This window comes from Leptopilina boulardi, unplaced genomic scaffold (assembly GCF_019393585.1).
Source record: "Leptopilina boulardi isolate dan_hultmark-lab unplaced genomic scaffold, ZJU_Lbou_2.1 LbouV2_210, whole genome shotgun sequence".
NCBI classification, from domain to species: Eukaryota; Metazoa; Arthropoda; class Insecta; order Hymenoptera; family Figitidae; genus Leptopilina; species Leptopilina boulardi.
In genome coordinates this window covers 610,354-662,687 of record NW_026137764.1, presented here as the reverse complement: position 1 = coordinate 662,687, position 52,334 = coordinate 610,354, and the positions used below count along the sequence as shown (strand labels likewise).

The 52,334-nt window shown below is 27.8% G+C and overlaps 4 protein-coding genes across 4 annotated transcripts; 3 read left to right on the top strand and 1 right to left on the bottom strand.

Moving 5' to 3' along the window:
* Window positions 1-5,320: 5,320 nt before the first annotated feature.
* LOC127278716 (uncharacterized) lies at window positions 5,321-19,502 on the bottom strand. Its single transcript, XM_051300544.1, has 4 exons — window positions 19,398-19,502; window positions 18,689-18,882; window positions 11,106-11,213; window positions 5,321-5,966 (listed from the first exon to the last, which is right to left on the bottom strand). Exons 1-4 carry the CDS (start codon window positions 19,473-19,475, stop codon window positions 5,825-5,827), a joined length of 522 nt encoding a protein of 173 aa, XP_051156501.1. The 5' UTR covers window positions 19,476-19,502; the 3' UTR covers window positions 5,321-5,824.
* A 503-nt stretch (window positions 19,503-20,005) lies between these two features.
* On the top strand, window positions 20,006-26,884 carry LOC127278707 (uncharacterized). Its single transcript, XM_051300533.1, has 3 exons — window positions 20,006-20,349; window positions 20,678-20,855; window positions 26,313-26,884. The coding sequence occupies exons 1-3, from the start codon at window positions 20,191-20,193 to the stop codon at window positions 26,639-26,641; spliced, it is 666 nt and encodes a 221-aa protein (XP_051156490.1). The 5' UTR covers window positions 20,006-20,190; the 3' UTR covers window positions 26,642-26,884.
* A 4,066-nt stretch (window positions 26,885-30,950) lies between these two features.
* On the top strand, window positions 30,951-34,062 carry LOC127278706 (uncharacterized). Its single transcript, XM_051300532.1, has 4 exons — window positions 30,951-31,175; window positions 31,477-31,663; window positions 32,951-33,137; window positions 33,691-34,062. Exons 1-4 carry the CDS (start codon window positions 31,026-31,028, stop codon window positions 33,839-33,841), a joined length of 675 nt encoding a protein of 224 aa, XP_051156489.1. The 5' UTR covers window positions 30,951-31,025; the 3' UTR covers window positions 33,842-34,062.
* Window positions 34,063-41,498: 7,436 nt separating this feature from the next.
* On the top strand, window positions 41,499-45,763 carry LOC127278688 (uncharacterized). The gene is made up of 3 exons (XM_051300503.1): window positions 41,499-41,687; window positions 44,744-45,039; window positions 45,566-45,763. Exons 1-3 carry the CDS (start codon window positions 41,499-41,501, stop codon window positions 45,717-45,719), a joined length of 639 nt encoding a protein of 212 aa, XP_051156460.1. The 3' UTR covers window positions 45,720-45,763.
* Window positions 45,764-52,334: the final 6,571 nt, after the last annotated feature.

The following is a 52,334-nucleotide window of genomic DNA, read 5'->3' as shown; positions in this document are numbered from 1 at the left end:
AAATAAACGTATATATTTGTCTCAGAGCTTATTATGCCATTTATTTGGCGTAAATACAATTTTTATTTCAATCAAATAAAAGTTTATTTGAAAAAAGTAAATATTTATTTGGCGCTGAGACAAATACCTATATATTATTTCTCTGGGTGTGGCTAAAAAATGTTGATGGTAAAACAACTTTTTCTATATTAAAAAGTAAAAGTTGCTCTTACGACAATAAAAATTTATCTATCTAAAAAACAAGATTTTCTAACTATAGAATTTAAAAAATAATAATATTAATTTTTACATTGTGACTTCTTCCTTATAAAAAAAGAACTCATGCGAAAAAAATTTACACCCACAGAAAGAAATACCTATATTTGTCTCAGAGCCAAAAATGATTTCCTCTTCAGGGAGTGAAAAAATAAACAATAAAAATTCAGCTATCAATTCATAAACATAATTATTATATGTAATTCTTTTACCTAATTTGCAAAAGATTTTTCTTGGTGCATAGAAATTTAAAAAAACACCTTTTTCACTATAATTAACTATAATAATTACACTTCAATTAAATTTGGAATTAAGCATGAAAGATAAATTTTACACAAGTTGCCTTAGGGGAAATAGCGCATAAACTTTTTAAATTCTTTTTAATAAACCCGATGATTAAATCTATGAACTTCTTAAGCGCATATATGAGTTCAAGAAAGTTTCATAAAGAAAACTTTTTAGTCTCTCTCCTCAAAACTTGTTTAATAAATTTAAATTATTTTTAAAAAAATCCAGTTTAATTAAAAATAATCGATAAATTAAATTTTTCTTATTACCAAAAAGAAGGAGAAGAAGAAGAGAAAAAAAATTAACAGGGGAAATAAGTAAAAAAGAGTGTTGAATAATAATTTTTTTTGGATGAAATTTTGATATGTTTCAAACAGATTTTAATGTATAGCGTTATATAGAAGGTTCATTGATGTGGTATAGAAAGGAAGATACCGAGCCGAAGAGGGCGTCCCTCATTTCCCTTGGAATTTCCGCAAAGCAGTTGAAAGACGGAAGTGGATCAGGATGCTTGTTATTCGCCACCAATCATTGGTCCCCTTCGTAGTCATCTTCAATACCGGAAACTGTCATGCACGATGAGACACCCGAAAATTGGTAACCATTCGACGAGCGCTTTGGAAATTGAAATAATGCCACATTGAATAATTTAATTAAATTCTCTTCCCTCGCTACATTTTCCGATTCCCGTGTATAAATCAAATTTAATTGCTAATTAATTTTCCACTATGTTTACAAAGTAAATAATTATTTATTTTTTTCTAAAAAGAAATGCAACTTTTTTTTATTTATTTGTTTTTCCATTATATTTAATTATTTATTTTTCCTAAAAGTAAGGAAATTTATTTATTTATAATTATATTGTAAATAATTAAAATGACTAGTAATACTTTAAAAAAGCACCTTTTCCAAATTTTTTATTTTTGTCCATTGCCGAATTACTTATAGGAATTTTTCATAATTCTAGACAATTAATTGTATGGATTTTTAAAAAAGTAATTTTTCTTAAATTTTAATAATAAAAAATAAAATAATGTATAACCTAAATAATATCAGGAAAAAAATTAAAGGACTTTAACAAAAATATTAAAGGTAACTTTCAGCCGTCCCTACGCAAAACCAAAATTATTATTTCATCAAAAAATCAATATCAACCAATTTAAACATTTTTTTGTCCGCCATTTTGTATTTAAAAACTAACATCAAATTTGAATTCAGCAACTTCAAAAACTATTGGACATTGTATTTGAGAATAATTTGAGTTCTTTCAGGCGTTTAATTCACGAAGTTATTTAAAAATGTTCGATTTTTGTACCATTTATCTACCATATTGGTATCGCCATTTTTAATTTTCGAAAAACGCTACTCGGCATTCGAAAGTATAGGAATGTACGAATTTTTTTAAACCTTAAAACATTAAAATCGGTTAAAACCATTTTTGTTTAGAAAGAATGTCCTTGTTGACATGTTATGTCCCTAAATAATATTTATAATTAACAGTTTGAAACATAATTTTCAACAAAAACAAATACATTTTTGCATATAACTTTATCAAAAAGTTTGATATCGCTTCCAATAGAGTAAATTGCATAGCGAGAGTAAAACTAAAATTTTTAATATCATTTTGAAAGAGAGTAACTTTAAAGAGCTATAACAAAGTTTCTATTGCAATTATATGGTTGTTTGACCTCTCTATGGTCCTAGAAGTCCCTGAATATCTTATAAGCTAGAGAGTCTTGTTATTGCAACATAACTATATATATTGAAGCTTTCATTCTATCACAACATGAACTTGAAGAAGCTCTCTCACTCTTCTTTTTATTTGCTGTTTCTTCCTTTTTATGACACACAAAACTTGAATATATAAAATTTTTCAATATATTATTGAAGTAACAAAAGTTGAGAGCAATAATAATATGATATTTAAATATTCATCTACACGATTTTCATATTGAACGTGATTTAAAATTGAAATTTGCTTTCAACAATTTTAAAAACTATATTTGTATTTTTCACATATTTGAAAATGACAAAGCTTATAAAATTTTTACTTATGGATAATGTAATATTTTTTCAATAAAAAATAAAATACTTATACACATTATTCTGTGATTTTACATATAGTAAAAGTAAACATATTCAATTTAATAAATGTAGAGGTATCAAATTTTCATTTCTCTAAAAAGTAAATTTTATTTAAAAAAATAATGTATTTAAAAAATTAATCCTTTTATTGTTTTTATAGTATATGTGAATTTTACAAATCTTTTATTAATTCCATATTGAAATTGGTGAATAACATTTGTATAGATTTAAAATCAACAAGGGGGTGGAGGTACTTGATAAGAGTTATTTATTATCGTAATAAATACTATTTTTGAAATTAATTTCCGATAAGTTTTTTTCTAGAGTACAATTTATTACCGGAAATACCTATTGTTAACCCATTCTCAAAGATCTGACCGCATTCTGTTTAACTAGTGAAGAGAAATTAATCTAGCTTCTATTTAGAATACGATTTCGAATGCTAATTAGAATTTCAGCTTTGCTACTTTACTAAAATGTCGGTAATCAAGGCTTTCGTAAATAGAAATCGTCTCAGAACCATCTGCTCATAATCGGAGAATTTCTGAATAAATAATTTTCATATATTAATATCACTTTAACAATCTCCAAATTAAACAATTTAATTATAATTTCGCATCATCTATTGTAACGCAAAATTTTATCACGTACAAATGACTTAAAAATAATAAATTTTGTAAATTAACAACACCAGGGTGGGAATCCAGCCATAATGACTAAAATATTGTAAATTATAAAAAAAATTTCTTTTGATACTCACTTCAATTTGTTTAAATAATAAATTCATGTATTAACAAACCAACTTGCCAAAGTCGTCAAATTAATAGTCGACTTGTAATAAATAAATTCGATTCTGATTTGTCCTTTCGTTCTGTTATGAAATCTTTCAAGAGGCACTGAGGATTCTCGCCGGGTCACAAAGACATTGAGGACATCACTATCTATCATTGAAATTAGAAGTTATCAAGGGAAGAACTTCCTGGTTTATATTTTTGGATGAGAGTATCGAATATTTAAGAACACCAAGAAGACGAAATTGCTGTTTTGTTAACGAACTATCATATCAATACTGGTAGTCAATTTCCTATGTACTTCTCGCATCAATCAATTTAACATCGGATAGTGTAGGGATCTGCGTTACCGACGACTGTGTCTCGATTATCGCTTGCGGGTATTATATTATTGAAAATTAATTGATCTCAACGACACCAAAAAGAGAGGCCATTTTACTCTCATTCTCATCCTGGTGTCAGTACAGTACATGTCGTGTTTTCCTCTATTCTTTTTTTTTGCAAACTAAATTTAAAATGTAATAAAATTCTAATTGTGAGACGAGGTGTCATCGTCAAAATGGCAGTGAGTCCATAATTATATATTATGAATTGTCTTTTGGTCTTCTGCCATTATTTTTTTTTTAATTTGAAGTAAATAATAATAAATAGTGTTATTGTTATAAATTTTGTCTATTTAATGGTGTTTATCCTTATCCCTCCTCTCCGCGGTCTATTGTTGCTGTAAAATAGCAATGGAATTCATGAGGTGGGTTTAGTTTTTCCAAATTAGAATTATAAAATTTACTTGTCGGGTTATTTAACTCTTTTTTTAGGTTTAGTGATTTTTTTATAAAATAACTTGGCGTCTTGGTAAAATTAATAATTAAAAAGTGTAGATAACGTTGATTGTCTTGAAAATATAATAATAAATTATATAAATGTCAAATAAAATCAATAAAAAATTAAATTTAACGTTAGACTATGTAAATCATTACAAAAGAAATAACAGGGTTGCAAACAATCATTAAAAAGTAAATGTATAAAAATTTTATTATAGTACTAACATGATATAAAATATTATTTTTACCATTATTTCTAATGATTATTTTTTTATTTTCATGGCGTAGTATGTCTTGAGAATTCTTTTGAGTAAAATTTTTCTTTATGACCTTAGCGCTCTTATGGATTAAACTAATTTTTCCAAGTATTGTAAACTATTTCCTTCAGTGTGTTGAAACTGAAAAACGCCTCGGGCATTTTAGAAATTTTCGTCTTGTAATATTATGAATGGAATTTACGCCAAACTCTCGAGCTCTTATCGTTATCATATATACTGTACCTTATTTCAAGTTGCCATCGGCTGTGTATTACAAGAGGGTGCAAGTACTAACACTAACACGATTTATAAAACGCAAAGAAGTTGAAATATCCATCTTCTGCACAACAAAGTCCAAATACCTTTTTAGACTTTATGCATTTTAAAGAAATTTCTCAGAATTTATGAAAATCTTCTTAGGTTTAAGAAGTAAAAAGTTAGTTCTCTAAATTTTTATTTAAAAAAAAATGTCAAAATAAATTGGATGAAAATGACAAATTGAGGAAAATGTAAATTAACTACGCTTACCTAAGTACATTTTAAAATAAAGGAAAAAAATCTGATATAGGGAATATTTTTAAAAATATGAAAAAATGTTTCAAAAATTAATGTGATATTAAATAAATAGAGAGATTCTACTGAACAGGAATTTAAAAAAAATTAAGATTGTTTTTAGAATGTAAAATTTTGATCCACGGAAGGTATTTTAAATAACACAAGTTTTATGTCATTTTTTTAATTTATTGCCAAGCAACGTTTCGATGACATGGTTTTGTCATCCTCTTCAGGCTGATAAAGAAATTTATACACCAATTAAAATAAAAATAAAAAACAACTAAGATACACAAAAACACAGTATTCACAATAAATTACATAAATAAGTCAATTACCAAGTATAAAATTAAAATTACATTTTTTGTAATTAGTCAAATGAATATGAAATTTTGTGTCTTATCATGGCAAGCGAATTTTCGAAACTAACAATAAATATTATAAGTTTGATGCGAATAATGACGATGACAGGGTGAATGAACTCAAATATAAACAATGCGACAAATAAAAGTGAAGACAAGTCATGAATCTAATCTTTCAATTATAGGAAAGTAAATTTTGTTTAAGCATAAAATATCATTTTTTCTCTTAATAGTATTTTTGTTATTTTTTATATGTAACATTTCAGAAAAACAGCATTTTTTGAAATCTGGTTCTCGATCAAGATTGTTTTTCATTCGATTTACAAAAAAAAGCAAGTAATTTTTTTATTTCATTTGCAATATATCACCATATATGTAACAAGTATTTTCGAAATTTAATTTACTGCCATATTTCATTCTGACCCAAAGATTGCTATCAAGTCAAAGAGTCCCAAAGGACAAAGAAGATTGTATTTCAAACAGGATCCATTGCGTCCAACTAGTTCAGCGTCAAATATATCCTGTGGCAGATTTTCCCTTTGAGATGATGATGGTCTATAAAACAAAACAATTTCCTTGATTTTCACATGTTTTTAATAAACATCTTTTTTTTTTATTATGTACTGCTTTAATTACTTATAAAAAAGATTTATCTCTTTTTTCCAAATATAAACCATAAAAATTGTAAAAAAAAACAATTTTTCACAAATCTATACATTTTTCCATTTTTAAAAATTTTTGTTTTCGCATATGTATTTTTTTCCATTCTAATATAACTTCAAAAAGTTGGAAAAGAAACTTTTTTTTTAATATGAAGAAAGTTTTTAAAGTTTTTAAATTTTTTATGAACAAACTTGGTTTTATGCTTGATTCTTGCTTTTGTCGATACACTCTTTAATCTTTACAAGATTTTCAAACAAAGGTTTTTGTCGAAAGTGACTTTTAGGAAAAGGCTCTTAAATTTTTTCTCATTTTCCTTCATTTTCTCTCGGTGAAAACAGTGAGCGCTTTGGCAACACACAGACATACATATACACACACCGGTAAGTTGCCAGGGGGCCCATTTTTTTTATTCATGCGTCCCTGACTCGAGATTTTCACTCCCACTGACGTTACTATTCGCTTTAACCAAATTTACTTTTCTTTGTGTACTTTACCTGACAATTTAGTTTGCCCCTCCCCATTTCTCCCTCCTCACCCCCTTTATACTGTCACCACCCAGTTTGTTTTTTGCACGCATTCACTCGGCCCTTGCCCATTTAAATTGAAAGTCTAATTTTACAAGTTTTAGAGAAATTTATCCCATGTGTATATATTTATTAAAAAAAAAAAATAACGTTTCAACGTTTAAAGTTGTTTTTTATTATTATTTTTGTAAAAGCATTCATTTTTAATTTTATTTTATTATTGCTCATAACTTAAAAAAAATGTTAAGACACCTTCTTTAATTTTGTAGAATTTTTTAAGACGCATCTTTTGAGATGTAAGCGAACATTCTATACTGATATTCTATCCAAAGTTATTGAATTTTTAAAAATTAAAGAAAAACGTTTTTTTGCCCATAACTTAAAAAAATGTATTGACACCAATATATATTTATCTCTAGTTATGTAGAGTTTTTCAAGACGCATCTTTTGACCTATTAGCGAATATCCTACTGTTATTTTATCCAGAGTTATTAACATTTTAAAATTAAAAAATTATGAAAAACCTGCCTTTTTTGCATTATTTATTAAATAGTGCAAGTAGTGGGGAAAGTGGGTGATTTCTCGAGAGTGAAGGTTGCTGCTCGAGCGCAGTGGGAGTAGTAATTACTTGAGAAAAATCATTCTTTCCTACGTTTCGCACACGACGTTTTCTCCAACGCCTCGCGAGAAAATGCATTTTTATTAATTAGGAAAAATTCCACGCGACTTTTTCGGAATTAGATCCTTTTCCGCATTAAGAGCCTCGTTTTGTACTTCAGATGGAGTTTAATCACTAATATCGTCATCGATATTAAAGTCCATCTTTCTTATCCTTTTTTTTGCTTAGGGGCTATTGGGAAATCTGTATACCTTGGCTTCCGCATGCCAAGGTTATGTGGGGTTGGTAAAAAAAAGGAGAACAATAAACAAAATAAGCTGGCGAACTATTACCAGCCCCGACCCACTAAAAACCCGTCAACTTTTCTTTTTCTAAAAACCCAGAACAAAACTGTCAACACTATTTTTTGTACTAAGCAACACTATGGTCATTTTCGTGAATTAGTGTGAGCACACTCAGAGTTAAAACTTTAATCACACAGTTCGTTCAAGTCACGTTAGATGTCACTAGTAATAAGTTCATTTATTTATTTCATTTCTTTAAATTACAAAGAAATCTAATCCTGCGTGCAGTCAAATCAGATCACTTATAGATCAAAGAAAAATTAAAAAAATATTACGATTTACTTTCCCCACGCTCGGCCGAGGAGTTAACAAATGTTTAACTTCCTCAATACTTTTCTAACCAAGAAAGTTGCACTTTCAAAGCACACGGAAAAATATTTTATATTAGAAAACAATAAAACTGGAAGCATAATTTAAAATTGTACTATAGTAAAGTGCGGCTATTCATGGACAATATTGTAAATCACTATAGTCACTGTTAATTCTGTAAATCAATTCTCAATATTTCTAAAATTCACATATACAGTATTCATAATCAAAAAAGTTTATAGTAATATTTAACAGTTAGTTCGAAAAAGTGAATTTTAATATTGACACTGTTAAAAATTGGTGAGTCATACATAAAAGAATAGAAATGGGGAAATGAAGAAGGAAAGAACGACAGATTTATTGAGGTTTTTAGTGAAATGGAGAACTAGAATACATTGAGACACACATTTATACATTCATCTCTACCTAACAGCCTAACTTAAAACTACCTATATACACCTAAATACGCATAATACATATAAACGCTCGCTCGCAACTACGCTGAGAGGTGAAGGCAGAATTTTCCTTATATACTAAACGGCAGAATTTTTCTGCGCTTGTGAGAAACGATGATGATATAATTGTCTCCCTAAAACAATTTTATTTTAAAATAATATGCAATGAACTATAATTAATTAGTATTATTTTTGCAATGATCAATTTTAGTATGAAGTTATCCAGGTGGAAAAGTTCCCGGTAGTGACTACCGGTACCGCTACATGTACAGTCACTACCGGTAGCGAATACCGCTAATTTTTACAGGAATCACAACCAAAATTTTTGTAATTAAATTAAAATAAATAAACAAGAAATTAAATACATTACAAGAAAGAAAAGAAATGTAATGCCATTATTTAAATCCAAGTTTTATTTGTATAAGGGTGATTCTCTCAAAAAGGACAAATCTCACTTTCACGGTAATTTGTTCAAAAATAATAAAATTGATTGAAATTATTAAAGATTCTGTTATTAAGATTTAACAATTTTCAATCGGATCACTAAAGAAAAATTCAAAAAAAGGCTAAATAACTGAAATATTGAATAAAATCTGATGTTACGGAGAGGAGTTTTAACACCACTTTTCATTAAATAATTTAGTTATTTGACCTTTTTTTGGAAATTTTCATTAGTGATTGAAAATTGTTAAATCTTATCGTATAGGTGGCAGATTTTTATTAATTGAAATTAATTTTATTATTTTTGAACAAAAACACCGTCTAAAATCGTGCACGTTTTGATTTGTCTGGTTAGGTTGTTCCCGCGCGGCACGTTCATTCTTCATTCGGGTGAATTCGTCAATTATCGGTCATCTACGAAGCCAGGGCCCACAAAGAATCAATAGTGGTCGATATTAAACTTTTAAAGTAAAAATTTTAATTTTTCACATCGATATACCTGCGGCTATGGTTTTAAGGTCTTTTCATATTTACTATGTTAAAATTCCCTAACTATTATTTTAATTCTTGATATTTTCAGTTACATTTCTTCATTAAGTACCCTATTAAAAATTACTTGTCTCAAATTTAATATCGACAAAAATTAATTTTTCTAAGATACTATATTAAATGTCATTTTCTTTCACTAGTAAGTATCCATATCATAATTTCAAATATTCAAATAATATTATGAATAACTATTAGCGAACCGTGAATAGCCTCCTTTTCATATCGAGTATGTCAAAATGTATTACCATTTTTATTGTCTTTTAATATAAAATGTTTTTCCGTGCAGGCGTTGGAGAAAAATTATCTTTAATTATGAACAATTTGGAGAATATTTAAAAACAAATCAATTGACCTATTACTGAAGAAAAAATTATTTAGATTTCGAAACATTGGAGTTAGGAAAATACCGAAATGCTATTTTTCAGCTGTTAAATGTTATTTTTCACTAAATTTATGTAAAAAATTATAGTTTTTTTATGAGTCATCATAGTTAAGGGATCTTTAAATGACATTTTTATTTAAATCAAATAATTCAACGATAAGATTGTTTAGACGATATTACACAAAAACATGAAAATTACCTCTTTTTGGAGAATTCTCGTATATATAATTTTCTAGAAATGACGAGTAGCGAGGTAAAATTGGAATAATAATTCATTGCAAGTCTTGAAATTCATTTCTACGTTTTCATTAAAACAAACGTTATACCATACCAGAATGGAGACGAGATTTCCGAGTATTATAACAGAAAAAATTACCTCTCATTTTGTAACTGTATTTTTATTTAATTATGTTTAATAAATTGCAAATGTATGTTTTGTTAAATATCAAAAAGTGAAAGAATTACAAATATTTTGATAAAATAGAATAAATATGAAAGAGAAAAAAAATGAAAAGTACCTAACGTAAATTAATGAAATTAAGAATAAATTTTTAATTAGCAACAAATATTTTACCGCACACTTTTTTAAGTAGAAAAATTATTCTTTTCATGCAAAATTCACGTTCAATTAAATAATATGCATTAAAAATTAATATAATTTCAAAGTATTCAAATAAAATATAAAAATTTATTATCAAGACAAATGATTTGAATTAATTGTAAAAATAAAAATATGTTGAAACAATTGCCATCACTCGCTTTATTGGAAGTAATTAGCGTAAATAATGTATTATATAAAACTAATTTTATATATACTATAATTAACACTTTGCATCGACATATATGTCTATCGCTGAAAATTTTTTTAAAGTATATGTAAATTGGTCCAAATCGAATTGGAAGAGAGCCAATCTCCGTTCCCCAATAGAATATGAATTTATTCAAATTTAGACGACTGCAATGGGGTTTTTTTAACATATGATTAAAATGTGATCGATATAAAATATATGTGTAAAAATATTAAAACTCTTAACTGAATATAATTAGAGTAATTACGATTAAATAATTGAATTAGTAGAGAATAAATTTTAAAAAACGATTATTTAGTAAATAATAATAAACGAGAGAAAAAATTGTGGAGATAATATGAAAAAACAGTAACGAAAAAATTAAATAATAAATGAAAATATAAGTTCGATTTGTTGGAAAAGAAAAATTAGTTACTGGACGTTTTTAATTAAATTTCAAGTCTTGTAATAAATAAAGACAATGAAGGAGACAATAATCCCATTTAGAAAGAAAGGAACTTCGAAACCAAACGGGATCTTCGAAAACCATTACTTTCACGAAAGATTATCTTTAAGGGAAGAGTAGGTTTTAGAAGATAATAATTCTCGTGGAAACTCACGTGAAAAGAACATGAAATACATCTCCCAAGACTCCATTGTGTCGCAGAGACTGTTCGGACGTTTCGCAGATTGACCTCAACAAGCATCCTCTTCCAGAAAATCCAACACTAAAAAAAATGTCATTTACTATATATACTTGTTATTTCACTTTACATTATACCTATGTTTTAGAACGTGTTAAATAGCTTTACACACAATTTATTAAAATGTGTGTAGTTTAGAGTGGTAAACTTACCGCAACTATAGTTTATACGTATTTTCCATATTCAATTTACCTCTTCACTTATATGGACATGTTTATTGGATTACATTGCAATTATTCGAACAGTGCTTCCATTCAATCTCAAAATTTATATTCACTTCTGTTAAATACATGGCAATGTTTAGTTTTCATTTGCATAACGACAATTTCAAATCAATGGAGGAAAATCTCCTCGTGATACTGTCAATTCTTTGTGTATCACAAAAATAACTGTGGTGATAAGTATTTCTTACAAATTTTTTATTATAAATTTAATAATAATTTAACTTTTAACGTGAAACAAAGTCTAGGCTTTTGTACAATAAAAAAACACAATTTCTTACAAATTTACCACATCAGGCAATATCATCAATTATTATTTCTGACACATGTGACTTCACAAACTTATTACAAATTAACAGGTTTACTAATGTTCACAAATCAATATTAGATTTGGTTTTTTGTAATAACTCAACAGATTTTGCTCTAAGTTTATCCGCAGACCTTATCTTACCAATTGATAACTATCATCCACCTTTGGTCTTATATATTATTGGAAATTCTACAGATTTTAATAACAACAGGCTGCATAACACTAATTCTGGTATATCTAATTATATTTTTAAATTTGCAAATTTCGGGGCCATTAATTCTTATATGAATAGAATTAATTGGAAAACAGAACTTCATGTCCCGGACATAAATTTTGCATTAAAAATTTTTTATAACCATTTATACACTGCAATAGATATGTTCGTCCCCATTAATTATTTGATTTTTTCTAATTTAAGATCACAATGTAAAACTCTTTCGAAAACTTGTTACACTACATATGTAACATTTTTTTGGAAACACATTAACTACACTCGTAAAACATCGCAATATCCTAAACACAATGTATCTTGGAGAAGAAACTAGTAATAATGATGCTGACATTAGTAACTTATTTGCAAAAGTGTTTAAATCAGTATACACATTACCTGCTATACAACCTCCCAAATATTTGAAAGTTTAATATTCGATATAACTTACAATTCTGTATCTATAGCATTATAATAGATGAACAACATGGATTTGTTAAAGCAAGGTCTGCCATAACTAACTTGGAAATTTTTTATTATTGAAGATAAGGGAGGGGGTGCAAATCGACGCAATTAATACAGATTTTTCTAAGGCATTTGACAGAATGGATCATGTGATTCTTGTGACAAGGCTAAGAAATCTTGGTTTTCCTGATAATTTACTGAATCTTATTAAAAGTTACTTAGAAAATAGATACCAATCTATACGTTTCAATGACAACTATTCTAATCCTTTTTTATCAACTTCTGATGTTCTCCAGGCATCAAACTTGCGTCCTCCTTTTATTTATCTTATTTATCAATGAAATAAAAATTATTTTCCAAAACTGCCTTTTCTTTTGTATGCAGATGATCTCAAATTATATAAAGTAATAATAACTGATGATGATTATGTTGGTTTACAATCAGATTTAAACAATCTTAGTATATGGTGTTCTGAAAACAACATATCTCTCAATATTAAAAAATGTTCTGCTTTCTCTTTTTTAAAAAATAAAAGTACGTTAATTTATCAATATACAGCTGGCAGAGATGAGATTCCAAGGGTGATCCAAGTTTGTGACCTGGGTGTTATAATCGATAGCACATTATCATTCAACATTCACATCTCAGATGTTATAAGTATAGAGCACTCAGATCACTTTGTTTTGTCATTAGAAATGCAACTTTCTTTCGTAATGAACGCACTCTCAAAATATTGTTTTTTACTTTTGTTATAAGTATATTACAATATGCATCAGTTATTTGGTTATCTTATTACACTTATTTATTAACAAGACTCGAGCGTGTTACAAACCGTTTTCTTCGATTTGCACCAAGACAGTTAAACTTGCCTTTCAATTACTTAAAACACCACTACGATGATTTACGAATTCGTTTATAAATATGCCTACAATTAGATCAAGATTCTTATACTCAGATTTAATTTTTTTGTTTAAATTGTTAAACGGCTATTCTAATTGCCCAACATTTCTGTCAATGATTAATTTGTCTGTACCAATCAGATCATCTAGATATACCTCACTATTCGCTGTAAAATTTTATAGAACAAATTATGCAAATAACTCTTTGGTAGTTAGATTAAGTAGGGAGGCAAACGCTGTTTCTGATACGCTAATTTTTTTTTAATCCGTCGTTACCTAGATTTATTTTCAGTCTACGACAACTACTGTATAATTTATTTTGTCTTTGTTTTATATCAAACATCATAGCTTAACCTACACTACACTAACCTTACACTACTCAACTTATATGGGCATTCATATGACTATCTATGTCACTATTATTAAGTACTTTGTACGAAAGAGTTTATTTGAAACCCGTTTATGTTTGAAATATATTTAAATAAATAAAATAATTGATTTTTTTGAGGGGTATTCAACTAAAAATTTCGGTGTCAAAATAATTCAAAATTATTTCATTGATTACACGATACTTCAGATAATTCTTGGTACTTCACATACTTCATAATAATTCAGGTAATTCATGGTAATTTCACTATACCTTCTTATTATTCACTTTACTTCATATAATTCAAGATAGGTTCAAATACTTAAAGATAATGCAGTATTATTTTATGATACTACAGATAATTCAGGTTCCTTTAAGATAATTCAAGATATTATAAAATATTCCAAGATAATTCTCAGTACTTCAAGATACCTTAAGGTATCTTATCCTTATCTTATCCTTCGGGATATTTCATGATACTTCACATAATTTAAGAAACTTCGGTTAATTCATTATACATCATACTTCAAGATAATTTAGGATATTTTAAAATATTTCAAGATAATTCACAGTACTTCAAGGTACTTCAGGATATTTCTCTATTCATCAGAGTATACAGTTTTTTTCATCAGATAATTTAAACTTTAATTAGTTAAAAATACTTCAAAGACTTCAAGATATTTGAAAATATTTCAAAAAATTCACAATACTTCAAGGAATTTCAGGATATTTCACGACACTTAAGATAAATCAAAGTATGTACTTTATATACTTTAAGGTAATGTGGAATATTTCCAGATACTTCAAATATTTCAAGATGATGCACGACATTTCTCAATACTTCAGATAATTCAGGATACTTCAATTAATTTAAAATACTTTAAATTTATCATTCTATAAAAATTACAATTTATGCAAATGAAGTTTTTGCATAATAGAAATTTTGTCACTTAAATATTTGAATAAATATATTAGTGTAAATTCTGTTGAATAATAATTATAAAAATTAGACAATTTAATGTACAAAAGGTCGGTTAATTAAAAATTCTGTCACCCACGAAGTTTTGTTATACATAATATAAAGATTCTACCAATTAAAAATTTGGATATGGGGTCAGACCATTATATTTCGACCAAAGTCATTGCGGCCTAATTTAAAAAAAAATTGATACTTGCAGTACTGATTCTTTATGATATGCAGAGAACGAAATAAAAAGAATTATTACAAAAATTTCTTTATTTTTCTCAAAATATGAGTTTAAAGTGGAGAAGGTCCGTAAAAATTGTCACTTTTTTAGCAATTATAAAATATATAAAAAAAACATATAATAATTGTTAAAAAGGTAAAAAGAATTATTCTTTCTTGTTTAGAATGAATTGATTTATTATTTTCTAATGATTAAATTAGTGAAAAAATTAAAATAATGGATAAAATATGTCTTTAAAGTTAGTCTGTCAAATAACCTAATTTTTCGATTTTTATCAGTTAATTACAATTAAGTGGAATTATTAAATTAAGTTTGAACTAACCTACCTACTTTCTATATTTTCATACTAAATATAAAAGAAATATTGAGTTGAAAGTTCTCAATTTCTGCATTTTTGCGAACTTTGCAACTGAATATCTCCATTAAAGAAAAATAAAAAAAATTGGCACTTGCACAGCAGCTAAATCGGATTGAAATCTACGCGCACCATAAATTCCGTTTTGGTCCCGAAACTATTTTAGGAGATATAGGCGATTAAAAATTGCACATTATTTTCAGGTTAAAACTGTACTTGCTTCTAACTTGAAGTTGGTCTACTCTCAGCAGTCGCGTTCAATGTTTAGATTTTGAAATTGATTTAACTTACTTAAATGTTTATTTTCGTGAATTATTTTCATAATTTATTAAAGTATAATTGATTGACATTCAAGACTGAATAATTGTATTTTGAATCACTTTTTCTTTTTAATTTATAATATTTGTATCTAACAGAGATTTTACAAAAATCACAAATAATTTTGAAAAGTATTTTAATTTGCGTTGTGACGAAATTGTTATAATTTATAGATTTATTTTTTCAACTTTATTAATAATATGTGTACGTACGCATGAAAAGGGACCACTTTGTCGATTACAATAAGGATGATTTTTGCGTGAACGTTAATGCAAATATCGCCCTTATGAAAGAATCTAAAGTGGTCCCTTTTCATGCGGACGTACACATATTAGCGAATTATTTTCTAATTTTGAAAAATATTTTAATTTTCGCCGTTATATCAATTTCAAAATCTAAACATTGAACGCGACTGCTGAGAGTAGACCAACTTCAAGTTAGAAGCAAGTACAGTTTTAACCTGAAAATAATGTGCAATTTTTAATCGCCTATATCTCCTAAAATAGTTTCGGGACCAAAACGGAATTTATGGTGCGCGTAGATTTCAATCCGATTTAGCTGCTGTGCAAGTGCCATTTTTTTTTATTTTTCTTTAATGGAGATATTCAGTTGCAAAGTTCGCAAAAATGCAGAAATTGAGAACTTTCAAATCAATATTTCTTTTATATTTAGTATGAAAATATAGAAAGTAGGTAGGTTAGTTCAAACTTAATTTAATAATTCCACTTAATTGTAATTAACTGATAAAAATCGAAAAATTAGGTTATTTGACAGACTAACTTTAAAGACATATTTTATCCATTATTTTAATTTTTTCACTAATTTAATCATTAGAAAATAATAAATCAATTCATTCTAAACAAGAAAGAATAATTCTTTTTACCTTTTTAACAATTATTATATGTTTTTTTTATATATTTTATAATTGCTAAAAAAGTGACAATTTTTACGGACCTTCTCCACTTTAAACTCATATTTTGAGAAAAATAAAGAAATTTTTGTAATAATTCTTTTTATTTCGTTCTCTGCATATCATAAAGAATCAGTACTGCAAGTATCAATTTTTTTTTTAAATTAGGCCGCAATGACTTTGGTCGAAATATAATGGTCTGACCCCATATCCAAATTTTTAATTGGTAGAATCTTTATATGTATAACAAAACATATTTTATCTATTTGAAACTTTTTTCTAAAATGTAATTTATTAGTACTAAAAAATGAAAACTGAAAATTTTTTTTTCGAAAATAAATTACTTTTTAATAAATATATCGTCCTTTTTCGGTCAAATATTGACGAAATTTTGTGAAATTTTTTAAGCATACACAATATACACAACAGAAGCCTACAAGCTATAAAAAATAAGAAAAATCACATTATTTATTTATTAAAAAATTTTAAAAGACGTCATTTACAAATAGAGGAATTTCACTTTTCAACACAAAAAAGTATGCGATGAATTTTCAAATTATGAAAACTTCTCGCGAGAAAGTTTTTCCTTTACTAATCAGGAAGTTTTTCCCACAATTTCAAACTGATTCGAATATAAATAAAGAAAATACGAGGAAAATAGCGAAACCGTACTTTCATTCGCAACGAGAATGTAAAAAGGCAGCCATGTTTGTCGTCGCAATGACACGCGCGCACACACACACACAGCAGCAACTAAGGCTCCCTCAAGTTGTTTACATATATGTGTGTGTGTGTGCGCGCGTGTCATTGCGACGACAAACATGGCTGCCTTTTTACATTCTCGTTGCGAATGAAAGTACGGTTTCGCTATTTTCCTCGTATTTTCTTTATTTATATTCGAATCAGTTTGAAATTGTGGGAAAAACTTCCTGATTAGTAAAGGAAAAACTTTCTCGCGAGAAGTTTTCATAATTTGAAAATTCATCGCATACTTTTTTGTGTTGAAAAGTGAAATTCCTCTATTTGTAAATGACGTCTTTTAAAATTTTTTAATAAATAAATAATGTGATTTTTCTTATTTTTTATAGCTTGTAGGCTTCTGTTGTGTATATTGTGTATGCTTAAAAAATTTCACAAAATTTCGTCAATATTTGACCGAAAAAGGACGATATATTTATTAAAAAGTAATTTATTTTCGAAAAAAAAATTTTTCAGTTTTCATTTTTTAGTACTAATAAATTACATTTTAGAAAAAAGTTTCAAATAGATAAAATATGTATTTTTTTCTTCTGCATAACCTAATATTTTTTAAATATTTTATTTATGAGTTTTAAAATTTGATGGTATAGTGGAGGGGCGGACAATACTTCTGCGTGAGTTCGAGCGAAGAATCGGTTCTACGATCCGGCTCCTCAATTGTAATTAACTGATAAAAATCGAAAAATTAGGTTATTTGACAGACTAACTTTAAAGACATATTTTATCCATTATTTTAATTTTTTCACTAATTTAATCATTAGAAAATAATAAATCAATTCATTCTAAACAAGAAAGAATAATTCTTTTTACCTTTTTAACAATTATTATATGTTTTTTTATATATTTTATAATTGCTAAAAAAGTGACAGATTTTTGGACCTTCTCTACTTTAAACTCATATTTTGAGAAAAATAAAGAAATTTTTGTAATAATTCTTTTTATTTCGTTCTCTGAATATCATAAAGAATCAGTACTGCAAGTATCAATTTTTTTTAAAATTAGGCCGCAACGACTTTGGTCGAAATATAATGGTCCTATGTACCATATGTACCTAACCTAACCTAACCCTATGTAAAAAATTCTGTTAATTAATAAATCTGCTAAATAAAAATTGGTTTAAATAAAAAGTCGATCATAAAAATTATGTAAAATTCAAGTTATTATAAGTTTTATTTTATTTATTTAATATACGGGACTAAAAAATGTGTTAGAAAAAATTTAGAATATTCTATTAAATGAGAATTTAGCATTGATTTTTTTCACATTCTTACCTTTTTTTATTTATTTAGATCTTAGCTTCGAGTAGTAGTTATATATATACGATCAGAGGGTATTTTTCTCTTTGTATATAAATAGCCCGTTATGTTAAATATTTTATATTTTGGAAAGTGGACCTTGAAACTTTTCAAAATTTTTCCCCCAATGGAATGGAATATTTAAGTTTATAAAGTATATAAAGAAAAGAAAAATTAGTTTTACCTTAAGAATTTATTTTCCATGAGTTCATAAATGGTTTTTCTGTCGATGCTCCTTTTTTTCCTTTGAGGATAGGATTCAGTTAAGGGGCCAAAATCAGTTAGGTTGTTTGGAAGACCGTAAGTGGCTTCGAAAAAGTAAGACAATGAAATTGAATTTTGTGGAGCTTCTAATGGTACAGCTAATGCAAAAAAGATCTGTCAAGATTCGACGATTTCTCATTAATTCCAAAGAAAGTAAAAATTTATTTATATATATTATATATATATATATATATATATAGGGTAAAATTTCGCAAATGATCCAATAGTAAAAAAATTAACATTGAATTCTTCAAAAAGTTGAACAATTATTGTAAAAGAGTGAAACAAATTTTGACCTATTTGTTTTCGAAAGATTTTTCCTGCTCTTTCGAATGGTGGAAAATTTTTTTCAAAAAAATTCAAAGTTTAATACAAATTTTAAAAAATTGCACTTTTTTTTTATTTCGAGATATTAATTAATTAATTAATGTTAATAAAAAATGAAATATTTTTACAAACAAATAAAGTTAGCGTAATTTTGAACTTACTAATTGAAAGCTTATAAAATTTTGTATCCAACAAGTCATATATGAAGTATTTTGGATTGATTGATTAAAAAATTTATCACTTGAGAAATTTTGAATCATATATTAATTTAAAAAACAATTAAGTAAATTAAAAATACCTACACCCATTGTACTAGTAGGTGGAAAAGTCAACGCTCTTATTGGTCGATGAAGAATATTCGCCATTTCTGAATTTTGCATTTTGCCACAAATTTTTAAAATATTTATAATTGTGTTAATTGTAATAAATCTGAAATGACAATACATTTTTTTTTTAAAATAGTTACCTTAAGTTTTGTTCTCAAATATTTGAAGGGTATTAAAAATATTTTATGTAAAAGTGTACTTCAATGAAAAAATTAATAAAAAAAGAAAGAAAAAGAAACAAATAATGAATAGTAGAAGATTTTAAACAATAGACATTTATAAAAATAAGAAAATTGTTTCCTGGAAAAAAGTTGAATAGAATTTTTCAAGATGAAAGAAATTTATAGAACGAAATTAAATTGCTATATGAGAACAAAATGAAATTTTGAAATTTTATCTTCATGGAAGACTTATTATAAAAAGTCAGTGATAAAAAAGAATCTTACGTAATTTGTCGTTGTAACATTTTTTTTTTTTTATTTCAAGAAAGACCTGTCATCAGAAGACTCGAAATTCTTGAACTGATCTTCTTTCAGAGACAAAGTCCAACCAGTATTCATTTCTCTCTAGTACAGTTAGAAGTGGTTTGTTGCGTTAAGTGACGCGTACATAGTAACATTTTGGTAATAATTAAATGGTTCTTTTTCTTATTATTATACTTTTAATTTATTTTTTTTCTTGTTTTTCTTAATTTATTGCATTCACAATAAAATAAAATATATAGTATATAGAAAAAGGTCAAAAGAAAAATTCAATTTCACTCGCTATTATGAAAAGTTGGTCGATCTCGTTTTTCTCTGCGTATATAACCTTCTGCAGTTTGTGTTCAGGATCTGGAACCACTGAGAAATATGATATCGGTGATCTTCTCAGGAAGAAAAGGCATTTGCTCTTTCCGAACCCCCGAGGCAGTGAGACTAAAGTTCAAGTACGTCTTTCATCTTATATTTTTATATAATGAATATCTTATATAGAATTGAATGTTGAACTTTTTCCGCAGATTTACCAATATTTTCAATTTTTTGTTGAATGATTGCCAATTTTCAATAAAGGAATTCTTTATCAATTTTTTTATAAACATTTACTATTTTTAGTAATTACATTGTTTCTTTTTTAAAAAAATAGCTAAAATCTGAATAATTTTAATATATCCTAATTATTGAATTATATATAGAAGAAAATTGGAATATATTCGATAATGTTTATTTATATTTTTAAATAAAAAATAAAAATTAAGAAAAAAAATATTGTGCAAGGTACTTTTTGGTTTGGGTCTACCAATGGAGGGCGAGGTATCCATGACTTTGGGTTACGTGTTGAAGTGCAACTACAATCTGCCATACAATTCATCCGGTTACAAACAGGAAGAATTTCGATACGAAAGGTCGGCAGATATAGCTTTATCAGAGCCAAGAAACGTGAAAGCGTCTCAAGGTACCAACAACATACCGATATGAAAAGTTTACATACACTTTTTTAAACTTTGAACGTAAAAGTTGCCCTGTTTTCATAGATCCTGGAGAAAATCCCTTTCGTCTTCCTTTGAACGCGCGTTGCATAAAGTATAAGCTTATATTCGTGGTTTAACTCGCTCGCGACCATTGTTATCCGCAAAAATATATATATATGTACGCAGGATAACAATATTGTCTCGTGTGCCAGCAAAAGCTTAGTATTCCACGAAAGAGTTATTTTCCCACTTTTATCTAAACTATTTTTACGCTAATCATTCACATTTATATCATTATATATTATAATATATGAAAGATTAGATTATTCAAATTATTTTCAATAAGCATTATTCAAAAAAAAATAAAAATTTAATCATTTTTATTCAGAATATTTATATGTACGGCAAAGAATTATCAAATTTATAAAGTCGAATATCAGTTTAAACAAAATTTTATAAAATATAGAATTTATATTGAACCGGATTTTCATTTAATTGAATTTATATATAGGATTGAACAGAGTTTACAATTTAATAAAAATTTTCGTAAATATACAGAATTTTAATCGAGGGATAAACAACTCAAAATTTCAGCATGCACCAACTTTAATATTTCAAAATAATTTAAAATATTTCATAAACTAAACGATATTTCAGATAATTTAAGATAATGCATGATATTTTACGATACTTCAGATAATTTAGGAATCTTTTAATATAATTCAGGATATATAAAAATATTTCAAGATAATTCACAGTACTTCAAGGTACTTTAGGATATTTATCTATTCTTCAGATTATTCAGATTTCTTCAGATAATTTAGAATACTTTAATTAGTTCAAAATACTTCAAAGGCTTCAAGATAATTCAGGATATTTAAAAATATTTCAAGATAATTTACAGTACTTTAAGGTATTTCAGGATATTTCACGATACTTAAGATAATTCAAAGAATGTACTTCAATTACTTTAAGGTAATGCGGGATATTTCCAGATACTTCAGATACTTTAAGATAATGCACGACATTTCTCGATACTTTAGATAATTAAGGATATTTTAAACATTTCAAGATAAAGTAGTATATGAAGTAAAATACTTGTTTATTTTAAGCCATTTATAATAGAGAGAAGATGTTTTTTTAAATTTTGTGGCCTATTGGCTTATATTTATTTAATTACATCAAAAGAGCCTCGGCAAAAAGTGCCCCTTTTTCGTACCTCGAATTTTGAAACTTTTTTTATGCCAAATTGTTACATATGATGACCCAATAATCCCTGCAAAATTTCAAGATGAGCATGTGCCCCCTTTCCGAAATACAGGGGGTCAAAGGGGGCCATGTCCAAAATTAGAATATGCAATATAATCGAATAATAATGTTAAAAAAAATCAGACCAAATGGTTCCCTTAAGATTTTCGTCTGCTGATTACGAATCTAAAGTCCGTTTTTAAAAATTCAAAATGGCGGATCCAATATGGCGGACGACATTTTTAAAAATCGATCCAATTGACGTGAAAATCGTTACTCAGGGGTGTTTGGGGTCTCTGATTACGAATCTAAAGTCCGTTTTTAAAAATTCAAAATGGCGGATCCAATATGGCGAACGACATTTTTGAAAATCGATCCAATTGACTTAAAACTTGTTACTCGGGGGTTTTTGGGGTCGCTGATTACGAATATGATGTCCGTTTTCACAAATCGATTACATCTTGCCTTCATTGGTTGGGATAATACTTCTTATCTTTGTTGATTGGAATATTACATCTTACTTTAGATGGTTTTGTAATTATTACATCTGGCCTTTGCAAGCTGAATTTAGCCTTAAATCTTGCCTTTATTCGTTATATTAGATCCGACATTTTGAATTTTTAAAAACGGACATCATATTCGTAATCAGCGACCCCAAAAACCCCCGAGTAACGATTTTCAAGTCAATTGGATTGATTTTCAAAAATGTCGTTCGCCATATTGGATCCGCCATTTTGAATTTTTAAAAACGGACTTTAGATTCGTAATCAGCGACCCCAAAAACCCCCGAGTAACGATTTTCAAGTCAATTGGATCGATTTTTAAAAATGTCGTCCGCCATATTGGATCCGCCATTTTGAATTTTTAAAAACGGACTTTAGATTCGTAATCAGCAGACGAAAATCTTAAGGGAACCATTTGTTCTGATTTTTTTTGACATTATTATTCGATTATATTGCATATTCTAATTTTGGACATGGCCCCCTTTGACCCCCTGTATTTCGGAAAGGGGGCACATGCTCATCTTGAAATTTTGCAGGGATTATTGGGTCATCATATGTAACCATTTGGCATAAAAAAAGTTTCAAAATTCGAGGTACGAAAAAGGGGCATTTTTTGCATGGGGCTTGCTGAGGCTCTTTTGACGCGTTTTGATACAGTATTCTGCATCCTCATCAGAAAAAACAAAACAAAATATCTGTAAAAAAAAGAGAATAGGTACATAGGATTTAACGAGAAACATATTAACAAAGTATTTAATGGTATGCATACATGTGCTTTCCGTAGAATATATTAGTTTTTATAGAAGGGTTAGGTGAATATACGAAAAATAAGGCAAGGTCTGTAGATAACATGGTGGGTGAAAAGAGAAGTTTACAAAAAAGAAGGGAGAAATTAGTCAATTAAATTTAAATATATGATACTTAAATTATCGACATCACTTCTAAAGTTTATGGAATTTTTTTCTTTCAAATGTATAAAACATTTCTAGAATTTTCCGTTTGTTTAAACTTTAAATCTGTTTCTGTGTCTAAAATTTTAACGTTATTTTGTGAGAAGTCAAAACAATGTTTTTGTTCTGTTGAATGTTTACATAGAGCGGTGGATTTACTTTTATTGGTTTCTTGATATTTATGTTCATAAATTCTTTTTTTTAGGTATCTGAAAGTTTGTCCGATGTAACAGAACTTACAGTTTTTACAATTTATTTTATATATTAAATTTGTTTTTTCAAATTTTAAGAAGCGGGTTTTAAGGGAGTTTAATTAAGTTTTCTTCTATTTTCTTCATGGATTTAAAAACAATAATAATATTGAAAGTTTTCAAATTCTTGTGAGGGTGTCTGCAAATTTATTTATATAAGGAACAGAGATGACTCTTGAAAAGTCAAAATGCTGATCTTTATTGCCCATATGGTGGTTAGATTCAAAATTCAAATAATTTCCCGACCAACTTGAGGTTATGTCAAGATTTCTACTATGTTTTTTCATATTCTTTTTTCAAAAAACCTCCCAGGTGGAAAAGTTCCCGGTAGTCACTACCGGTAATTCTTCCGGTACTACCGGTAGTTACTACCGGTAATTTTTCCGGTACTACCGGTAGTCACTACCGGTAATTTTTTTTACTACCGGTAGTCACTACCGGTAATTTTTTTTACTACCGGTAGTCATTACCGGTAATTTTTCCGGGAGTTACAATCAAAATTTGTTATTTGGTAATAAATTTTGATTGTAATTCCCAGAAAAATTACCGATAGTGACTACCGGTAGTAACAAAAAAATTACCGGTAGTGACTACTGGTAGTACTGGAAAAATTACCGGTAGTAACTACCGGTATAGTACCGGAAGAATTACCGGTAGTGACTACCGGTAGTACCGGAAGAATTACCGGTAGTGACTACCGGTAGTCCCGGAAAAATTACCGGTAGTGGCTACCGGTAGTCCCGGAAAAATTACCGGTAGTCTATGAAAAATTACTGGTAGTGACTACCGGTAGTGAATATTCCGGTAGCGGGAGCGGTAATGACTACCGGTAGTCACTACCGGGAACTTTTCCACCTGGGCTGGTATGTTTACCATAAAATACTTTGTTAATATATTTCTCGTTAAAACCTATGTATTCTCTTGTCTTTTTACAGATATATTTTTTTTTCTTATGAAGATGCAGAATACTGTATCGAAACGCGTTAAAATTTTGATGTAATTAAATAAATATAAGCCAATAGGCCACAAAATTTAAAAAACATTTTCTCTCTATTTCAAGATAAAATTGAATAATTTTCAAGATTTACATTACTTTAAGGTAATTTAAAAATTTCGCGATATTTCAGATAATTCAGATATTTCATCTACTTTAAAATATTTCAGGATAATTCAATACGAGCGTGTGTACCTTATTTTACAAGTTGTTTATTCCTTTATTTTAATTTTACTGAATTCTTATTTAACAGAACTTTTCTCACACACTGCAAAAAGAAGTATCTTATTATAAGACACATTGGAAGCCAGTTACGAAAAGCATCTTCCAATCCATTTTAAATCTTAGGAAACTAATGCATTTTAAGATATTTTTGATAACTTAGGAGCAAGTTGTAAAAAACATCTTAAAAAGGCGACCAAAACATCTTACAATAAGATACTTCATTTTGCAGTGCAGGAACAGATTTTTTAGAATATCCTGTTGATGTCCTAGGGATATCATTTGGTACAGGCAAGTGAGGATATCCTTGAGATGTGTTTATAGATATGTCCGTGGACGTCCTATGGAAGTTCTACACTAAAAAAAAATTATTTGATTTAAATAATCAATTACTTGACTATTATCAACTAAATATTTTTTTGTATCAAATAACACTGTACTTAAAAAAAGTACTTTTTTTTTACAAACTTGGCGCATAGTGCATTAACCTAATTTAAATAATCGGCTTTTTTTTACGCATTATCAAAATACAACATTTTTCCTAAAAATAAAAAAAAATTGACTTGAAACTCGTTAGTCGGGGGTTTTTGGGGTCGCTGATTACGAATTCGGTGTCAGTTTTTCAAAATTCAAAATGGCGGATACAATATGGCGGACTATTTTTTCAAAAATCGTTCGAATTTGCTTAAATCCGAACGATTTTCTTTTAAATCCTCCATATTGGTCAGCCATTTTGAATTTTGGAAAACTGACACTGAATTCGTAAACAGTGACCCCGAAAATCCCCGAGTAACGAGTTTCAAATAAATTTTATTCTTTTTGATTAGAAAAAATGTTGTATTTTGATAAAGGCCAAAAAACAAAATGGCGATTATTTTAAAAATTTGACACGATCTTGAAAAACGGCTAACGCCATTGAATTTAGCGTCCCCAAATTAGGTTGATACACTATATGCCAAGTTTGTTTATTTTTTGAACTAGCACAGTGTAATTATTATTTGAAACAATTAAATAGTATTTGTTTCAAATACAAAAATTATTGATTCAAATGTAGTTTATTTAATTCAAATAAAAATTATTTGGTCCAAGTAAATATTTATTTGATAATTGTCAAGCATAACTGATTACTTGAATCAAATAATTTTTTTTCAGTGTAGGGATATCCTAATTTCCTCGGACAAAATGATATCCTTAGGATGTCATGTGATTTTATTTTTTAATACCAAAAGTTAATTATTTATTATAATATTATTTTGTATATATATATATATAGGAGGATTATCAAGATGGAATTTGTATCGAATATTGGAGAAAGCATTTGAAACTTTTGGATCAGGAAAGGCATGTCTGCTACGTATGGTTTGTGAAGCTGCGGAAACACCTTTCAAAGAGGGCCACGGCCTCTTAGGGGAACTTGTGCACGTCGTCTTTACACCCTCGACAACTTTCGAGGAATACGAAATGTATGCGGATCGCGAATATCACGCAGCAGAACACATAGGACAGACGGCGAATGGAATGTGTAAATCATTCTACCCCGAGTGCTCCTTCAGTCCTCTGGATTATTTCACGAAAAAGATAAACTTCTCGAATGGAAATTGAAACCAGCTCAAGCTTCAACTCTTTTTACTCTTCTTCCATCTCACTTTTGTCGAAAACTCCAAATTTAATTAAACAACGATAAAAGAGCACTTTCTCCATGCAAATTGGTTATTGACAATCTGGAAAGGAAGTTTTAATTGAATTCCCTGCTTCGCTGATTTCTTCATTATATTAAGCACACAATGATTATATATATATTTTTTAACCTCTCTTCACATAAATACAAAGATTTTGTTTAATAGAAAAAAAATGTCCCTTCCCCCCCCCCCCCCGAATTTTCTTATAAATGTAAAAAATAAGTTTTTTTAAATTAACTTGTGAAAATCTTTGAAATGATAGTTTTCTAAAAGTGGAGCTAATAAAATTCTCACAAGTTTCGCATGGAATTTCTCAAGAAAATTCGTCTTATGAATTTTTTTTGAATTTTAAATTTTTCTAAAAAGTTTCAAGGGAAAAAATTAAAGACTTATTATTATTAGAGAGTTTTAAAAAAAATTTATTATTAAGAAAAAAAAAAATGTTAATATAGACATATATATTATTGCTCATATCTTGTCGTATATATAAAAATTGAAATATTTTAAGAATAGCGTGAGTTATTTAAATTTAAAACTGTGATTTCAGCTTTTTATCAGAATGTGTATAGAAACAAAGCATTGCATTTTGATTTTTCATGTAAACTTTATAGTCTCCGAGGCTTGAAATATTTCATAACTGAAGGCGAAACAAGGGAAGATGCAGAGTTTGCCTACGCCTTGACTCGTGAACTATTTCTCATCAAAGTTTTCTACCTTGTTAAAGTTGTCGCGCAATTTTAAGAATTTCATCCTTCAAAGGATCAATGTTGAGTCACGAAAAGAGTTGGAAAAATGTATATAACCAACGTTGGATGAAATAAAACTTTTAAAACTTTTTTTTTTTTTTTTTCTTTTTGAAAGAAAATTTTTTCTCCAAGAAATACATACTGTTAATATAATCAAAACTATAATCAAAAATAAAAGACGATTAAAAGAAAAAAGAAGAACTAAAAAATAATTTTACATTATATTTTTATCAGTTAAAATTAAAAAATTTTCCAAAATATTATATAGACTGTAAATGAAAATAAATTATAAAATAAAGAAACTTTAAATTTTTATTAACTTGAAAAATATTAAAAGTTGAAAAAGAATTTTTTTTATAAATTATTTTTAGAATAGTTATTGCTTGCCATTTCGAGAATTATTAAAAGCTTATTGAATTTTGAGCAAAATTATAACGATATCAAGTGAAAATTCCTTTTACCAGGAAGTCATTATTACATTTCAATATATTATTTCTCTCTTGCAAAAGGAAATTAAGGTTCCTTTACTTATCAACATTTTGTTGTAAGGTATTTAGCATCAAAGAGAAATGTTCCTTTGAGTCAAGTGTGAAATATATATATATATATATATATATATATATATATATATATATATATATATATATATATATTGTACTAAATCCAGACAGAAAGTTACGATTACTTCATATCCAATTTCGCAAGTTGCTTGATTTTAATACACTTCAAATAAAATATGCCAAGCAACCACGGAAAAGTTAAAAATTTTATCAACTACAAATTTTTCTACAACTATTTCAAAAAAAAATCGGACAAGTGCGAGTTACACTCGCACTGAAATCGAGGGTTCCGTACTCGAAGCGAACTTATTTGGTATAAAAACAAATGTTTAAAAAATATGTGTTGTATGACAACTAATATAAGTGATACAAAAAGGAACAATTTTCTTGAATTTTACAAAATTGTTCCTTTTTGTATCACTTATATTAGTTGTCATACAACACATATTTTTTAAACATTTGTTTTTATACCAAATAAGTTCGCTTCGAGTACGGAACCCTCGATTTCAGTGCGAGTGTAACTCGCACTTGACGATTTTATTTTTTAAAAAATATTTTACTAAAAAAATATAAGAAACATAATTTTATTTCAACTCGCAATATTTTTATTGTATTTACATTTTAAAAATATATTGAATATTAAATTTTATCTTTCTAAGTCAAAAAGAGATAAAACTTAAGATATTGATATAAGGCTAGTAGCTGCTTGTCAAGGAAAAATCGAAAGTTATCTAAAAAATAAAATTTGTTTATTAATTCCAGAAAAATCAACTCCAATCATCCTCGCTATATTTTTTTTGTAATCTACACGTAAAAATACGTCAAAATATATAAATTTGAATCACTGTAGAAAAACTTTTTTCGTTTTTTGCGGAAAAATACATTTTTTTCTGAAATTTATCATTTTTCTTCAAAAATTTGATAAAAATTGATCATCAACTCCAATCGCGCTTACATTTTTTCCCTGTATTTTTCACGCAAAAATTGAGTTTTACAGCAAGTAAGAACAGTCTGGATTGAATATTGTGTGCGCTAGGGAGAATAAATCATTTTTTTCTAAATTTTTGATTTTTCCTTGACAACGCTATGTAAATTAATCCGAATCAAGTTCGCTATAATTTTCCTGTAATTTTCACGTAAAAATACGTAAGTGTGTCAAATTTGAGCTCTTTATGTCAAAAGATGTGGCCGCTAGGGGGGGGGTACATACTCATTTTTAGGTATTTTTCGTAAAAATTCATGGTTTTTCCTTGACAACGCTATGATAATCAACTCCAATCATGCTCGCTATATTTTTCTTGTAATCTACACGTAAAAATACGTTAAAATATATAAATTTAATTTCCTTTAAATAAAATTTTGTTCGTTTTTGGTGGAAAAATACATTTTTTTCCTAAAATTGTCATTTTTTCTTGAAAAACTTGATAAAAAGTTAATCATCAACTCTAATCGTGACCGCTTTTTTTCCCCTGTATTTTTCCCGTAAAAATACATTTGTATACTAAATATGATCTGTCTGGGTTGAATATTGTGTGCGCTAGGGAGAATAAATTATTTTTTTCGAAATTTTTTATTTTTCCTTGACAACGCTATGTAAATTGATCCGAATCAACTTCGCTATAATTTTCCTGTAATTTTCACGTAAAAATACGTAAGTGTGTCAAATTTGAGCTCTTTATGTCAAAAGATGTGGCCGCTAGGGGGGGGGTACATAGTCATTTTTAGGCATTTTTCGTAAAAATTCATGGTTTTTCCTTGACAACGCTATGTTAATCAATTCCAATCAAGTTCGCTATAATTTTCCTGTAATCTACACGCGAAAATACATATGTGTACTAATTTTCAGCCCTCCAGATAAATTTATGTGGCCGCTAGGGGGGGGTACACGATTTCAAAAAAACCGATATTAATAGGGTTCCGAACCGAGTACGGAACCCTAAAAAGAAAGAAAAAAACAAAATAATTAAAGATATTTTTAATTATTAATACTTAACTTATTAATTAATCATACTTATATAATTATTACTTAATTTATTAACAATATTTAGTTAACACCCATAATAAACCCTAATAATATTTAATTAAGTATATAATAATTATAAAAAATTATTTAATATCTAAAGTGATATTAAAAATAATAATTATTAATAGAATTTCAAATGATAGTCTACTTTTTTTCCTTTTTGTTTTTTCATCGAATTCGAATATCTAGATATACAATTTTTTTACCATTGAATTTGTTCACAATTCGTCAATTTATTCTGTTTAAAAAGTGAGTGAAAAATCACTTTTTTTTGCAAAATCAAATTGTCGATTGTGCATATAGGTCTGTTTATTTTATTTATTTATTATTATTATTTTTTTTTTTTTTTTTTTTTGAAACAAACGTGTAGCCATTGATATGTAATTTGTCACGTATGAGATTTTCAGAAACTATTGTTCGAGTTTATAGTAGTACCGACAACCCGTGTACTTTGATTGAACGGAATCACCTACCTGATATTTACGACCACGATTAATTCATTGTTCAGATATCCTCATATACACTGTTGAATAGAATCTATTTTAATCAATTATTTCGATCGAAACGTTTCACCAAATTGAAGATTTGTCATTTCTTTTTCAAGATTTTTTATTTTTCTTTCGAATATTTATTACTTTACAAATTGTTTCTCTTTTTTTCATTTAGACAATGCTTTTCATTCGCACAATAGGAAATATTTATGTTAATTATGAATTAAATTAAATATAAATTCTTAATAATTATTAAAATTGAAAATACGATTTAATGTATTACTGTAGTATTATATATATATATATATATTTAAGGAAATTATCACTAGGAGATTACTTCCTTTGTAGCAATTTAATGCTAATGAATTTGTTAGTGCTTCTGTTAAGTGGCATTTGAAATTAGTTTTGCTGTTCGCTCTTGAGTAAAATTTTTTAAAAGTTAAATTTCAAGAGCAGATTATATGTATATTTTGCCTTCACGTTGAAAATGTGTTACTCTAACAAAATTGACGTCGTAAAGCAAATGATTTTGTTATTATTTTTACTTCATTATGAACATGGATTATCTCACAATTTGAGAACAAAACGTTACTTTGTTTATCCACCTCCTGGTAATTTAACCGTAACGAAAGTACAGGTAAGTGCCCAACCAATTTGTTCTTCTAATTTGAATATCAAGCTCATCAAGAATTTTCTCATTACTGTTAATTACTCTTTATGAACAAATTTTACCTTAGACAAATTTATTTTATAATTTCACAACAAAAATGAAGATTTTATTAAAACTTTCAATTTCAAAATTAAAAACTAAAACTTTATGTATCTAATTAAAATATGTTTAATAAAAATAATTTTTTTTTAAATTGGTGTAAAATTCACATTTACAATTTACAATTTTACATTTATTATTGTTTGGGCATGTTTTTTTTTTATTTTAGTTGATTTTTGGTCTGGGTTTACCAATGGAAGTCGATGTCAGTACGATTATCGGATATGTGATGAAATGTAATTACGCTTTGCCCTCCAACGCTTCGTACTTGACGAATCCATACATTCGGTATGCCAGATCGATGAAATATGGTGGAAAAGTATTGAAAAATTTTTCATCTTCCTTGAATGAAAAAGGTATGTTTTTTCATAAACCACTATATGCTATTGCGAGAAAAACAATCTCCATCTAGAAAAGAACTTTAATTTAATTTTTTTTTTATATTCATATATAGAAAAGGATATACAAATCCATAATTGCAATATATTCTCTTTTTCGAATTTTCATTTTTGTATTTAATTATTTATTATTATTATTATTATTATTATTATTATTATGAATAATTATTTTATTTCTATATCTTTTATTGAAAATGGTAAACATTAATTTTAAAATACTTTTTTCTTGATACGCAGACACTTTTTACAAAATCGTCCAAAACACCAAGGATCCTTATCTTATAAATTTCCTAAATTCAAAAGATTGTACGAATCCATACAAAAAACGGGATTAAAAAACGAAAAGTAGGAAAGTGACAGCTGCGACGTTGTGCTCCCTGCATGCTTCTGCCACCTAACGGCTACAGGACGTAATAAAGCTGTCATTATATTACTTTCCTACTTTTCGTTTTACAATCGCGTTTTATAAGGCGATAATTAAATGCCAAAAAATTTCAGAGACCGTTCGACACTCCTTAAGTATTATATATAAAATAATTACTTTATTTGTTTTTAAATTTATTTTATTAATAAAATGTATAAAAATTTTTAATTGAATTTATAATTTCTAAATTTATTTTTGATCAAATAGTTATCTGTTTAAAAAAAAGTGTTATTTTCAATAGATTTTTGGTAAATTATATTTACTTGAAATAAATTTGTTTATAAAAAAAATGCATCAATGGACATTTCAATTTTCAGAGGGGGGGGGGGGGGGGGGGAAGAAGAATTTTTTCGCAGATTTTTTTTTATGGAGATATTTGATTCGAAAGGATTTCTATACATATTTTGCAAAAGCACTCGGTTTCCATCAATAAAAATGCTTTCTTCTCTTTTATGTATTAATCTCAATACGCCTTTCGCAGACACATTAATCGAACCATGATTTCCCCTTGGGCCTGATTTGCGCTGGGGAAAAATACGGCTTACTGATGGGAAAAGCGTACGTTCTTTCCTTCTCTCTCTCTCTCTCTCTCTCTCTCTCTTTCCCTTTACATATTAAAAGGGTGCTTTTATTGTGTATTTGAGAACCTAAGCTCGGTCGAGCTTTACACATTGAATAGAGAGTCAAAAGCTGCGCGGCGCGATGCTTTATCAAATATCATATTTCATTTCAATATTTTTTTGCTAATCATCCTGTCTACTTTCTTTTTTTGTATAATGGAATTTATAATAAATTTGTCTTTTTTTTTTTGCTTACTTTAGATCGAGATCAATCATCTATTTCTGTCAAATCAATGACACGATATGAAATTTATCGATTTTTTGAAAGTGCCATTGATACTTTTCAATCGGGAAAGGCTTGTATATTGAGAGCTATTTGCGAATCAGCAGGGACATCATTGAACAAAAATTCTGGTCTTTTTGCTCAACTTTTACATACCTTTCTCACGTAAGACAATTCGAAATATGCTTTAAATTTAAATCATAACAAAAAAAAAAGTTTTTTGTTCAATCAAACAAAAATATTTTTAATAATTTTTAAATTTGAGTGTTTCAATCAAATTTGGGTGATTTAAAGTAAAATTTTCCTAATAAAAACTTTTTTTTATTGAATTGAAAAAAAAAATTCAGATTTTTTTTTAAATTTTTTATTCGACAAATTTGTATTTCAAAAAAAAAAAAATGTCAGCTTAAAATTTGCATAATATTCCAAAAGCAATTTGCATTTTGAGGTGTAAAAGCTCTTTATTTGGAATTGTAATTATTTTTCTGTGACTAATTGAGTACATTGAGAGAATGTTTAATGATGAAACATTAAAATTTAAAATGTACGCAAATTAATGATTATTTTCACGTATATTTCAATTTTTTTCAAAACATTTGTACAAGTTATTAAAATTTTCAAATATTTCGTATCTAATAAATATCATTAAAATTTTTAATATTTGTTAAATATTCAAATTGCTGTTTATAATATTATTATATTTATTGAATGCTTCCAGACCTTCTAGCACAATTGAGAAATTTGAAAATTCTTACGATCAAGAATATCATGCAGCCGAGATTATTGGCAAAAAAGAACCGAACAAATGTGAATATTTATTTCACGAGTGTGAAAATGACATTTTATCCCATTTTACCGAAGTTTTCTGAATGAATTCCATTCTTGGAAACGCAATTTCTCCAACATATATACATTCGCAGAACCTTTTGCTTAAGTGCTACATAAAATAAGATTTATTGCTCAAATTACTCCTTTGAGATTTAATTGCACTTACTTAGTCGGCAAGATTCACTCGGAACAAAAATTTTCACTTCATTTCACAATTACGTCATTGTCGCTCAAGTTTAATTGGAACTATGATCTCTCGCGAAATTTGAATATAAATATTTTACAAATAAAATATTTTCCTCTTTTATTAAAAATTTTATTTTCATTTCAATCATTTTCAATTTCATTTCAAAATATTATATTTAAATTATTTAAAAATATTTTTTAATTTATAACATGAAATCTCAATTTACAAATGCGATAATAGAATTGAAAAATAGTATAGAAAAAAAAATATTTTCTCCATTTATCGACTTTAACGAGGAAAATGTAAGAATTTGAAGAAAAAAAATTTTAATATTTTGAGAATTCATATAATACAATATTGCATAGTTTCCCTCTCTCTTTCTCTCTTTATTTCAATTCTTTAATTTATATCGTAGTGGAATACAATGAGAGGTTGATATTAAAAGTATATTCGGTAAAAAAAGAAGAACTTCGTATAACAAGTATACCCGCAACAGTACGTGACGCAGTTATCGGACGTTATTGGCAGTTTTGTCGTTCAATAACAGGTGCACATAAAGAGAAAATAGTCCGGTGAAAATTTATGAGAAGCTGCGAGCAAAAAAAAAAAGTCTAATAGAGGAATGTAACTCTATTCCAAAACTTTAATTTTCCCATTTTATCCGCCGTCCACAATCTGCTTTCATAGATTGACGATATAGCTTTTCGCGAACAATTGTACATTTTGTTCAGACAACCATCCATTCATTCTCTGAAACATACACCTGATTGCTGCACAATATGTCGATAATAAATTTATTATATAAAGGAGCAAAGATTCGATTCACTGTACACTGTATAAACTTCTCAGCGTTTAATTTTTGTTTTATTTTTTCTATAAGTATAGTCAAAAAAGATGTTTTTTTTACAAAACTTATTACGAACTTTATCGAACGAAATATTAAACTAAACTTATCACTAATCCAGATCCAGAAAATAGATCTCTACATTAAATCCATAAACTACGTCACTAAATTAGATCACTAATCTGCACGGAAAGAAAGTTTGTAGCAATATTTGATATTATGGTGTTACTTTTTAGTATATTTGGTTACAATTGCGGAACATTTTGGCATGATAACGATTTTCGATACTATTTTTAAGAATGATTGAGATTAAAATAAGAATATTTAATATAGTTATAAAGAAAATTTGATATAATATTTACGAAATCTGAAATCTTTTTATTGAAACACAAAAATGTCAAATTTTAATAAGCTCTTTATCAATTTTTCTAACCAAATATTTCAAATTTCGTAATTAGAATTGTATAAAATGATATAATTATTTGAGATTTTGATATATTTGATATGAAAATTGAAAAAGAAATATCAAAGTTAACGAGATTCGACGAAATTTGCCGAAGTTGAACGTTCGGAATTGCCCGATCCTCACCGAGTGGTAACGAAGACTAACGAAGCTCTTTAGACAAGCCCCTTTTTACCATTATCTTGATACAGACCTGAATTTCTTTTATATAATTAATTTCGAATAATTTACAATAAATCAGTAAAAAAAATTGTTCTTCAAAAAATAATAAAATATTTAATTATTTCCCAATAAATAATGATTTTTATTTATATTTGTAAACATGTTTTGATGTAATTTCACCTTTCTCATAAGCGGTGAAAAATATGTCGGGTTAGTATATAAGAATGGTCACATCAGTTTTTCACATGAACGTAAATTTGTATATGAAGCGTTATTCTGCGAATGTTATACGTATTATCGTTAGTATAGGTTAGGAATAAAAATAAGCCAATCGATGTAAAACAATGCGGTGTATGCGTGTGTGTGCATTTAAAAGTTCATATCCTCGTCTATCCACGAGATGAGAAAGAGATAAAACTTTGGCGTAGAATCTATTGGTGTTTCTGTCGTCATCTGTCACAACTGAACCACTTCGAATTTTTAGTATAGTTTTAACAAATTTCGAAATAATCTTTCTAAATTTTCATATAAATTTAGTAAATAATGAAGTGCGCGTCGGTTTAACTTACTTCTGGTTTTTCGTATAAATTTATCAATTTACGAAATAATAATTTCAATTTCTGGAATATATTTACTAAAAAGACTATTGGTAAAAATATACCGATTTTCGTTATCAAACCCAAATGTTCCGCGTTTGAAAAAGAAAATACTAAAATTTCCTATCAGATTTATCAAATATTGCTACTAAATTTCTTTCCGTGTGTCGATGACGTGTATACATGCAAATAAATTTTGAGCCCAATAATAAGACGGCATTGGCCTAAAATTTGTTTTTGGTGTTTTTTGGGGTCGCTGATTCCGAATTTGATGCCAGATTTACAAAAATTCAAAATGGCGGATTCAATATTGGATTCCATATTGATTCCGCCATTTTGGATTTTTAAAATTTGACTTTAGATTCGTATTCAGCGACCCCAAAAACCACCGAGTATCAATTTTTAATAAATTTTAATTAATTTTTGATATATTTTGAAAAATTGTTCGCCATATTGGCTCTGCCATTTTGAACATTTTAAATCTGACTTTAGAATCGTAATCAGCAACCTTAAATAAAATAGAAAACACATTTGCACAAATTTTGGTCTTTCAACCATTTACATTTACATTTGGCCATTTTTGGACTATTTATGAGCATTTGGCTTCGACTGCGAAGAGATTAATATTTTTTTGAAATTAATAGAGAATTTTTCTAACTATTTAATTTTGATTTTTGATGTCGATAGTAGTATAGTCAATAATAGTTGAACAATTTTTTTTTTGAATTCATAAAAATAGGTTATCTTTTGTTAGTATTAATAAAAGACAAATATTGTCAGATAAACCTTATAAAAATTTTAAAAGATTGATGATTAGTAGGAAAACCCAACTATAGTCAGACAATCTTTTTCTGAACTCTTTAACGTTGATTATCAGTAGTTTATTTATTTATTTATTTATTTATTACAGTAATAATATCTTCCCGCAGTCCTAACTGGACTATATATGGGATACAAAATAATAATAAAAGAAACAAACAATTTAAATCGATGGCATAAAAACTTTTCAATTATGTTACAAGTTATCTATGAACACGTAGATGATTAACGTAAGAATCGAGACATTTAAGAAAATCTGTTTTAGATGAAAAAAATAAATCAAAATCAGGATTCATATCATTATACATTTGGTTAATATGAAAACACGCAAAAAAAATAGGCGCGTTAAACATATATGCTGTACTACGTTTACGATTATAGAAAGGTAAAAAATTTCTAGAAGTTAACCTGGGCACTCTAAAATCGACCAAGTTTAGAAGAAAAGAGCAATCAATCTGAGAATTAATTATCTTCCACAGAAAAAGAAGCGATAGTATAATACGCCTTTCTTCCAAAGTAATAAGATTGAATCTTTCACACAATGACAACACATCTGTTGCCTGTGGCGGGTAAATATTATCATGTTTGAAGGCCAAAAACTTCAAAAATCTTTTTTGTATATACTCTATTTCATCAGAGTATTTCGCAAAGAAAGGATTCCAAATTTGTCAATTCTTTAAAAGATAGGTATCAATAATAGTACAAGACAGCTCGATTAAAAAAGTAACTAGGACGGATAAACTCCTAAGCATGGGCCAAACCTATTGCCAAGGTAAGTAAGCCTTAAGTCATATTTTCATTAATGCATACTTTTTTGAAATTCTTAGAATTCTGTTTATCACAATAGTAAACGTCAGTTCTAGCCAGATAACACGTTTTCAATTTTTTTTAAATATTCTATTACTCGTAAAAATTAATTTTAGTCAGTAAATTTTATTTCTGAGATCTTATATGTGTTGCTAATGAAAAAAACAATAATGGAAAAATACAATTCTTCTAAATTTTCAGATAAAAATAAAAACTCGTTAAAAAAAAAATGAAAAAATACATTTCAATTTCTTCGGGAATAATGTCCCATTTTTGTCTTTCTGGCATGTGTACAAACAATTTTTATATAAGAGAAATAAAAAAAAATGATTACTCAATTTTTTTTTCGTTATAGAAAACACTTTTTTCAGAGCAGTAAAAATTTAATGTTATCGTAAAAGTGGTCGTTTTATAAGGTCATCCTTCGGGTGATAATTCAATTTTAAGGTAGAATTACATTCTAAGACGTTGGACTAAGTGGGTCCAGGTTGGATGTTTAGAATGTTCAGTTGACACTTTACTATCCATGCAGCTGAAGCTCTTAAGACCTTGAGAAAGGTTCTCTTTTAGAGAAAAAAAAGGCTGTTTTTATTATCACTTCGATGTGTCGTTAGTAGTAATCTCGTTACGACTTTATTCCTTTTTCCTGTCGTTCATAGCTATTAAAAAAAACAGGAAACCTGTAACACATCTGTTCCTTGTTCACTTTGACAATTTAATTGTTTCAAAACTCAAACACGAATTTGTTCTCAAAACATTTTTTGAAATGCTTTCATTTAATAGTATATTATGTGGCAAGCACGTAAAGTAGTACTTTTTAGGTGAGGATGTAATTTTCAGTACGAGCTGTCGTTAGTGCGACGTAGGTGAGACGAAGGCGAGCTGTAGGTGAGATGAAGACGAGCCGAAGGCGAGTCGAGTCGAGCCGAAAGCGAGCCGAGTCGAACCGAAGTCGCACAGACAGCGAGTATTGAAATCATCCGAACCTAAAAATTACTACGTGCGAGCCACATACGCTATTTTTTTCGCCATTGTTATGAAAAAGTGAAACAATTTTAAAGAAAAAAAATAATAAAAATTGATAAATAAAATAAAAGCAAAAAAAAAAATTATGCAAAAATTAACAACTGCCTAAAAAAGACTTTATAGGGCAGTTTACTGCCTAAAAAAGACTTTATACGGCAGTTTGCTGCCTAAAAAAGTCTTTTTTAGGCAGTTGGCCCAAACTGCCTTAAAAAGTGCTACTTTATCTGCCCCAAACAGGCACAAAAAAGACACTTTTTCATGTCAATGGCGAAAAAAAAAAATTACGATATGTTTTTATAGAAATTTTTCCGTTAAAAATTTTTAATTAATTTTTTTTTTTTTTAGTAAAATGATTATTTTTTGCTCTACTTTATAAAAGATTTTTATTTTGCGTTAACTAATCAATTGTGGTGATTTAACAAACAGAGTTTTGTCATTTGCAAATAAAGAAGTATGAAAAGTCGAAATTAGTTTTATCGTGCAGATATTTTTAAATATAAGTTCAACTGGCAATATACCCCATCGGCTTTGAAAGCGTTTGAAATAAGTAGAAAAAGTATTTTTTTGTCGAGACCAAGTAACGAGTGGCTGCTTTCCTCGTGAACAGAGTTTTAATTAAACTCTAATAAAAGGTCCAACCATTACTAAGTGATTTATTCTTTTAAGAAGGTTTCAGTATTTAAAGTTTCATTTTTTGTCTTTTTATCAAGTTGAGTAAGATACGCCTTTAAAAATAATGAAAATTAAAAATAATTTAAACACTAAAATTCGACATTGTATACATATTATCGGATTTTTTTGTTTGTGCGTAAAGACATATAATTCTTTCATGTGAAAGGAATTTTTTAATCACGAGGAAAATTAATCTTATTTAAATTATTAACAAGTAAAACAGAAGTGTAAATTTGATTTTATGTTTTGTTAATTTTTATAAATATTCATTGTTTTTTTTATTATTATATTTATTCTATTTTTATTAATTCTATTTATTAAATACAAAAATAATTTTTAAATAAAGTTTTAGTTTCCGATGAGGACATTCGTTATATAGCTGAAAAAGTCAAATTTATTTTTGAATTACATTTTTTTTTGGTCAAAAAATTTCTTTTTCAAAAATGCATATTACCAATCGAAAGAGCATCAAAAAAAACTTTCAGAACTGAAATTAATAAAAAAAATTTATTTCGATATTTAAGAGAAACAAAAATAATTATATGAAAAAAGACATTTTTTCCTTTTTGATCACTTCACGTGAAATCCCCCATATGTACTCTAACGTTAATTTTAATTTATTTTTAATTTTTATTCTAAATTTAAATTATTTATTATTATATTTTTAATACAATCAACGTTATCTACACTTTTTAATTATTAATTTTGCCAAGACGCCAAGTTAGTTTGTAGAAAATAATATTTAAACCTATTAAAAAAAAATAGTTAAATAACCCGACAAGTAAATTTTATAATTCTAATTAGGAAAAACTAAAACCAGCTCAGGAATTCCATTGTTACTTTACAGCAACAATAGACCGCAGAGAGGGGGGATAAAGATAAAGATCATTAATTAGACAAAATTTATAACAATAACAAATATTTTTTAATATTCACTTCAAATTTTAGAAAAAAAAGTAAAATAATGTCAGAAGGCCGAAAGACAAGATTTATATTTTATTTATTCAATTATACTTTAATAATAATGAGATCAATTCTAAAGGAAACGACTCCTAATTCATTTATTGGGACTCACCGTCCATTTGACGAAATGGACACGAAAAAGAATAGAACACAACTTGACTTTACGGACACCAGGTTGAGAATGAGAATAAAATGGCTGCCGAGTCAAACTCGAAAGCGTCGCTAAACAGCGGCGGCCTCTCTTCTCGGTGTCATTGAGATCAATTAATTTTTAATAATATAATATCCGCGACCGATAATCGATATGCAGTCGTCGATAACGCAGATACCTGCACTATCCGATGTTAAATTGATTGACGCGAGAAGTCCATAGGAAATTGACTGCCAGTATTGATTTGATAGATCGTAAAAAACAGCAATTTGGTCTTCCAAGTGTTCATGAATATTCGGGACTCTCATCCAAATATATACACCAGGAAGCTCTTTCCTTGATAACTTTTAATTTCAATGATAGATAGTGATGTCTTCAACGTTTTTGTGACCCGGCAAGAATCCTCAATGACACGCGAGATTTTTCTTAACAGAATGAAAGGACAAATGAGAATCGAATTTATTTATTATAAGTCGACTATTAATCTGACGACTTTGGCAAGTTGATTTGTTAATACATGAATTTATTATTTAAACAAAATGAAGTAAGTATCATAAGAAAATATTTTTTATACTTTATAACATTTTACAGACATTATATAAATGGATTCCCACCCTGGTGTCGTTTATTTACAAAATTTATTATTTTTAAGTCATTTGTACGCGACAAAATGCCGCGTTACAGTATATAGCCTTAATTTTCTTAAAATTAATATTTCCTGAATTATCATGAACAAAAGAAAAATTAACCGGCATTTATTTACTTTTCTCATTAGCCCTTTTGCTCGTGCATCGTTTCGAATTTCTGTTTGATAACAAGACCGTTAGCACGTGCTAAGTCAAGAATAAATATTAATTATGAAGCAAGTGATGGGTACTAATGGAAAAAATCAATTTGTCCCGTTCCACGTCCCATTATTTTAGTTATAAATGTTAACAATAATTTGCAGCTAATGTCAAATAAAAAAATAAAATTCACGCATTTGTCATATCTCGATTCATAAAGACTATGAAGCTTGCGTTGAGTACCACGTGGATATTCTGTATTTGTATATTGAGCACTATCTGTGAACAGTTTTCCAATAACAATGTGACGTACATTGACAAAGGCGATCTTGCGTTAAAAAGCGATATAGCCGATGTGGTTTTGTCGCGAAAAAGAAGAACTTTGATTTATCCCAAGCCATCGACACTTTTGGTACGTAACTGATTGTTTCCGAAATATCCCTGTATCAATAATTTTTTTATTTTTGTTGTTTTTTATGTAGTTCAACCATTTTCACGGTTTTTTCAATTTAAAATTGAACGACGAAAAAAAACCATTTTTTTTTCTTTAATTGACAGCGGCGCTTTGTTTTGTATTTTGTTTTCATTTCGTGAAACTACGAAAAAAATGCGCCAATTATTAAAAACTTTTCTCTTCGTTTTCGATTCAAGCGATATTTACATCAATTTATCTACAGTTTTGTTAATCAATAAATATCCATGTGTTTAATTCGACATTTAGTTTTTGAAACATTTTTATTTTTAACATTCAAATATATGTATATAAAGGATATAGAACAATATAAAATAATCGATTTATACTTTTATGTCCATTGTTTCAATGTTCATCAGTGATTGCATTGAAAAGCCACATTGAAAGATAGAAAAGTTGTTTTAATTGCAGTGACAATTTATCAATTTTTTCAAATATATAGATTCTGAAAAATAAAATCTCTGTTAGTGGATTTCTGTCATTTTTTAAAAGAGAATATTCTTATTTTGAAAAGTTTGTTGTAAGAGGCTGTCAGAAATGGAATTTTTCTCTCAAAATTTAATTACTTTTTTTCGAATTCATATAAATAATATATAGTGTTTAAGGAAAAGTTAAATTTTTGTACCAGTGCAAGAGACACAAACTCTATGGCAAAAGTAGTTTGCAATTCAAAATTGGGAATCGGGTTCAAGTTAAGTCTATATCGTATCATAAATAATCCAAATCCCATATAGATGAGATGCAGAATGCTTAAAAGCCCAAGAACCCTTATGACGAAGTATGTTACTTAAACATGGGTGGGAGCGAGCTTCTCTATATACGTAATCTTTTCGTTAATTATTCGTAAAGCATAGATAACCGTAGCAAGAGCACCGTGAAATACCAACGAGAAATGTCTTTTAAATTATTCTATCAGCCTTGCTTATATACTGTCCTCATATGCTCTGCAGCACAAAGTTATCCAATTTCCTTCAGTTTTCTCCACACGGGCTTAACAAATAATTAAACACCATTTTGTGTCCAATCCAAATTTCACAAACAAGATACATTTAATGATTAAGATTTCATTTCCACTAATTCACATTATAATGAAGAAAATCTTTTTAATTCTTTCATTCAATTTCTTTGACCATTGATATTTGTTTTAACAATTTTTTTTTATTTTTTATCCGAGTTTTTTAAAATTTTCAATATAGGACAATTAAATAATTAACTATTTAAATATATAATTTCTAATTTTAATTTCTTCTATTCATAATTTACAGTTATACTCATTTCATTAATTCAATATTGTAAATTTAACTAAACCTGAAATATGGTATTCTTTACGAAAAAAAACATTTATTACTAAATTCCTTCGCATTAGCATAAGCTAATCCTAATCTACATCGCTGATCTAGATCATTAATCTAGATCATTAATCTAGATCATTAATCTAAATCATTAAACTAGATCAATAATCTAGATCACTAATCTAAATCATTAAACTAGATCAATAAAATATATCACTAAATTTGATCAATAAAAATTCTCTGTAAAGTACTCGAAAATATGCAAACATTTAAATAGAGATTGAAGTTTGTAATTATATTTATTTCAAAATCGAACAGTTATTACAAAGTTAAAATGGTTTTGGCAACCCAAAGTAAGATTCGAAAAGACGTAGATTGAAATTAGTTTTAATCGAAAATAATCAAACTCTTTATTATTGGTAAATATAACATTTTTCTACTCCACTTTTATATCTACAACTTGAACTTGATTCATTTCCGTTTTTAATTAGTTATTTTTTTATCCATTTTTCGTTGCTAATATTTTTCATTAAATGAAAGAAACATTTATAACGAAATTTGTTTGTGAATTTGTTTGATTAAAGTTTTCACTATATATATATATATATGTATATATATATATATATATATATATACCAGATAAGATTTTTGGGATAATAAGTTTGTATCTTAACAAGAATCTAAATAGGTATAATTTGAAAATTATTTTAACTATGTCAGCCCTCGTAGAAATCTTAGAATTTAACGAAATTAAGTGACTACTCGCTTTAGAACTCATAAAACGCTGGATTTGTTTTTACCGGGTTCTAAAAGTTGGTTTGTTTCGAATCCTATTTTATTGGACCGTAAGAATCTCATAAAGCTTTTTTCTAGATCAGATAAAATAAATGGGAATTGGAAAGGCTACACAGTGAAGGATAGACACAGTATCTAATCAATGCAAAAAAGCGTTTTTCAAGTAGAATCTTGTAGCGAAAATTAATTTATTGAGCACGATTTCCTTTTATTTTTATTTTATATACTTGAAAATTGACTTTTATTCTATTTTCGACAAATTTTTCGCCATAATGTATGTCTTCTAAGGTCAAAAATCATATTTTGACGATAATATTGTTTGTCTATTTAATCGATGAGATCCCAAGTGCGAAATCAACATGGCTTAATACTGGTTCAGAATTGGCGAAACTGGCAGTGAGTCTTGGCTGCCATTAGTGACCCAGTATTGTTAAAGTTTAAAAAAAATTGTTATTAGAAATTTGATTTGTTTCAACTTTGAAGAAACAATTTGTCAAAATAGATTAAACAATTCAGCCGTTGCGTTGTTGAGCCATTAATGGTCCAAGATTCATTGCATCATTAACAAAGAGTAGTTACTGTAAAAAATTCAACAATTCTGCCATTGATGCGCCACTATTGGGCCGAGATTCGTTTCATCATTGGCAAAAAGAATTTATTGTAAATTATAATTTCTTAGAATCAGTGCCAATATCAGCCCAATAATGGGACGAGTTGCCCGCCAATACTGGCCGAGTAACATTTGCCGTAGTTTGACAGACATTACTGGGCCAATGTTGGGCCGGATTGTCAGTACTGACATTTTGCACTTGGTGATGGAATAAATTAATTTTTTTGATTCTTTATTTAAGTAATTTGTTTTAGATTTAAATTCTAATTAAAAATAATCACTTGTTGCTTCGAGCACAGCTGATTTTTGGCATTGGAACTCCACTTCAACTTGGACGAGAAAGCGTTATAGTGGGAGTTTTTTCAAAAATCATATATAATTTACCCGTGAACTCTACGGATTTCACTGAGCCTGGAGTTCACTATGGCAGAACAGGTAAAAGTAGATGGAATATTTACAAAATAGTGCAAAAAGTAATGGAGAATTATGGATTTGGTGGTAAGGAGTGCATGCTCCGAGCAATATGCGAAGCAGCTTTTGCCCCTTTTAACTTACATTACGGCCTTTTAGGACAACTCGTACAAACTTTTCTCACGTAAGTATAATATCGATTTAAAAATATCTTTTAAAGAAAAAGAAAAATTCTATTAGTTCATTAAAAAAAAAAAAAATTATGACTAATTAATTTCAATATAATTATATTTTTTATATTATATTTTATATTTATATGAATTTAAATTATATTAAAAATATTAAAATACTTTTTTATTATTTTTGTGTATAGAAAATGGAAATATTCTTAAAGTATAATAAAAGAACAATATCTTTTTATGGAAAGTCAATTTTACATTAAATGTCTAAATTATCTCTTCTATAAAAATATATTTTTATCAAGAAATATTTTTGCAATTTTCAACATCAAAAGGTCAATAAATAAATGGACAATGGAATTTTTATGTGGATTTTCAATATATAAAATTCTTAAAATTTTATTTGTGTACCTTTGAAGAAGCCCATAATTCCTTTCATTATATATAGTCGTAACTTTTTTTATGATTCTATTATATGTGATTTTTGAGGAGGGAATGAAGAATTTAGCCGAATCGCTGAAAAACTTTCAGACCTTCAAGCACAAACGAGGATTACGAGGAATACGAGGACAGAGAATATCATGCGGCAGAACGACTGGGACAGCATTTGGGTGAAAACTGCCACGCCCTGTATCCAGAATGCGAGAGAAGCATTCTAGACGTATTTTCCAACGTGGACTTGTAAGAGAGTCGAGTAGAGAAAGAGAGAGAGATAGAGAGAGAGAGAGAGTAAAAGAGAGTAAAAGCCGACGGAATTGTGACCACATTTTCACTGGCAGCGTCGAAGCATCCTTGCGGGACGATGTCACCAGGTATATCTCGACTCTTTCCAACTTCTCATTTTGGTTCATGGAATTTCTCCCTGAGGATTCATTTGCCTCGCACAGGTCGACAGCGTGAACCACGCGAGTATCGTCTCGAAATCCGAAATTACACAATTTCATTGTTCACCTCAAGAACAAAAAATATTCACAGATTTTACTCCCGGGATATTTGCATTCAATTGTATATACATATATATAGTATTACAGTATTCGCAAATGATAAAAATAAAATTAACAGTGTTTGAAAAATTAAAAATAATTTACCCGTATAATTTCAGTAAAATAACGTTATAATATAATTAAAACAAGTATTGTTTGCGAAATTTGATTCAGTCTGTTTAAAAATATTCTGATTCATTAAAACCTATATGCTAAGTATATTGTTAAGTTCATTAAAGTAATATAATTCAAATACACTATAAATTGGAAATGCAATTCGTTTTACATTCTGATTTATTTTATCTTCCAAATATAGATTATACGCAGCTTTTACAATACAATGCCATATGTACAAACACGCCATCTATAATCAAGTTCATTTAATCTTTCAATATATTTGGTATATTTATTAGGGTAAGTCCAGGGGAGTTGGCCATAGTTTTTTTAAAGGCCTGTAAAAATAAGAAGAAAGTGATTTATGTAATAACTTTTATTGCTAATTGAACATTTAACTTACAAAAAATAATAGAAATGAGAAATTTTTTAAATGCAAACAATCTTAAAATTAATATTTTCTAAAAAACGCGTTTGGCCATCTCTCCCGGAATGTACGGGGGAGATGGCCAATACTTTAAAATAATTCTTTGGCTTTCCGCTTTATTAGAATTCTTAATTTAAAGTGATTAATACTTCTTTTCTTCTTCTGACCACTCTCTAAATCTGAATTAGTTAAAAATAACTAATTAATAGTAGAATCTTACTAATTCAAAAAGCAAAAAGTGAGTCACTAATAATTAGTAAAAACTTACTAATTCAAATAGTTATTTTGGTTTAACTAATTCAATTAGTAACTTTTTAATGCGGCTCCCGGGGGCGTAAATTACTAATTGATTAGTTAAAACTACTAATTGTTTACTAATTCATTAATCATTATACAATTTTAACGCCAAATCGTAAATAATCAATAAAAAATTATCAACTTATTCATACTAAAATTTAAAATTTTAAAAGTCGAGTTTCAAAGATAAAATTTTTCGCGTGTAGTTTCTTCATGATTGTATAAAAAATATTTTATTTTTAAAAGTCAGTTTTCATGGGTTAAATTGCATAATATTGGCAAAATTCATATAAAATTTTTTACGTTCTGGTGGTTCATTTGATATATTATTTCCGATTTTTTTTTAGTAAAGATTTTATTCAAATTTTCACTTTATAGTAATTTATTAATTTACTTAAAGACAGTTTAGATACATATACATAGTTACTTTTGGTGAAATAAAATTAATAAAAAAATTTTAACGGTTAGTTTATATCAAAAAATTTTTTGAAAAATAAATAATTTCAAAAGTAATATTTAAAGCACCAAACAAAATATTTTGAACATAGTACAAGCTATAGTATCACATAATACTAAAAAAACAAAAAAATATTTTAAAAAAAACCCATGGAAGATGACATACGTCATGAAAATAATAGAGGTTACGTTCAACTGACTAATTCATTTAGTAACTCGGGTGTAATAACTAATAGAATTAGTTAATTTGATTACTATTTTAAATTAGTAATGTTCAAATACTAATTTTTTACTATTTTATTAGTAAAACTTCCAAAAATAACTAATTCATTAGTTAAAATTTAATTTACTAAATGATTTAGTTAATTTTTTACTAATTCAGATTTAGAGAGCACATTTCGAACATTTATCATTAAATTCAGTGCAATTTTCATGAAGTCAAAGGTGACAATCATTGCACTGAATTCAGTCTTCGATAAGCGCTCTCTGTTTGTCTGTCTCACCAACACAACAAGTCTACAAGGTATTTTTTTGAGATATCAGAGTGGTTTCCAATTTATTTTTGTGTCCTGAAAACTATCCCGGGTTACAAAATTGCGTATCACGTCAGGATTTTGAGTAAAGTGTGGGTAAAGACTCCAAAACCCGTGTTTTTGAGGGTTTTCAGTATTTTTTTTCTCCTTAACCTGACGTGATAGAGACTTCTATATAGGCTTAAATAAAAGCTTTTATCTTACACTTTAAGACTCATATGCGCAAGGAAAAAAAATTTGAAATTTTGAAAAAAAAATTAGGTTGAAGTCACCTAAAAAGATTTTTGGGGTATTTACCCCCATTTTTTTCAAAATTTCAAATTTTTTTTTAATCCTGCGTAAATGAGTCTTAAAGTGTACGATCTAAGCTTTAATTTAAGCATATATAGAAGTGTCTAGCACGTCTGGTTAATGAATAAAAAAAAAATGAAAACCCTCAAAAACACTGTTTTTGGAGACTTTACCTCCACTTTATTCAAAATCTTGATGTGATACGCAATTTTGGAACCCGGAATCCGGTTCAGCACACAAAAATACATTGAAAACCACTCCGCTGTATATAAAAAAGTCTTACTTTGTAGACCTGTGTTATGATTGTTTATAAACGTTTTTAACATTTAATTACACAATAGAGATTATTATATCTGATCATATTTAAATTTGAAAATCTTTTTTGGAGTGTCTTGTTGTAATATATGTCATAAAAAATGTCATTTGCCACAGAATTAATGTTTTTTTAGCGAACACACGAATTTTAAGGGTGCCAATAACTTAAACAGTATGGCCATCTCACCTCGAAAAAACATGGCCATCTCTCCTAATGTCAGGAGACAAATTGACACAACTAAAATTTAAATAAATAAATAAATTTTTTGAATAAATATAAATTTATGACAAAGCTTGGGTCATGTACTTTACAAAAAAAACATGAAATTCGAAATTATTCTATAAAATAACATAACACCAGTGAGAAACGTAAACTCATCACTTTTTTTCCGAACTAGTCAAAACAACAAATCAGATTTTTACATACTTTTTCAATATTTTTCGTGAAGTTTTTTCTTTTAATTGTATTTTGCCACAAAACAAAGCGAACTAATCTTTAATAAGCGATATCTAGCAGCAAACTCTATAAAATATTTGAATTGGCCATCTCTCCCGCATGGCCAACTCCCCCGGACTTACCCTATACGTAATAAAGTTATTATTGCTTGTACCAATTTTTTTTAATTTCTATTGTTTTAAGTACAATATTTGTATTTTCATTTAAAACTATATACTATTGATTAAAACCAGCGTATTTTAAATTTTATATCAATTTAAATAATTTTTGTTTAAAGTCTTGTTTTGAAATTAAAAACTAATAAATAAATAAATGAATAAAAAACCTACAGCTAAAAACATTATCTGATCTGCTTAAATGTCGTTAAAGGTTTTAATATAATAACAATCTAAGTAAGGGAAACACTTTAAGTGATATATGTCTGATATGGTCAGACAGATAAGTAGAAAATACGCGCATAGCGAGACAATTTATTTTATGGTTACTAGAGGTGATTTAGAATTATTATTTAAAAAAATATTTTCTTTTTAACTGAAAAAATTTGTATATATTTTGTAAAATGAAAATGTTATTGAAAATATTTCTGCACGTATAGAAAAAGTTTGCTATGGCAGCGAACTATTTGTTGTCACATCAAATTACGTTAGCTAATATAGGGACAGCGAATAAATTTTGCTGTAGGGTCAAAAAAGTTTGCTGTGATTTAAATGGATTATAAACTGTTGTTAGATGTAAAAATTTAAAGTTAATACCTTAATAGTCGATGGCCCATATATGTCCAAAAAAAGTCGTTCCACCTTTGTGATTATGGACATATATGTCCACATTAAAAAAAAAATACTAAACATAATTCGATTTCAGTGTCAATGGATTTCGAGCTCGCTAAATCCAAATTTGAGGTCAGATTTAAAAAAATCAAAATGGCAGACCCAATATGGCGTCCAAAAATTTAAAATTTGACTAGATTTGCATAAAAATAGTTCCTTTACGGTTTTTGGGGTCGCTAAATCCAAATTTGAGGTCAAATTTAAAAAATTAAAAACAGCGGACCCAAAATGGCGGAAAAATTTAAAATCGAATCAATTCTAAATTTTTCCGTCACATTGGGTCCGCCATTTTGAATTTTTATAAATTTCACCTTAAATTTGGATTCAGCGACCCCAAAAACTTTTTAAAATATAAATAATCTCACAACATTATGATTAATTTAAAGGAAAACTGATAAGTTTTTTTTTAAGTTGGGTATTGGTCTGCACGGGAACTTTAACAACTGATAACAAACAGGAATTTACTATTGTTACTAAAATTACATCGATTCTGTAAACACAATTATTTTAAACAGTTTTGGTTTGTAAAACATTATAATTAATAAAGCCGCAGACTTTTGATTTCTCAAAAGAGGGAAATTAAAAAAAATCGTTTTAAGTCGTCGTTAGAATGATAAAATTATAAATGTCGAATTCAAGTATTTATATTACATGTGGGTCAAAAAATTTAAAATTGATAAATTTTTATTAATTGCACTCATATTTGGGACAGGGTTGTTATTGGCGACTCTAATAAACATTTTGTTGTCGGAATGGTAAAATTGTTAATTAAAAATTCAGAATAGCGGATTATTGATTACATTGAAATCTGGATGTTTTGTACATTTAATTTTTGTCAAGAGTTGTCGAATTATAAATTTCAAATTTAAATTGGTGGATTTCTATTTTGAATGGTCATAAAATTAAAAACTTAATAATTGTGATAGATTACTCTAATAAATATAAAATATTTTTTTGCGATTGCTAATATAATCAATGTTTTGTTGTAACGGATAAATAATCTATGGTTATATAGTTTGAAAAGAAAAATGTTGAAAACAATTGTGTTTATTTTTCAAACACTTTACTGTGCCCCTAGATTAAAGTTTCTAATTTAGAAAAAATGATGTTACATCGAAGTTTTCCCCGCATATAGTGTGCGCATTCGTGGCTTGAATTTCAATTTGAAAAATTTCAAGATGCAAAAACCTAGTGTTGTTTGAAAAGTGCATACGCCCTATTTTCTAGATTGCCTGAAACACTTGGAAAACGATAATAGCCCAGCTTCTTGGTGTAACGCAGCTTTAAAAAGCGTATAGCCCATTATCACGAAGAAGCGTGTATAAGTGTACAGGACGCTTAAAAGCTCAAGAGCATCCTATTACGGAAGCAGGCGTTAACTATGGAATAGCAAACTTCAACGAATATGATATTTCTTTAATTATTCACTAAAAGTATATATATATATAATATATATATTATTTTTTTTCTTACAACAACAAATTTTTAGTTTTACTAGAATTAAAAAAAAGTTCCAAAAATTTTTAAATAGACTATTTTTGATATTTAAAATTTATGAGATGATGCATACAAACACATCTCTGCGTAGTATTTTCATCTCTAATGGCTTGGTGCGATAGATTTCTTTTTACATTTTCTTTTTTTTCTTTTTCTTTTTTTTGTGCTCTCAATACGCATATATCGCTTGATTTCCAGCTGCGAGTACACGGAAAGTACTCAAGATAGGGAGAGAGCGCCTACCGATAAAGATTGCTTCGCTTAACACGTATCAGGCGCGCAAGGGGTAAATGTTGCACAGTAAAGTCTCTAAAAAGCAGAAGAAACATTTACTAAAAAGTCAGAGAGAGAGAGAGAGAAAGTACGAATTTTCTGTAGGGATTCCAGGTACTGGGCACTTAAGACGATTAAATTTATACTTACCTTCGTGCCCGTACATTTTAATCAGCCTCTTCACTTTTATCTCACAATTTTAGAACATTTCGCAAAAATTCTAATCATAAGAATATATATATATATATGTTAATTTTGTGGTTTTTCTTTTTTTTCGTAGCAGAAAAATGTTTCTTGGTATATAATAATAATAATAATTTTTTTTAAATTTTAAATAAATTTTTAAGTTTTTAATTAAATTTTTATAAATAAAATATATATTTATTCTTTTCGTTAAAATTACAAAAATACGTATATATATTTTTTTTATAAAACTAAAAACAAAAATGTTGAAAATTTGAAATGAAACAATAATATTTGAAAAGAAATTCATCGCAGTTCTTATATATGTGGACATCCTTTTGTTCTCCGTTGAGACTGTTTGTTCTTTTGGAAAACTTTAATATGTTGGACGAAATTTTCTGTTTTGAAAATTCAGACAACACTGTCTTCTCGTTTCGTCACAGCTAGACATGAAAAACTTTTGAAAGTAAACTTTTATTCTGCTGGCAAACGATTTGTACAAAGTTATATTCTGTCTATTCATTCTGTACACTCGATTCGAAGAGAGAGAGAGAGAGAGAGAGAGAGAGAGAGCGGAGCATCTACGTGTCGCTTGCAATGACTGTAAAGAAAATAGAAAATAAAAGTTTCGATTGAACTTCCAGATT

Excerpts from the sequence above, each read along its gene's own strand:
- LOC127278707 (XM_051300533.1), top strand. The coding sequence starts at position 20,191 with ATGAAAAGTTGGTCGATCTCGTTTTTCTCTGCGTATATAACCTTCTGC. Across the intron at positions 20,350-20,677 it reads GCAGTGAGACTAAAGTTCAA|GTACTTTTTGGTTTGGGTCT; the intron begins GTACGTCTTTCA and ends ATATTGTGCAAG. Across the intron at positions 20,856-26,312 it reads AAACGTGAAAGCGTCTCAAG|GAGGATTATCAAGATGGAAT; the intron begins GTACCAACAACA and ends ATATATATATAG.
- LOC127278716 (XM_051300544.1), bottom strand. The coding sequence starts at position 19,475 with ATGCAAAATTCAGAAATGGCGAATATTCTTCATCGACCAATAAGAGCG. Across the intron at positions 18,883-19,397 it reads CACCTACTAGTACAATGGGT|ATCTTTTTTGCATTAGCTGT; the intron begins GTAGGTATTTTT and ends GAATCTTGACAG. Across the intron at positions 11,214-18,688 it reads ATGGAAAATAAATTCTTAAG|TGTTGGATTTTCTGGAAGAG; the intron begins GTAAAACTAATT and ends CATTTTTTTTAG.
- LOC127278706 (XM_051300532.1), top strand. The coding sequence starts at position 31,026 with ATGTGTTACTCTAACAAAATTGACGTCGTAAAGCAAATGATTTTGTTA. Across the intron at positions 31,176-31,476 it reads TAACCGTAACGAAAGTACAG|TTGATTTTTGGTCTGGGTTT; the intron begins GTAAGTGCCCAA and ends TTTTTATTTTAG. Across the intron at positions 31,664-32,950 it reads ATCTTCCTTGAATGAAAAAG|ATCGAGATCAATCATCTATT; the intron begins GTATGTTTTTTC and ends TGCTTACTTTAG.
- LOC127278688 (XM_051300503.1), top strand. The coding sequence starts at position 41,499 with ATGAAGCTTGCGTTGAGTACCACGTGGATATTCTGTATTTGTATATTG. Across the intron at positions 41,688-44,743 it reads CCAAGCCATCGACACTTTTG|CTGATTTTTGGCATTGGAAC; the intron begins GTACGTAACTGA and ends CTTCGAGCACAG. Across the intron at positions 45,040-45,565 it reads CTCGTACAAACTTTTCTCAC|ACCTTCAAGCACAAACGAGG; the intron begins GTAAGTATAATA and ends AAAAACTTTCAG.